Source organism: Triticum urartu, chromosome 6, assembly GCF_003073215.2.
Source record: "Triticum urartu cultivar G1812 chromosome 6, Tu2.1, whole genome shotgun sequence".
Lineage (NCBI taxonomy): Eukaryota > Viridiplantae > Streptophyta > Magnoliopsida > Poales > Poaceae > Triticum > Triticum urartu.
In genome coordinates this window covers 99670646-99742410 of record NC_053027.1, presented here as the reverse complement: position 1 = coordinate 99742410, position 71765 = coordinate 99670646, and the positions used below count along the sequence as shown (strand labels likewise).

The following is a 71765-nucleotide window of genomic DNA, read 5'->3' as shown; positions in this document are numbered from 1 at the left end:
TACCTCTTGAAACGATAAGTGGCGCAGCTCAAGAAAATGTTCTTGAGGTGCCTGCACCGACTAGAGAGGAAGTTAATGATGATGATCATGAAACTTCAGATCAAGTTGCTACTGAACTTCGTAGGTCCATGAGGACACGTTCCGCACCAGAGTGGTACGGCAACCCTGTCTTGGAAATCATGTTGTTAGACAATGGTGAACCTTCGAACAATGAAGAAGCGATGGCGGGCCCGGATTCCGACAAATGGATGGAAGCCATGAAATCCGAGATAGGATCCATGTATGAAAACGAAGTATGGACTTTAACTGACTTGCCCGATGATCGGCGAGCCATAGAAAATAAATGGATCTTTAATAAGAAGATAGACGCGGATGGTAATGTGACCATCTATAAGGCTCGGCTTGTCACTAAGGGTTATCGACAAGTTCAGGGGGTTGACTACGATGAGACTTTTTCACCCGTAGCGAAGCTGAAGTCCATCCGAATCATGTTAGCAATTTGCCGCATTCTATGATTATGAGATATGGCAAATGGACGTCAAAACGGCATTCCTTAATGGTTTCCTTAAGGAAGAATTGTATATGATGCAGCCGGAAGGTTTTGTTGATCCTAAGAATGCTGACAAGGTGTGCAAGCTCCAACGCTCGATTTATGGGTTGGTGCAAGCATCTCGGAGTTGGAACATTCATTTTGATGAGATGATCAAAGCGTTTGGGTTTACGCAGACTTATGGAGAAGCCTGCATTTACAAGAAAGTGAGTGGGAGCTCTATAGCATTTCTCATATTGTATGTGGATGACATACTGTTGATGGGAAATGAAATAGAATTCTTGGAAAGCATAAAGGCCTACTTGAACAAGTGTTTTTCAAAGAAGGATCTTGGAGAAGCTGCTTATATATTAGGCATCAAGATCTATAGAGATAGATCGAGACGCCTCATTGGTCTTTCACAGAGTACGTACCTTGACAAGATATTGAAGAAGTTCAAAATGGACCAGTCAAAGAAGGGGTTCTTGCCTGTATTGCAAGGTACGAGATTGAGCACGGCTCAATGCCCGACCAAGGTAGAATGTAGAGAAAAGATGAGTGTCGTCCCCTATGCCTCGGCCATAGGGTCTATCATGTATGATATGCTGTGTACCAGACCTGATGTAAACCTTGCCGTAAGTTTGGTAGGAAGGTACCAAAGTAATCCCTGCATGGAACACTGGACAGCGGTTAAGAATATCCTGAAGTACCTGAAGAGGACCAAGGATATGTTTCTCGTTTATGGAGGTGATGAAGAGCTCATCATAAAGGGTTACGTCGATGCTAGCTTCGGCACAGATCTGGATGACTCTAAGTCACAAACCGGATACGTGTATATTTTGACTGGTGGGGCAGTAAGCTGGTGCAGTTGCAAGCAAAGCGTTGTCGCGGGATCTACATGTGAAGCGGAGTACATGGCAGCCTCGGAGGCAGCACAAGAGGCAATCTGGGTGAAGGAGTTCATTACCGACCTAGGAGTCATACCCAATGCGTCGGGCCCGATGACTCTCTTCTGTGACAACACTGGAGCTATTGCCCTTGCCAAGGAGCCCAGGTTTCACAAGAAGACCAGGCATATCAAGCGTCGCTTCAACTCCATTCGTGAAAGTGTTCAAAATGGAGACATAGAGATTTGTAAAGTACATACGGACCTGAATGTGGCAGATCCGTTGACTAAACCTCTCCCTAGAGCAAAACATGATCAACACCAGAACTGCATGGGTGTTCGATTCATCACAATGTAACTAGAATATTGACTCTAGTGCAAGTGGGAGACTGTTGGAAATATGCCCTAGAGGCAATAATAAAATGGTTATTATTATATTTCTTTATTCATGATAATTGTCTATTGTTCATGCTATAATTGTGTTATCCGGAAATCGTAATACATGTGTGAATACATAGACCACAACACGTCCCTAGTGAGCCTCTAGTTGACTAGCTCGTTGATCAAAAGATAGTCATAGTTTCCTGACTATGGACATTGGATGTCATTGATAACGGGATCACATCATTAGGACAATGATGTGATGGACAAGACCCAATCCTAAGCATAGCTCAAAGATCGTGTAGTTCGTTTGCTATAGCTTTTCCGAATGTCAAGTATCATTTCCTTAGACCATGAGATTGTGCAACTCCCGGATACCGTAGGAGTGCTTTGGGTGTGCCAAACGTCACAACATAACTGGGTGACTATAAAGGTACACTACAGGTATCTCCGAAAGTGTCTGTTGGGTTGGCACAAATCAAGACTAGGATTTGTCACTCCGTATGACGGAGAGGTATCTCTGGGCCCACTCGGTAATGCATCACCATAATGAGCTCAATGTGACCAAGTGGTTGATCACGGGATCATGCATTACGGTACGAGTAAAGTGACTTGACGGTAACGAGATTGAACGAGGTATTGGGATACCGACGATCGAGTCTCGGGCAAGTAACGTATCGATTGACAAAGGGAATTGTATACGGATTGATTGAATCCTCGACATCGTGGTTCATCCGATGAGATCATCAAGGAGCATGTGGGAGCCAACATGGGTATCCAGATCCTGCTGTTGGTTATTGACCGGAGAGTCGTCTCGGTCATGTCTGCGTGTCTCCCGAACCCGTAGGGTCTACACACTTAAGGTTCGGTGACGCTAGGGTTGTTGAGATATTAGTATATGGTAACCCAAAAGTTGTTCGGAGTCCCGGATGATATCCCGGACGTCACGAGGAGTTCCGGAATGGTCCAGAGGTGAAGATTTATATATAGGAAGTCAAGTTTCGGCCATCGGGAAAGTTTCGGGGGTAATCGGTATTGTACCGGGACCACCGGAAGGGTCCCGGGGGTCCACCGAGTGGGGCCACCTATCCCGGAGGGCCCCATGGGATGAAGTGGGAGGGGAACCAGCATCTAGTGGGCTGGTGCACCCCCCTTGGGCCTCCCCCTGCGCCTAGGGTTGGAAACCCTAGGGGTGGGGGGCGCCCCACTTGGCTTGGGGGGCAAGCCACCCCCTTGGCCGCCGCCCCCCCTTGGAGATTGGATCTCCTAGGGCCAATGCCCCCCCCCTAGGGACCCTATATATAGTGGGGGGAGGGAGGGCAGCCGCACCCAAGCCCCTGGTGCCTCCCTCTCCTTCTCGTGACACTCCTCCCTCTCCCTGAGCTTGGCGAAGCCCTGCCGAGATCACCATTGGTTCCACCACCACGCCGTCGTGCTGCTGGATCTTCATCAACCTCTCCTTCCCCTTGCTGGATCAAGTTGGAGGAGACGTCTTCCCAACCGTACGTGTGTTGAACACGGAGGTGTCGTCCGTTCGGCGCTAGGTCACCGGTGATTTGGATCACGACGAGTACGACTCCATCAACCTCGTTCTCTTGAACGCTTCCGTGCGCGATCTACAAGGGTATGTAGATGCACTCCCCTCTCCCTCGTTGCTAGAAGACTCCATAGATTGATCTTGGTGATGCGTAGAAAATTTTAAAATTCTGCTACATTCCCCAACAGCATATACATTGTCTGTCTTTTTTCTCTTTCTTTCTTTTCATTCTCAAGGCCTTCAAGGGCCAACTTGTGCCTCGCTTGCACACTATAGACGCGCTAACCGCGCTCATTATACCTGGGGGCTTCTTACACAGAAGCTTAGTTATCTATCTGGGCTTCATGCCCCGCACATGTCTTATTCTTCCGCATGTACCTTTTCTTCGCCATTATATGCATCGCTATGACTTAAGTTTTGGCCAAGCTGGGTTGCCTGGCTCTTGTATTTATGCCCTACGTTCCCGTCAATTCGGCTAGGGCATAAGGGGAGCACCTCTGCGATTGTTACTGCCGGGTCAGCCGGATGTGTACCTCAGACTGGGTGAAGCCGAAAGCTAGCGTTCTTAAGGGAATATTCGGTCGGTGAACAAAAGATGATTTTTATTTATTTTCCATATGTGCCCCCAGATGTTTTTGCCTGCGTCTCCTATCGCAGTCCGGACATGCACTTTAGGGCATGCGTACCCAGCGAAAGGAACCCCTAACGGAACTATTCTCCCTGGAAGATGTTTCTTACTACCCATGTAATATAACATAACTAGTTGGGCACTTGTCTGTTCAAGCACTAATGACCCCTACGCCTGGTTTCCACGCATACCCCGGTTCTTATATAACTGAGCGGGTATTCGGACACACTCCGGACTATCGGGTCCCGAGGTTGAAGCGAAAAGGTCCGCCATGACAAATGATTTACAATCCGGCTAGAAGGCATTATACATGTCACTTTAATTACATAGTCATGTAGACTAACTAAATTCCTCTTCTATACCATCCAACAGGCTGTCTAGCCTACAATCCTGTTGGGAATACTTTGCGGCTAATTCTAATTGCCAATACACTAAGCTAACGGGGATCTCTTTCCCATAGGGCCCCATAGGTCCGACCTCGGCCATGTGGTTTGGGTCAGTCTTGGTATACCGCGTCTTCACCATGGCCCAGGCTTCCCTGGAACCTTGACGGCAGGCTGATATCTTCCATAATCGGAAGCGCCGCCGTGCTCCCTTGAGCTTCTCCGCAAGCTCTCCAATGCCTTCTGGCAGGGAGATGGATGGCCACAAGGCCTGGGCAATACCTTGCATCACCTGCTGAACTTGTTCGTGCAGTTGTGAGAGCTCGGATAGAACATCACCCGTAGACCCGGGCACCTCCTCCGCGGGACGACCCATTAGCATACCTGCAGACATAACTCTATTAGCCGGCTTCTCCGCCGCCCCCTTTTTTAAAGGTTCGTTCAAGCACTTACTAAAAATGCCGCGTCAAAGCCGCTTATTCTCCTTCTCGGAGTCCGCAAGCTGGGCCCGTACATCTTTCAGTTCCACGCTCAGCTTGGTATTGGCATCTTAGAGATTGTTTTTCTCCCGCCTGACCTCAGTTAGCACGCGTTCGCTAGCCTTTAGCTGCCGTACGACATGCTGGTCCTCCGGATTCTCTCTGGATTCATCTGCAATACCTATTGTTAGATCTGCAGCCACGTTGTACGCTATATGATACCTATCATTATTTGAAACAAATGTTACCAGCTGGGGACTTTTTGGGTTCCTTCAATGCGGCAACAGCGGCCCGAAGTTGGGTCTTGCATTCCTCTAGCTCCTGTGACAGTCGAGTATTCTTCTCTGTAAGAACTAGGGCTGGGCATTCGGTATAAACCGAAAATTCAGTTTCTACCATTCGGTTTTTTTTGAAAATTCGGTTAGACAAACTAGAAACCGAAAATGCTAGCTGAGATTAGCTAACCGAAAATTCAGTTAACCGAAATTTCGGTGCGGTTTTCGGTTTTATGCCGAATGACCACGCCTCAAGTATCCATGCTCCGATTGCACTAGCTGCACCCTCTTATATAGGCAAAAAATCTGGCTAATCTCCTCAGTTGGGCGAGGTGGGACTAAAGGAGCGAATGGCCTGGTCAACTATCCGCATACTCGTACGCGCATGCACATCGTTCACCAAAAAAAAGCCCACGTGAGCTGGGCCTTATCCTTGTTGGCACTTTGGTCAGGCAGGCCCACTTTATGTGAGATGCACGCACGTCAGGTGGGCGATCGTGGGAGGCTGGTCGTGTGACTCCCGGGAGATGACGCTGCGCGCGTACAATCAGCCACGTCTGTTCGGTTTTTGTTCGGTTAACCGAGATGAAAACCGAACCTACCGAATTCTGTTCGGTTAGTGGACATAAAAACCGAATTTTTCTGTGACAGTAAAAAAACCGAAAATTCGGTTTATTCGGTTTCGGCATCAGTTCGGTTTTCGGTTTGTCGGTTTTTATGCCCACCCCTAGTAAGAACCTACACAATAGATGATCCTTAAATCAGTTCTGCTAACTGTTTCAAGTCTCAGGGGCTACTGATACATATAATCGTCAGATTTGCTTACCCGTACATCCCTTACATATTGGTCTGTGGCTCTGGCTAGACCATTTTGAGCAGCACGGAGGTACGCGTCTCCAGAATTGAAGGCATCAAATGCCTCTGGTGAGAAGCAAGCGTCACGGAGTACGGCCCGACGACGCCTATGATTCATGGTGCTCTCCACTTCTGAATTTGTAGCGGATAGTCTATCCGCATCCTCTGTAGGGGGAGTATCCGGCCTCCGCCCCATGTCGGCTTCCGCCTCTATGTCCGGTCCTGGAGCCCGACTGGTGGAAGCATGATCGGCAGCCTCACCGGACATATTCCGGCGAGCGTTTTCTCTGTTAAAGAAACATGGACGTCATTACATTTTGAGAGAGACGACAACCACAGAGCGGGGTTTTTGTCATACCTCTGCGCCGGCGTCTCCGTCCTGACCGCCTTCCTTTTCGGCCTACCCGGCCTCGGCGCCTCTTGTTGGCGAGTTGCCGCGGGTTCGGCACGGCATCCCGAATGCCTTCCATGTAAAACACCATATGTATATGGTAGGTGAAGTCTCTAAAAGGGGATCCTAGTTTTTGGAGTTGGGATTTTGGTTTTTCTTACGAGCGACGCAGGGAGCAGTCTGGGATAGTCGGCCGTAATGGCCACCATGGCGTCATCACAGCTCAATTGATAGAACTTCCGGTCTATCAGCTCCATGAATATGTCTGGATCTTCTTCGAGTCTGGGACTGAGGGCCCGGTCGGGGTCCTCTGGTTGTGGGGATGGGCTGTTGACCTCCCTTATGCCTTTTCGCAGTTCCTGCCGTAAAATGGCAAGGTGAGTACCTGCAACTAAGAATGCGGGAAGAATGGGAGTAAGGAGATATAACTCACCCAGCTTGGAGGGTTGTACATGGAGAATCCATCCCGTGGTTTGATGCGGATAAACTCCTCTTCCTCTCCCTTGAACAGCTCGGACAGGATTTTTGCTAAAGCAGCAGCGTTGTCCGGACCCTTGCGTCCGCAACGGGTGGCATCATCTTCCCCGTTAAAACACCACAGGGGGTGCCCTCGATATTGAAGTGGCTGCACTCCCCGCATTATGCATATTGACATAACCTCGATTATTGTCAATCCTGATTGAGCTAGCGCTTTAATCCAGTTCATCAGGTAAAGGACTTCTCCGTTGTCTTCCTCCTGGGGGCTCCGTGGGCGCCAGCTTCGGCATTTCTTCAGAGGAGCGTTGTTGAACTCAGGAAGACCCTGCCGAATAGGGTCTGGAAGGGGGACGTCCTCCATATAAAACCACTCCGAAGGCCAGTCCTCGGACGTCTTCTTCGAAGTACCGGACAGGTATCCGGTTTCGGCAATGCACCATATTTCGGCTCCGCCCACTTGATAAAGTGACCCCTCTTGTGTGCGGGGGACAAGGCAAAATAACCTTTTCCACAGCTTGAAATGAGCCTCGCAGCCCAGGAATAACTCGCAGAGGGCAACATAGCCGGCGATGTGTAATATGGAAGCAGGGGTGAAATTATGCAGTTGGAGGCCGTAAAACTCCAGGAGCCCGCGGAGGAACGGATGAATTGGAAATCCGAGTCCCCTTAATAAGTAAGGAACAAGGCATACCCGCTCCCCCGTAGAGGGGCTGGGGAAGCTCTCTGCTTGCTCCCCGCCATTGTAGGTGGCGAGCCCGGCTCGGACGGGAACCATATACGCTCGAGGGAGAAATCCCTTAGTCTACAGTTTGACTAATCGACTATGTGGGACAGAACACCTCTCCCAATCATCGGGCTTAGGGCTACGGGGCGGGAGGAGGAGCTGCGGAGGTCAGCCATGCTGGAGTGGATTTTTCCGAAGCGCGCTCCGACGGATTCTCGCTGGGGGAGGATGATATGGATTGGATCTAAGAATCCCCATCCCTTTAATAGACAATTTATTTATCTGGCTAGGGGGGCGAATGTAAAAACGCCCTGGCTCCTCGTATTCATTCGATGCGTGGAAGATAGCCCTTATTGGGCGCAGAAGCCAAGAGGTCCAACATTTATGGGGCCGGACACTGCTTAACAAACGTTTGGAATTTGGAGAAGAACCCGCCTTGCAATGGCGAAGACAATACTGCGCGTCGGACTCATCGTCATTGAAGCCTGGTTCGGGGGCCACTGAGGGAGTCCTGGATTAGGGGGTATCTGGACAGCCGGATTATATCCTTTGGCCGGACTGTTGGACTATGAAGATACAAGATTGAAGACTTCGTCCCGTGTCCGGATGGGACTCTACTTGGTGTGGAAGGCAAGCTAGGAAATACGGATATGTATATCTCCTCCTTTGTAACCGACCTTGTGTAACCCTAGCCCCCTCCGGTGTCTATATAAACCGGAGGGTTTTAGTCCGTAGGACAACATACAATCATACCATAGGCTAGCTTCTAGGGTTTAGCCTATCTGATCTCGTGGTAGATCAACTCTTGTACTACTCATATTATCAAGAACAATCAAGCAGGATGTAGGGTTTTACCTCCATCAAGAGGGCCCGAACCTGGGTAAAACATCGTGTCCCCTGCCTCCTGTTACCATCCGCCTTAGACGCACAGTTCGGGACCCCCTACCCGAGATCCGCCGGTTTTGACACCGACAGCTCCCAATTCCAGATCGATAATAGAAGCATCGGACCACCGATGTTGGCTTCCTTTGACTCTACAACGTTTGTTGGATTCTTGCCCCTACGGCACGCCTCGTCCAGCTACACACAAACAAGAAATATGCCATTACAAACTAGAGAAAATTTCTACATGGTGAACACAATATTATAAGCAAAACTACTTACCTGACGATACAAATAAGCCAACGCCGCCGTACCCCAATTGAGTCCATGCTCCCACCCAGCAAACAACTTAGGCCACATAAAGGAAGCATTCATGCCAGTGTCATCAGAGAAAAGAGTCCGGCTAACTACATTCCACAAGTATGCCCTGGTATACTGCTGCACTGTTTCATCGTCCGCATTAGCCATGCATTCCCCAAAGTGTTCAGCAATCCAATGATAACTTGCACCGGCGGACTTCCCCTGTACCCCTGGCTCCCTCCCTATGCGTCCAACCATAATCTCACGCCATCCATCATAATCTGTGCTAAAACAAATAGGCTCTCCTTTGATGGGAAGTCCAGTGATCAGAGAAACATCCTGCAAAGTGACAGTCATCTCCCCAGCATAGAAGTGAAAAGTATGTGTCTCAGGGCGCCATCGGTCAACGAGTGCCGTGATCGCACAAGGGTTCATCTTCGGCATCGAACAAGACACGAGTGAGATGAAAGGGAGAAGCTCGGTCTTCCGGATATACTCCGTGTATCGCTCGTCATACTTCATCTTGTCATGAACCGAACCGGACCTCAGGTAAAGCTGATCAAAAACCCTTCCTTCATCTGCCATGAACCGTGCATGATGCAATTGATCATACGATGGATGGATAAGAGAAGCCATCCTGCAAATTACAAATGTATATGGTAAGCCCCGTTCTCATTTACAAATATCTGCACTAGTGCAAAAACATACATACATGTGCAAAATTTCTACACTAATTCTTCTTCCATACACCATATATGTGCATATAATTTTCTACAACATAATACACCATGTATTTGCACTAATCCTTCCATACACCATATATATGTGCATACATATCCTAACCAAATTCATAGCACTTTCATAATAATCCTATATCATACATATCGTAAGCCATACATATCCTAAATCACACTAATCCCTACATTATCACACCAAAAACCACTATTCATTTCAACAAAAGGATGAAGTAGGGTTTCATCCAAAACAATCAAATGGAGAGATTTCAACCAATAGAAAGAGGGGAAAGGGAGGAGAATACCTTGAGGATTCAAAGGGCAACCGGATCCACCGATCTTCGGCTCAGATCCGCAGCTCTTGAGTGGGGATAGGGAGGGGCGATTTGAGGGGCGCCATGGAGTGGGGAAAGAACAGAGAGAGGAGAGAAAGAAAGAACAGAGAGCAGAGGGGCTCGGGCGGCGATGTAGTGAAGGGGTATGGCGCCCCGAGGCGGGGCGTCGTGGTACAACCCACAGCGCCCTGGGCCGAGGCGTCATGGGCCCAAGGCCAAGCCGACGTGGCAGTCAGTGCCGACGCGCACGGCGCCATTGACCAAGGCGTTATGTTATCTAGCATGGCGCCCCGGGTGCGGGCGTCATGCGGTTAGGGCCATTTTATGAAATATTTTCAAAATAAGACCATTTTGTGCTGAACTTTGGCCAAAGGGCCAGTTTTGTGATTTTTCACCGCAGCCTGGGCTGCTGTTTAGGTTGGTTGTAATGGGGGTGTATCATATACTAGTATCATGCATATGATACTAGTGTGATAATATATCCGTAATGCATAGTACTTTCTCCGGTCCTTTTTACTCTGCATATAAGAATTGTATGAAGTCCAACTACTCAAAGTTTGACCATATTTATATGAAAAAATATTAACATCTACCATGCTAAAGTTATACAATATGAAACTTTAAGTCATGATGGGTAAACTGGTATTGATTTCACATTGTGAATGTTGGCATTTTTTCTATAAAGTTGGTCAAACTTTATGAGGCTTTACTTCAGACAAATCTTATATGCGAACTAAAAAGGACCGGAGGGAGTATCATATGTTGGTATCATAGAGGGCTATATTTATTACCATGCATGACACAAAGTAGCACATCATTTAATATGATACGGTATCATGATATGATACTCAATCATCTTTTTCTTCATTTAATTTTATGCCACCTTATCAAAAGTGCTTAGTTGGCATGCATGATACTACCTATGATACTCCCATTACGGGCAGGTTTAGTCCCACCTTGCTACCTGAGTGGTGTTTTGGGTGGTTTATAATGGGAAGCGCTGCCTGACAGGGATGGGAACAGTCTTTTGGACTTTCCACTAGCACACTGCGGTTAAGACTACCCGGTTCGGCGGATCTTATCCTGCGGCCGTGTCACACTTGCTCCTAGCCATGCATGGTGTTAGATCCATAGCATCATCCAAAAATGGCCAAACATTGTCGTCTGTATAGCACTCCTCTGCCAATGGTGCATGTTGTCTGTATGGCACTCCTCTGTTAATGGCGCACACGGCTAAACACCCATGTCGTTGCATCTCAAGTGCCCACGGTCATTCCTGCCATGTTTTTTCACTGCCCACGACTATAAAATCATTGTCGCCGTGTTTCAATACTCCACTTTCCGGTTGCCATACACATCCTGTCCATAACCTTCATTTTTCTCACCGCCACCCACATCCTCCACTTCGCTTCCCGTTGCCATGTTGCTTCCCCTGTGGACGGACTAGGTGCATCTCTCAGGGGAGGAGGAGGAGGAGAAGCGGGTCGTGGACAAGGAGCAAGCAGAGGAGATGTGACACCCCAATTTTTGGCCCTTTTCTTTTCTTTTGGACTGGCTCTGTGGACTTGAAACCTGAGAAGACCATCTCCTTTTCTTCTCCCAACTAGTTTATCACTCTCAAATCTTTCCCAAGACCATATTTTCCATACTAGCCCAACCCTAATCTTTATTTCTTGGAAATATTCATTTTTCTATTAAAGGAATAACCCTATTTGCCCTAGTTTGTGAGGCATCTTATATTTCTGTCTTTCCAAAAATTCCCAATAAATTCTTATAAATACCTTAACTCACCTAGACCTTGCACATGTAAAAATATTCAAACTTACATGTTCATGGTGAGCACACCATCCAATTATTGCTTCTGGTCACATTTTCAGTTTGTGAAGCAATTATATTTTATATTGCTTCACAATTTCTTAATTTTTTTCAAGATCGTGATCCCACTATATGACTTCCATCCACAAAATTTGAGATCAATTCATCTAGCCAATATTTCGCAATAATTCTCTCAAGATTCTGTCTTGAGAGGACCTCTGTGAAGGAACTACCATCTAGGTATTTCCAAAAGCCATGAAATTGTATCAGGGCCTCACTATGCCTAAATCATCATCCTACACCAAATTTCATCTCAACCCAATACTCCATGTGAGTGCAGCTTCAAAACCTAGTTTTTGGCATAGTTTGTGAGTTGTGAAGCAACTACCTCCAAAACTTGTCGTAATTATCTCAAATTTCTCCAGCCCATATTGCTTCCTACCTCATGACTCTGTGACAACCTTTCCAGACCATTCAATTATCCATTTGACCACATCATCTAGTCCAAGTTTCTGACCAGAAACTGTTGATGATGCTACTGATCAACACAAAGCTACTTTGGTCGATACATGACCATAGTGGAGCTCCAGTAGGTAGGGTCTTCATGCCAGACATCTTTTGACAAGCCTACATGCCCTTGGAGTGACATGCACCGCGGTGACCACGCGGTTGGCATACCGTTGGCCGCGCTCTGCACGTCGTTTCCCCTCGGGCTCACTCTCCTCATCCGCCCCCGCGCGTCCCTGGTGCCGACCACCCTTATCCTTCGTCCACCTAGCCCTCTGGACCTTTCTTCCCTCCTACAGCGCACTTGTCAGACCTGAGCCGCCCACGGTCATGGAGGAACAGTGCGGCCCGAGTAGCCGACAACCCTTGTCCTCCCCGCGTCTGCCCTCCTACGCCTCGCCTACGTCGTTGGCATCTCACTAACCTCTCTCACCACCACCCAAGCCCTCCCGTGCGCCCACGCGTACCCAACCTCACCAGAGCTTCGGCAGGATCTCCATGGTGGCTCGCGACCTCAGGCATCTTCCCCTGAATATTTAAGCCCCTCTCGAGCCCGCCTCTCCTCACCAATCATCCTCCCCCTCACTCAATCGACCCCAGAGCCACTCAACCCAGCCAGAGAAGCCCTCCTTCCTCCTCTCCGGCATGAGCTCCACCACTCGGCCTCTGCCATGGCCAGCTTGCTCTGGTGCACATCCGGATGAGCCAAGGATACCCTTGAGCTCCCCTTTCTCTCCCGGTGTCGATGCCGTCCTCCAAGCTCCGAATTCATGCCTGGACGGGTGACTCCGATGACCACCGAGGGCCACCACCGCCTGTAGAAGTGCATGCTCTAGCCAATCCAACCAAAAGACCGATCTAACGGAAGAGACTAGACAATACATTTATATGTCAACACTCCCCCTCACGTGTGGCTCCCTCGGGCCTAAACATGGATCAAAAGTGTGCTGCAATTTCATTGAGCCAACCTAGTTTTTAACTGAAGACCTCTTGGCTCTGATACCATGTACAAGTGCATGTTGTAGCTAATGCAACCAAAAGACCGATTTGATGGAAGAGACTAGGCAATACATTTATACGTCAACATCGTCGAAGAGGACGCGGCCGACGCCGTCCGACCAGCATTCGATGGGCTGCGAGTACGGGCGTGCTCGCCGTCGAGCGCCTGGTCCATCTCCGTCGTCTCACCGCTCGGCCTCCTCGTCGGCGGGCGACCATCGATAAGCCATTGCCTCCCTGCTTCTCTCTCTTCCTCTTATAAACCTGCAGCTCGACCCCACCCGGCAGCCTCTCGCCCGATGCCCGAATCGTTTTCAAGTGAAAACATATTCTGGAAATACGCCACCGTCGTGGCCTCTCCATAGGTTTTCTGGAAATTCAACTTAATTCATTTTAAATCTATTTCGAGTCATATTTTGACCATTATTTTAACTAATAAAATATATGTTGTATGCAACAAATATAATATCCTTGAAAACTACATTCAAATACGAATCCAGCAACATAATTTTTTGTGACATGCCTTGACATTTTTCTAGTCAAATATGTGGTCAACCTTTGACCCAAAATACGACGGAGACTAATAATCCTAGAGGTAGTACTCTGTCCGGCAAAATAAGGAAAGCGCTTGAAATCACCCGATGGATCGCAGCTCTCGTGTCTGCCACCTTCCCTGCACATCACATGCTTCATGGGCCACCACCACTAGTTTTGCAACTAGCCCGTTATTGCAATTTTACCACCGCAATAATTGGTCTGTTGCAGACCCCAGAAGACGAAGGCGAAGCGGTAGCTTCCTCATCCCCGCAACACCGAGCGAGAGATGCGTGTCGCCGGCAACGGCCCACCTCACCGGAGAGGAGGATGGCAGCGAGGTTGCAGCTGGGGTCGAGTACGATGGCCGCCTTTGCCATCCGCTTCCACCACGCACGTCGACTGCACACAATGGGCCCACCGCGCTGGAGAGGAGGCGAGGCGACATGGCGGAGCTGCGGCGGTCGCCGGCGGCGGTGCCATGGAGGGGACGGGCGGCGTCACTACTCCCTCATCACTGTTTGACAGGAGATCACTGCGAATATCCAACAGTGATTTTTTTCTTGCAACATCCTCACTGTTGCTACATTGTTGATGTTGCAAAACTCTCTTACATAACGCCTATGTAAAGATGAAGACAAAAAACTGCAACATTAGCTCTGTTGGAAAAAAAATCTACAACGAGATCTTTGTTGCAAAAAAAAATTTATAACGATACCGCTGTTGCAAAAGTTCTGCAATATGAACTGGGTTGCAATTGCAAACGTTCAAGCCCAACATCATCCATGTTACAAAGTTGGCAGCTAAATTTGACGGTCGTCTTATATAAAATTCAGTGGCTCGCGAGGCGGCAGATCTTTCAAAAGGACCTCCCCAAAATAAAAGGATAAAACAGCTAAATAAATACAGGGGAAAATTGGGGACCAACCCGTAAAATTTCGAAGGATTTCCTTCTCGTGCGTCTATTCTTTTAGAAACCGAATACCAGGCCGCCCCCGACTGCCCGAGGAGGCACGCACCACCTGGAAGCATCTGGAGGCGTGGCACCGCAGCCGCAGAGCAGCCGTCGCCCGCAGTTACCAGGCACCACCCCGCGACGCCGTGCACCTCGCGGCGGCGGAGCACGTACGAGAGCACGCAGTCGATCGGGAGGCGCCGCCGATGGACCCGTCCGACGTCGAGATGGAGCCCGCGGAGCATCCGCTCCAGCCCCAGCCCGAGCAGCCTCCGCCGCCGCCGCAGGCAGCGGCGGCCGGAGATGGGTGGAGCATGCTGTCCCGCGCCCGCGGGCTGCTCCAGGAGGGCCAGCCGTCCCTCGCGCTGCAGGCGGTGAGAACCCTCGCCTCACTCTCTCTGCCCTCACATCCCCTCTTCCGCTCCGCCTCCATTTCCTGCGCTTCGTCGCGTCTCGACCCTCGCCGTGCGTGCCGGAACGGGAAATCCGCGAGGTTCGCACCCGCCATAGGCTGATCACGCGATTAGAACGGACGCGGTGGGTTTTCTCTGGTTTCAGTTTCGCTTTGGATCGTCTTCTCCATGGCGTAATCCGCCTTGGGATTTCGCGCGGAGCGACAAAACAGGGGTTAGGTGTTGTGATTCGCTCTAGGTCCTAGGGTTCTAGGCTTTGAGGTTTAGGGTTTGTTAGGTATGATTCGTGCCAGAAGATGTTTAGGTGTTCGGGTGGTGCCCCCCTAACTGCGCACCTGTTCTTTTCGGCTATATTCCCCCCTTAGGCTAGCAGTGGTTATTCTCATGTTTCCCCTCCTTGAGAGGTAAAAGGGAGGAAGTTTATGAAGTGATGCACACACAGGGAGATGCTTCCACTATGTTGAGTGCTCGTAGGCTCGTACATATCTCACACCTATCAGTATTTCAATTTGCTATTTACTAATGGGTTTCCATTAGCACACTGAGTAAGCTCTAGGGATGGTGTTTACAAACGTATAAGGATTGAGCTTGCAAAGTGGGGAAGTAGCACAGATGCATTGTAGCCTTACAAATCTGTTTTGGTAATCCTTGTCAAGATTTCATTTCCGATTGTAATTGCCATGCCACAATGTAGATTCGAGTGAATTCCTCATCCCACACAGTTACAATAGTTTTTGATTAAAAAATCTTAAAGAGTTTTGAGTTTCCCGCGCAGTCGTGAAGCTAGTTTTACTACTCCCTCTGATCCATATTAATTGTCGCTGATTTAGTACAACAATTACTATGGATCGGAGGGGGTAATTAATTATTTTCGAAGTGTTTGAGTTTGCCACAGTTGTGTAGCTAGATTTAGTAATTTTCTTAGGGTAATTGTTAGACTTGGTTTTAGTTTCATACAGTGTGTTTTTCTGATGATTTGATTGTGCCTGCACAGTCCTGTTTCTGATCTTTCTGTTCCCCCTTAGTTGGTATGCTAGTTCCTTACCTTCTTTTCTTTCATTTTCTGGTAGTAATGGGGAACCCCAAATAATTACCTTCTTCGATTGAGTTGAGAAATGGGGATGTTTAGAGACCTACCATTTAAGTATTTATATAAAGTTTGTTTCTTAACAAGGGTTTTACGAATTCATATTTTCCGAGAATGAACACCAACACTCCACCCAAAGTGAGTGTACAACTTCAGCCAAGCATGCTTGAACTTTTGAACAGGGATTATTTTCCTCATCCTCTAGCCTTTATTAGATGGTTAAGTTTGTATCTGCTAGTTTTGCTGTTGTTTGGGTTGTGTGCTCGGCATAGTTAAAAAAGGCGCGGCTAGGCTCTAGGCGATAGCAAAACGCCTAGTGCATAACCGCGCTTAATCTGCGCATAAGCATGCGCTTTGGTCTGAAAAGCGCAAGGAGGTGGCAAACGCGCAATTAACGCTTAGCGCTTTTTTGAACTATGGTTGCTCGGTCACCTCTCCCCTGCCTGGCCGTTATTTCCGGGCTCAATGTCTTAATGGAAAAACAGTTCAGGTGGGCTAATCGCCCCCCACCCCACCTGACCTTTCAAAAAGAGGTGTGAATCTGCGTTGTTTAAACTATTGAGCTGTCGTGAGGTCACACTGGCAAAGGTGGATTGCAATGCTTAACATATGGAGATGCGCTTTAACCATTTATAGTGAAGCCAAAAAATATGGGTACAAAAGGCACGAATGAGAAGTCAACAAGTTAGGATTTGATACCTTGGTGAAACCGCTCAGTCATTGTGCTAATTTAGTACTGGCCCAACCTTACTAAATACGCTAGTATTCTGTGTAGCATTAGGATGTTCAAGCCATGTTTGCATTGGACATATATGATTTCCTGTCTTATGTGTAGAATAGACCTTTCCTAAGATGATCCAAATGAGGAATGTGCAGTCTTCGTCAGGACTTGAGTGCTGTGAATCCTACACAATGGCGTTTGCAGCAATGCTGCAATACTCACTAGCATTTCCTGTTACTCTTATATGTGACTGGAATTCAACATGTGCAAATTGATTCCGACCACCGATACTCATTGGCATTAACAGCTGCTTTCCTATTGTGTTATTTCTTTCATTCCTTTGTCCGGAGTCTTTCCTTAGTAAAATAAAGTACCAATAGGGACTAGCCCCTCTGGTCTTTTGTTAAGAAATGTTGGCACATACCCAGCGGAGCCAAGGCTCAAACGCGAGCGGTGGGCTAGGTTGCGCAATCGTCTTCACGCCACTAGCTAACTGGTCGATGCCCAGTTCCTATTCCCTAGTCAAACACGATTTGGTTGTAGCAATGGTGGGAAGGAGAAGAAGCAGCCCTGGGGGAGGTAAGAAATAGCAGAAATAGAAAGGGATAAAGACCGGTGAATGAGAAGAAGGGGAAGAAGGCTGTGGGGAGCAGATGTGGAACAGTGGAAGAGGGTTATGCCAGGGGGAAAATGGTGAAATCTATTGCAATTGAGTAGTGGAGGACGGAACTAGTATTGTTTTGTCAAGGATACATGAATGAGTGGTATTTTGGAAAAGGGCAATTTTCTTAGTGGTATAAGATCAATTTTCCCTTAAGTGCGGCACTAATAAGTGAATTTTGATGAGGTTTGCAATCTGCTTCTTAACTTGTATACGTCAATGAAAATAATGTTGTGTGTCTGTTAAAAGAAAAGCTCTGTGGGGGATGCAAATATAGTAAGCTTCCAAATTGGCAACGTTTCTTGGCGGCAATTATTTTTTACTAAAATATTAGGGTCTTTCTAATGTGCGTATGTATATTTTTGGGTTATATTTTGCTGTACGAAGATAAAAACAAAATAAAAATTCAGAAAAGGAAAACTAAGGTTACAACAACAAGCAACTGAGTTAGCGAAAGGCTCAACCCACTGCCAGGGAGCTATATTTCTTTGTCTTAGCTCGATGAAGAAGCCACTGCAATTCCTCTCCGAATTTTTTTCCTGCATCTGTAGAGATGGGCCTGATGCCCTTGAAGATGTTGATCGTTCCTGGTATTCCAGATTTCCCAAGCAACTATACTTGGTTGTGATTATTCTGATGATCCCTTTGCCATAAATTTCACATTTCCTAGTTCTGCCAAGGAACTGAACTCTGGAATATTATGCAGGTACTCTTGGCCATAAGATCTCAAGGTGGTGAACAGGCTCTCATCCAGACTCTGAACCGTGCACGTGACCTCTACAGGCAGAGATCGCAGCCTGCTCCCAACATTGATGAGCTCGCTTCTTTGCTCGCACAGTGTGCTATAGCAGAGGCTCAGTCATCAAACCCTAATCCACTAGCACCTGGTTCTGACCCTGTTACGGCGTTGAACTCTGATGAGGCCTGCATACTTGCTGAGTGTGGAAGGAAGCAGATTATCCTGGACGCCTTCAACGATGGCAGCAGCTTCATTTGCTTGAAATGTGGTGGGCTCTTCAGCACGTCACGCAAAGATGAGCACCTGGCCTACTGGTGCGGGGCGGCATGATCCTGGTGATAAATCCTTGCTACTGTATATGGGTGCTCACCCCAGACGGTGATCATGATGTGCATGATATTTTGTAGAACCTGCTCTCTTTTCCGGGTTACCGCTTCTCTACTGCAGGGATGCCAGAGATACATCTCCTGTTCACCGAAGCAAATACATAGACAACCTAGAGCATTATGAACTGGAATCGACGCTTCATTGTGCCTTGCTGTGTTATTATGGCACCTTTTTGCTGGTGGTATGGTAAATCCTGATATGATCCTCTGTTATTTGCTCGAGGTTGTCGAAATCCTCATAGTCTGGTGAGGAAAATCTTCCGTCCATCATTAGACGGCGTATACTCTATGGAAAGTTAGTTAACTGATGTTCTGTCCCTTTTAATTATGATCTGCTGATTCGGACACCGGGAGTTGGTATCCATGGGCAGATCTATAAGAAGATGGAACTCTGTTGTCACTACCTGCTACATTACTTTTCAGTATTGTTTCACTTTCTTTTTACCCAATGCATGTGCCTGCTAGATTATTGCTAGCAGTAAACATATACAAGTTCTTCGTTTGAAATTTTGAATGAGCTCCGGTTACCACGAAACAGTCTAGGTCTTGAACATGTCGGTGCGTGTTTCATGCCAGTGCTTTTGCCGAGGCTTCACTCGAAGGCAACGGAGGGAATAGACCGACAGCCACCTCCCATCTACAAACGTTAGTTCCTGCATGCCACATCTGTGAGACTGTGAGTCGCTTGAATCCCAAGTGGCCAGTCTCCTTTTGCGTCACCCTTGTCAAAGGAGGTTCAGCCTTGTTCAACAATTTTCTCACCAAATATGATAGTTGTATCTGCAACCTTCTTTCGTTTGATATCTGAGTCTGATGGCCAGAAAGCTGCCCGTCTTCAATCAAAGTACCAAAATCTGGATCCATCTCCTGTATCTGTTCAGGTAATTACTGATGATCCTCTGTCATCGGGTTAATGGCACATTGCCGTGATGTGTTCCATATACCACACGGAAAAAAGAAGAAACATAAGGTGACATTGCCCAAGAAATTTGGTAGCCTGCCCGGGGTTGATCGCAGCTCAATCTGCGTTCCACGCTGAAAGTTTTGGATGGTGGGGATATGAGTGTTCATATTCTGAAGGAGAAAGTTCCAGCGTCCAAATCAAAGGAGTGCCCATCCAAACCTACCGGAATTTGAGCCACTCCGAAGCAAACCTGCAGCGAAGTGAATTTTCACCTAGATTGCATTCTCGCCAAACATGCCAACTACTGATCAAACGCTTATTCATTTATTTCCCAAAAGAAATAAACTTCGTCTTATTCTACTTTGCTTGATTAATTAAGCTTAGCTTGGCTTGTCTGCCATCACATCCAAACCTGCATTCCCCGGCCAACAACTCTCACGCTCTGAAAGGCTGAGATGTCATTCTGGTACGGTGAGCCATTCTCTCCATCCCCGTCCCTTCTTGTATTAACACCATTGCTCTTCACCCGGAGCGCAAGATCACACGCATAAATGGTGTGAGAAACACAGGGGCACAAGAACTCGAGCACCAGCCACTCCAGCTGCCTGCTCTGCTCATTGGTTTGGTTGGTTACGCGGGCCGGGTAGGGAGAGATGAAGGCGATGTCCGGGACGAAGCTGCTCCTCGTCCGCCAGCCGTCGAGCAAGTACGGGAACGGGGCGGCGTCGCCGGCGACGGCCGCGTCCATCTCCTGGCGCCGCTTCTGGCTCGTCGCGTTCCTCGCGCTCTTCACCTGCGCGTCCCTGCTCACGGTCTTCTCCACGGCGCGCGCGCCGTCCGGGGCGGCGTCGCCGCGGGTCACGTTCGCGGCCGGCGCCGGCGCGGGCAGCGCCGTCGGCGGCGCCTCGGCGGGCGGAGGGGCGCTGCCGGCGTACGTGTTCGACGCGCTGGTGCGGTACGCGGCGGCGGCAGGGGCGAACTCGACGGTGAGCATGCCGGAGGAGGACGTGCGCGCGATCGCGTCGGTGCTGCGGCGGCGCGCGCCCTGCAACCTGCTGGTGTTCGGCCTCGGCGCGGAGACGCCGCTGTGGCGCGTGCTGAACCACGGCGGGCGGACGGTGTTCCTGGACGAGAACCCCTTCTACGTGGCCCACATGGAGGGCGCCCACGGCGGGCTGGAGGCGTACGACGTCGCCTACGCCACCGCCGTGCGCGAGCTCCCGGACCTCCTCGACGCCGCGCGCGCGTCCCGCCGCGCCGATTGCCGCCCCGTCCAGAACCTGCTCTTCTCCGACTGCCGCCTCGCCATCGGCGACCTGCCCAACCAGCTCTACGACGTCGCCTGGGACGTCATCCTCGTCGACGGGCCGCACGGGTACGCCGAGGGCTCGCCGGGGAGGATGGCGGCCATCTTCTCGGCGGCGGTGATGGCGCGGACCAAGGGGACGGTCACGGACGTGCTGGTGCACGACTACGAGCGGGAGGTGGAGAGCCTGTGCGCGCGGGAGTTCCTCTGCGACGAGAACCGCGTGGAGGGGACCGGCACGCCGTCGCTCGGCCACTACGTCGTGCGCGGCGGCGCCGCCGCCAACCGGGAGGCCTTCTGCGGGGCGCCACCGACCGCGAAGAAGGCGAACTAGTCGGTCAGGGAAACGGCTTTCCAGTTTGGTTCCTTGTACTTCGATCAGATGGGTTGGTCTATTGTGTGCGCTTTGGCATTTTGATGCACCGTTGTAAATGTGGCGTGGTCTCGATCAGACAAAATGACACTTGTGAACAACTGAACAAGTAATTTTTAAGAGGGTTTCCGGCATCATTTTTTTTGTTGCATGGTAATACATGTCTCATTTATATTGAAAGGATCAAACTACAAGTCGTGTATATACCGAACTAGCGAGATTGGAAAGAAAAAAAGAGCAAAACGCTAGTTTTGCATCAAGAAATACTGATCAAGAAGTAAAATTACAAACAAGACCAAAGAATCCTCTGTCACGAGCAAGTTTAGAATGGCATATTTAGCGCTCACGCACTTCTTTTTTCAAGAGCATATCAAGAACGTGCCATATTCTTATATAGAAGGCATAAATATGTTACAAGAAACACTCACATAACTTGGTGCTACCGAGCTCTCAAGCCACGGGCGCATAGCCAAAGAGAAAGACTCGTTGTGTTATAATTAATACTACTATTTTTATGTCTTTGAGTTGATCGTTACAATGTGTGTTCTTTTTATCCTAAACACGTAATGTGTATAGCTCAAGAGAATGGAGTACCACGTGTGGGCATCATGTGTGTTCGATGTCCATCAAACACCAGCAATTATCTAGGAATGTTATCAAGCATACGTTGCACATATGCGCGTAGGCTATGTGAAATTGACTCATGAAGCATCAAGCATGTCATCCCCGAGTTCTCCTGTGATCTTGCATTGCAAATGCATGAACGTCATGTGATAATCTAGTAGATCTCTATTGAACAAGTCACTCCTTGTTCACAATCGAAGCTTCGAAAATTTGAATGAGAATACTTAATGGAATGCTGAATTAAGGGGAGAAAGTACATCTGGCCAAAAGATAGGATTATACTCCTTTTATCTTGTTCGAGTATTTCCAAAGTTTCTCCACACATGTTTTAACGAGGCTATCTACAAAACATGCATAGTACAAATACATTTTCTCCCTTCTTAAACTAAACCCACCAGGGTTTGGTAGACTCCAACTCCAACACGCCCTGCAATTCTACATCTTGCGTCTCCTATCTACTTTTTGCTCCTACTTTTTTGCCTGCATTCCATGATGATCTCAACACATACATCCATCTTCAGATGTCTCCATGCACTCGCCTTTTTGTGCTTACAGGTACATAAAAGCAACTTCGCATTGCAATTGAACTACCGAATTACCATGAAATCCCACTTCCATTCAGCGCTGGAATGAAAATCATCATAAGGGTAAAAAACACGGTCCATGTGCCTCGAACCCCAAAGGTGCCGAGCATATTTGATGTCCAGCAGATTCGCAACATCAAAGTCAATTATACCCGAGGTAGCATCAAGGGGACTGCGGAAATTGTATGCTCCAAAAGATGGGTGGATAAGCCTTTGATGAAGACTCTCACAAAGATCGCAGTGACCTGATAAAAGTATAAACATGTCCAATCTGAGACTAGCATCATGACATAAAAAGTGTTTCAGATAATCAGTATGCATAACTGCATGGAGTACTGATAAACATGATATATTACACACAAACAGTTAGCAAACTTAGGGCACGTGCATTAACTAGCTCCTTAATTCTGTAGCATTTCACCGGGTTCAAGGGCGAGGGGTAAGGGCAGGAAGGTGATGGTGGGGTTTAAATGGTTGTAAAATATACCCAATTTGATTACTACCTCTCTCTCAGTTTACAGGGCGTGCGCGCGTACCCCTAGGTCGTCAATTTGACCAACCTAATACATGTCATATATTACAAAAAAATATACCAATATAAACTTCAAGATGTTCTATTTTTAAACAATATAATTTTTTGTTATATAGTTTATATTAGGGTAATAAAATTGACAACCTAGATATACGCGTAGGACTTATAAACTGAAACGGAGGTAGTATATCGAAAGCATGTAAAGCCCTGACTAGCAGCTAAAAAGAAAAATGAAATCATTGTCTTGTCAAGGAATAGCCCTTTATTAGGCCAAACAGACTCTTAACTTAAATAGCCACATGACACATGTGGTAAGCAATCCAAACAATTTTTTAAAAAAGGACACTAACTTAAATATGTGTTTGTGCTATTATCAAGAATAGATCCAAACTTAAATATCATCATCGAAAAGCACGAATGAGTTACGTTGTAGCATCGTTCGACTGATCCTCACACACTCCTGAGATGATTAAATATAGTAGTGGTATTATTCGTTCTCTACCAAAGAGAGCTAAGATTTTGCTCACTAACATAAGTACGGAGGGAGTAGGTACTCTGATTATGAGAGTATACTGCTTACCGCTTAGAGAGACGGAGTCTTGGACAGGGCAGCAAAGCACGACCCCCATTTTTCTTGCATATTCCGCAAAGAAGAGTTGTATGGCCGCCGGATTATCTCTTGCAGAGGCCATGAAGTTGATATGTTGGTAACCATGGCTGTCAACACTGGCGTCACAAACAACATGGAGCTGTAGCTCTGGCCCCTTGGGAGGAAGAAATTTGCAGTACATAGCAATGACGACTTGACGATTAGCACCAATGGCCAGGAAATAAAATAGGCGTATGAAGATGTGATTATTGTTGGATAAAGGGACTGACCCCAATGGTGCGGCTCCAGTGCTGAATCGCCATGTTAGCCAGCTTCCGTCTCCATCGTTGCCCGGCTCTGATGTACTCCTCCCTCTCCGCCGGGAACTGGGGCTCTGGCACCAGGCAAGAGTCGAGCGGAGGAGCTGAGGGTCGAACGAGTAGGACGGCCAGCCGCTCGACATCCTCGGCGGAAAGATGGGCGCTGCTGCCACCGGCGAGCAGCTCTGTGACGGCGGGGCTTGTGGCAACCCCCGACTGCGCGAATGCGGCGAAGGCCTCGCAGTTGGGGTGCTTCGCGGCAGCAGCGGCAGCGTAGTAGTAGTCATAGTTCCGATCGGCATCGTGGACCACGCGATTGAGGCCGTGGAAGGATCTGTGCTTGATGTCATCGATGTCGACGACATCGACAACGGTGTCGGCGGCGGCGAAGCGGGCTGGGGGGGAGGCGGCGTAGAGCCAAACCGTGTTGACGATGACGTTGGAGGCGCCGTCGGGGAGGGGCCCGAAGCAGTGGCCGCCGGCTAGGAGCGCGGGCAGGAGGGACGGCACCGTCGGCACGCCGTGGGGGCCGTTGAAAGGGAGCCGCGAGGGCGCGCAGGTAGGCGTCGTGGATGGAGTCCCTCAGAGCGGTCTTCCTCACCCACTCCGCGTGGGGGACGACGCTGGCGCCACCGCGGCTGTGGCCCGGGAGGTGTCGGAAGAAGAACTGCGCCGTCTTCGGGAGCGCCAGCGGCGGGGGCTTGGAGAAGGACGTCGCCGAGGTGGCCTTCGCTGCCCTCGCCTCCATTGGGTTTGGCCTCTTCCGCGGGCGATCTCGGCGACGGGGGAACATGTTCGTGGCAGAAATCACATATTTGACCTCAGGTCCAAATTAAATCACAAACTGACTTCGTTCCGAAAAAATTCCACTCTGTTGACTCTTTTGTGTGGCGCCCGACAGCTAGGCACCACACACTACTATGCAGCGCCTCTCTATTGGACGTCGCACCTCGTGCCAGCGTGGCAGCCCTGGTTCAGTTGCGGCCCCACAGACAGCATTGCAGCGCCTCAGACTTAGGCGCCACACTTGTAATGTGCAGCGCCTAGCTCTTGGGCGCTTAAACTCCTCTGTTTCCTTTCTTTTCCTCCGTAAATTTGTTGCCATTTTAGAGATTTGTCCAAGATTTGATGGAACCCTTGATTTGCTTGATTTAGGATGTGTAGTCATAGTGGTAGTACCGTAGTGTTGTTGCTTAGTTCATAATATATAGTTCTTGTTAGTGAAACCCTAGATTGTTTATATATATATATATATATATATATATGAGATGACTATTTATATAGATAACAATGAGATGTTGAGTTTTGTAGAGATATATGATCTGTTTTTTAGATATATATTAGATGTTGATTTTATTTGAAATATTAGATGTTGAGTTTATTTGAACACATATGACATATTCATTGTGTGAGAAGGAGATGTTGAGATTTTGTAATTGAACACATATGAGATGTTTAGATGTATACCGATATTTGAGATGAAGATGAACTCATATATGTTTATTGTTTGAACTTTGTAAGGATGGTTTGGCTTCTCGACGATGTCTACGACACGAAACACCGGGCCTACATGATGCGCGAGAAGGAGATGGTAATAACGAGTAATCTAAATATTTTGCCTTAAGTTGAAATTTACATGCCCTAAGATTTGTCATTACTTGTTTTTTGCAGAAGCTTGAACCTTTGAAGATTCGGTATCACGGGGTCTCTCGTCCTGCCATGCCTTACGATGAGAGGTACACACCGTACATCAAGCAGGCAGGACTACTCCTGTGGATTCAGTTGGTCAGCCGGTCCACGCCGAATCTGAACGCTCCACTGGTGTCCGCTCTTGCTGATCGGTGGAGGTCGGAGACGCATAGTTTCCATCTTCGGACTGGGGAGATGACCGTGACGCTCGAGGATGTCTCGTTGATCACCGGTCTTGCTATCGACGGGATGTCTCTCTGTATGAGCACCGATTCTGATGGGTGGCGCGAGCAGATGATTGCTCTTATCGGTATGGCTCCTACCGAGGCTGAGGCTGATGTAGAGGAGGGAGAAGAGAAGAAGAAGAAGGAAAGGAAAGCATCCGGAGCTGCTTTCACGTGGATTCAAACTCACTTTGCGACGTGCCCTCCGGATGCCACTGATGACGTGATCCAGACACATGCTCGTGTCTACATGTGGTATGTTGTGTCGAGGACTTTGTTTCCTGACTCCACTGGCAAGAACGCTCCATGGATGTGGCTGAAGGCGTTGACCGTCTTCGATAGCAAATGGAGCTGGGGTTCAGCTACTCTTGCCTACTTGTACCGATAGGTAGTTGGTCTGTTTTGTGATCAACTCATTTCTTCATTAGCAATGCAAGCTTGCTGTCAAGTTAACATTGTTTTTCTTTCATATGCAGCTGGACGATGCGTGTTGCAGGATCACAGATAGTGCAGGCATTGGTGGTAATATGCTTCTACTTTCTGTATGGAGCTGGGAGCGTCTGCCTGTTGGACGCCCGAAGAGCGTCAGGTTTAATCCTTGGTATGAAGATGAAGATGACGAATTACGGCGCCCCACTTGGGCTTACAAGTGGGATGTGGTTTCTGAGATGACAAACGATGTCAATCTCATGTACCAGAAGTACGTTGCCGAGTTGGACACGATTACGCCTGAGCAGGTAATGAGGTCATTACTTCAGTCATTTCTCATGTTTGCCTAAAAAAATTCACCAATTTTGCATTGTTGCCCTATTTCATAGGTGGAATGGCAGCCATATGGCGCCGATGACAGACTTGGGTACACCCCGGAGTTTACCATCAACCCGATGTGCTTGCGGGATAGGGATCTCTGGCGTATGCGGTGCCCACTGATATGCAACTGGGTTGTTGAGTTTCATTTGCCACATCGCGTGTCTCGTCAGTTTGGTCTGTTCCAGCCTCACCCGCTGGAATGGGTGGATACGGACAAAGCACTTCATAGGTAAGACAACATGAACCGTATTGACTAAGCATCGTCACTCCTTGATTTTGCTAATGTTTGGTTTTGTACCATGCAGGTTGGACAGGAGAAGGCAGCGGAAGATAAAGGACTGGGACAAGCATCATGCTTCGTATGTTACCCGCTTCCAGCTTTGTGTGGAGGAAGCTCGTAGCAGTGCACGCGCCAAGCTTCGTGAGCATAGTCCACTTGCTTTTGATAACTACATACGATGGCTTCTTGAAAATACTCGAGTTGAGATATGCCCGCCGGCATATAATGAGGATATTCTTGAAGAACCCGTAAACTTTGAGGATCTATCAAAGGGGAAGTACAACAGAGATGTCAGGGTAGGGCACGGAGTCCCTGCTGTGCCGGTGATTAACTATGTGGTAAAGTGTTTCTTCTTTACTTTCCCGTTGGCCGTATTACACATGTTTGAATGGCTAACGTGTTCATTCTTTCTCATCCGCAACGCACTGAGATCAAGAAAGCAGCTGATGAGAGCCAGTCTATTCTGGAGGAAACACCGGTTGGAAAAGGCAATGATGATGGTCCACTACGAGCATTCCTCAAGGTACAAATCGCATTCACTATGAGAGGTAGTCTATGTTGCGGAGTTTCATATCTTCCACACTTGTTCATGTTACAGCGTCAGGCCAGGAAGTTAAGGCGGTTATCGAATCTTCTCGGTTGCCGTGATCCCGAAATTGATGAACCATCTGCCTCTAGGTCTGGTACACCATCAGACCCCTCATCTCACCATCAGAGGGACGATGTGAGTTCCTCATATGCTTATCAGGATGATGAGGGTGCGGCCACCCAAGAGGTATGAATAATCCTTTAGATGTGATTCTCACTTGATTACGACGTCGGTCTTCACCATATTGTTTGATTGTGTGATAGGGCGATGAGCTTGATGATGACATGACTTTGGCGGACGCTCAACTTCGGTCCCCATATGTGTTCAAGCCTAGGCAGCCCAGACGCTGGTACACGCCCAACGACTTTGACAACAGAGGCAACCCAAAGGTGGTCGTAGGGACCTCGCGGATGGCTAGCTTGGATCATGAGGCGGAGGCGGAGGCGGAGGAGGAAGTGCAGGAAGAGGAGGCTCGTCCATCCAGGAAGAAGAAGATTGCCTGCAGGCGTGGCACCAGGAACATGTGCGGAAGGCATTAGTGTTTGTTACTATGGAAGTGCTCTCTTGTAGCCGTTTCGTTAGGTTGATGAACTTGTTGGGTTATGTTATATGTTGGTGAACTCTTACTATTGTGGTATTTGTGTTGTCCTAAAAGATGTGATGTTCAAATTATTAGTTGTCTTTGTTCAGTATTTGTCCTAAATGATGTTGTCTTTGTTCAGTTGAATTGTTCAGTATTTGTATTTGCCAAAATGGAATCTGTTTCTGCAGTTTGGCAGTTAACAGCACTGCAGCGCCTGACAGTCAGGCGCTGCACTGTACTATGCAGCGCCCAAAGCCTAGGCGCTGCACCTCACAGTGCAGCGCCCGTCCCATAGGCGCTGCTTAACTGGCCATGGCTGCCCATAGGGCCACAGAAGGCTTTGAGCACTAACAATCCACGAAAATTACCAAGTTATAGTGCAGCGCCTTTGTTCTGGGCATTGCACGGTTGTTTACTGCAAAAACAGAGTTGACAGCACATTCATTTCACCAGAACATCATAATACTTACAATGACTGCATCATCACAACAATTTGAACAAACAAAAATTTTATGCCGACGAGTTCATAACTTAAGACAATTCGAACTACGACATGGTTCACGACACATTCATTACAAATGATAAATGGTAGCTTGCCCTAGAAAATAGTTCACCAACATCTTACATGCCCTCACAAGTTCACGACGAGTGCACCGAACCGAAGTCCCTACTGAGTAGAGCGAGGCCATTTCCCCTTCTTGTCACGGGCCGAGTCCTCCTCTTGCGCCTCGCGAGCCTTTGCAAGCTTTCTTGCCCTCTCCTCCTCACGAGCAAGTTTCGCTTGGCGTGCCCTCTCCTCGTCTCGTTTCTTCCGCTCCATCCTCTCCTTCTGACGACGCTCTTCCTCCAAGCCTCTTCGAAACGATTCTTCGAACCGCCGTTGCCGCCTAAGACAATCTTGGTATTGGTCCTTTTTGACATCTTCTGGCACTTCAAGATCTATCCACGTGAAGTACTTGCATAGAGGAGGCGGTGACTGCATACAAAATTTTTGTTAGTGTTGACACACATTTGATAGTAACATTTTACTTCTTGAGCTTACCGGTGGTTGGTCATAGGCGTTAGTTGGAAGTGCACGATCATAAGCATAGTTCGGGCATACAAAATATCTCCGCCCTTCCGTCCATGATTTATTTCGGTCGGTGGATACCTTCACCTTGCAAACATCTCCACACCAACATGGCGGGATGTTGGCATCTTTCTCCTTCACCTTGTCCAAAGATGCGTCCTCCCACTTGTTCGGCATGTCTTCTTGGTTAGCACACGGTGGCCTCGTCATGAAACCGGATGAAGCCATGCCTACAAAACCGATAATTCTTGGTCAACCCTAACCCCCACTTAACAATAACCCTAACCATAGCATAACCCTAGCATAACCCTAACACCAACATCACACACACATACCCCTAACCCTAGCATACCATGAAAGCCTAACCAACCCAAATTAGCAAAGAAACTTAACATCATTCAACAAATATTTGCAAATCCAAGCCAAAACTAGGGTTTCCCCAAAGTAGCAAGATTTGAGCAAATGTGACAATTCCTATGGATGAAAACAAGGGGAACGGAGGAGATTACCTTAAGGGAGGGTTTGGCTTCGAAATCCACGGTCAAATACTCCGGATCTGAGGAGGATTTGAGAAGGGGAGAGAGGAGGGCAGAGGGGAGGCACTGAGCTTCGGGTTTGTGTGGGGGTGGGGGTGTGTGGGGTGGGGATGGGTGGGAGGGGGTGAGTGCAGCAAATAGATGTCCAGCCGTGCAACGCCTAAGGGAGAGGCGCCACACACCATAGTGCAGCGCCTACTCTTTAGGCGCTGCACTTCTGGACATCCCAGTCCAGAGAGCAACAGAAGCTTCCAGTATGTTTTCTACCCAAAAAAATGCTAAGTGAGTGTGCAACGCCCAAGGGATAGGCGCTGCACTGTAATGTGCAGCGCCTCGGCCTTAGGCGCTGCACTATCTGCTGTTTTCATATACAAAGTGATTTTTATGTTTTGTGATTCACATAGATGGCACATAATCATATCCAAATCACATGTAGTAGTCCAAATCACATACTCATACACACATAGCAATAGAGTTGTCCAATCAGATAGTCATACACAAACATTTAGCCAAAAAGACATAGTCATTTACGTCTCATATCACATAGTAGCACACATTTTGGTTCATAGAAAAGGTCATGGTCCTTGTCCCTTCTTCTTCCTCTATTCTTCTTCTTCTTCTTCTTCTCCCTCCTCCGACCACCAAGGGAGCTCACCTTTCGCCTCCATGTCCTCCACCCCCTTCATTGTTTCCATACCTATGAAAATGTCAATATAATAGTTAGTCACACAATGCAAAATGACAACACAAGCATTGAGCCAAAAGAACAAGATCATAGTAAGTCACATACGGCAATGGTCCATTGAGCCAAGTGAACATTCCTCCACCACGGCCGCCGCCAAGGCCAAGATCACCACCACTGCCTCTACCACCACCACGGCCTAGACCACCACCACGGCCTCTACCGCCACCATGGCCTAGACCACCACCACGGCCTTTGCCACCACCACGGCCAAGACCAGCACCACGACCTAGGCCTTCACCATGGTCAAGACCATCACCACGGCCTCTACCACCACCACCACGGCCTAGACCATCACCACGGCCTAGGCCTTCACCACGGCCAAGACCATCCCCACGGCCTAGGCCATCACCACGGCCTCTACCACCACCACGGCCTCTACCACCACCATGACCTCTTTGTTGCCTAGTGCCTCGTTGGCTTGTTTGACTTGGTTGGCTACTCCTTGGTTGACTTGGTTGGCTATCATTTGCTTGGCTTGTGCTTGCATCATTTTTCTTTGATCTTTTTCTTGATTTGGGACAAGTTCTTGTGTTGTGTCCCCCATGACTGCAGTCCCCACAACGGGATTGCTCACAAGGCTCTTGGAATTGGCCGGTGCCGTATTCTCCACCGCCACCACGGCCCCATCCGTCCATGTCACCTCTAAGACGCTTTGTCTTACGTCTTCCCCGTCTAACGACCTTCAATTCCGGGTCCAGCCATAGTTGAACTCCATGATACTCCGGCCATTGTGATTGGTCCAAGTATGGCTGAAACCGGGAGCCCATGTATTCTTTACCGTCATGATTGAGAACTCGGACTCCCTCACGTTAAGAGGGTGATTGACGTCCACATTCCTAACACGGGCTGCATTTAACAAGTGCGAGCATGGGAGATGAAGCAACGATGGCCTCATGTGAAGGAAATATGCCCTAGAGGCAATAATAAAGTTATTATTTATTTCCTTATTTCATGATAAATGTTTATTATTCATGCTAGAATTGTATTAACCGGAAACATAATACATGTGTGAATACATAGACAAACAGAGTGTCACTAGTATGCCTCTACTTGACTAGCTCGTTAATCAAAGATGGTTATGTTTCCTAACCATAGACAAAGAGTTGTTATTTGATTAACGAGGTCACATCATTAGTTGAATGATCTGATTGACATGACCCATTCCATTAGCTTAGCACCCGATCGTTTAGTATGTTGCTATTGCTTTCTTCATGACTTATACATGTTCCTATGACTATGAGATTATGCAACTCCCGTTTGCCGGAGGAACACTTTGGGTGCTACCAAACGTCACAACGTAACTGGGTGATTATAAAGGAGCATTACAGGTGTCTCCAAAGGTAGATGTTGGGTTGGCGTATTCCGAGATTAGGATTTGTCACTCCGATTGTCGGAGAGGTATCTCTGGGCCCTCTCGGTAATACACATCACATAAGCCTTGCAAGCATTACAACTAATATGTTAGTTGTGAGATGATGTATTACGGAACGAGTAAAGAGACTTGCCGGTAACGAGATTGAACTAAGGTATTGGATACCGACGATCGAATCTCGGGCAAGTAACATACCGATGACAAAGGGAACAACGTATGTTGTTATGCGGTCTGACCGATAAAGATCTTCGTAGAATATGTGGGAGCCAATATGGGCATCCAGGTCCCGCTATTGGTTATTGACCGGAGACATGTCTCGGTCATGTCTACATTGTTCTCGAACCCGTAGGGTCCGCACGCTTAAGGTTACGATGACCTTGCAAGCATTACAACTAAGATGTTAGTTGTGAGATGATGTATTACGGAACGAGTAAAGAGACTTGCCGGTAACGAGATTGAACTAGGTATTGGATACCGACGATCGAATCTCGGGCAAGTAACATACCGATGACAAAGGGAACAACGTATGTTGTTATGCGGTCTGACCGATAAAGATCTTCGTAGAATATGTAGGAGCCAATATGGGCATCCAGGTTCCGCTATTGGTTATTGACCGGAGACGTGTCTCGGTCATGTCTACATTGTTCTCGAACCCGTAGGGTCCGCACGCTTAAGGTTACGATGACAGTTATATTATGAGTTTATACATTTTGATGTACCGAAGGTTGTTCGGAGTCCCGGATGTGATCATGGACATGACGAGGAGTCTCGAAATGGTCGAGACGTAAAGATTGATATATTGGGAGCCTATGTTTGGACATCGGAAGTGTTCCGGGTGAAATCAGAATTTTACCGGATTACCGGGAGGTTACCGGAACCCCCCGGGAGCCATATGGGCCTTCATGGGCCTTAGTGGAAAGGAGAAAGGGACAGCCCAAGGTGGCTGCGCACCTTCCCCTTCCCCTAGTCCTAATAGGACTAGGAGAAGGTGGTCGGCCCCCCTCTCTCTCTTTCCCCCTTTGTGAATCCTAATTGGAATAGGATTGGGGGGGAGTCCTACTCCCGGAAGGAGTAGGACTCCTCCTGCGCCCTCCTCCCTGGCCGGCGCCCCCCTCCCCCTTGGCTCCTTTATATACTGAGGCAGAGGCACCCCAGAAACACACAAGTTGATCCACGTGATCTATTCCTTAGCCGTGTGCGGTGCCCCCTGCCACCATATTCCTCGATAATACTGTAGCGGAGTTTAGGCGAAGCCCTGCTGCTGTAGTACATCAAGATCGTCACCACGCCGTCGTGCTGACGGAACTCTTCCCCGACACTTTGCTGGATCGGAGTCCGGGGATCGTCATCGAGCTGAACGTGTGCTCGAACTCGGAGGTGCCGTAGTTTCGGTGCTTGATCGGTCGGATCGGGAAGACGTACGACTACTTCCTCTACGTTGTGTGATCGCTTCCGCAGTCGGTCTACGTGGGTACGTAGACAACACTCTCCCCTCCCGTTGCTGTGCATCACCATGATCTTGCGTGTGCGTAGGAAATTTTTGAAATTACTACGAAACCCAACAGTGGCATCCGAGCCTAGGTTTTATGTGTTGATGTTATATGCACGAGTAGAACACAAGTGAGTTGTGGGCGATATAAGTCATACTGCCTACCAGCATGTCATACTTTGGTTCGGCGGTATTGTTGGATGAAGCGGCCCGGACCGACATTACGCGTACGCTTACGCGAGACCGGTTTCCCCGACGTGCTTTGCACATAGGTGACTTGCGGGTGACTGTTTCTCCAACTTTAGTTGAACCGAGTGTGGCTACGCCCGGTCCTTGCGAAGGTTAAAACGGAGTCAAATTGACAAACTATCGTTGTGGTTTTGATGCGTAGGTGAGATTGGTTCTTGCTTAAGCCCGTAGCAGCCACGTAAAACTTGCAACAACAAAGTAGAGGACGTCTAACTTGTTTTTGCAGGGCATGTTGTGATGTGATATGGTCAAGACGTGATGAGATATAAGTTGTTGTATGAGATGATCATGTTTTGTTGAAGTTATCAGCAACTGGAAAAATCCTTATGGTTGTCTCTCTATTGCATGAGATGCAAGCATCCAATAATTGCTTTACTTTATCGCTATGCGATAGCAATAGTTGCAAGAGCAATAGTTGGCGAGACGACCATGTGACGACATATTGATATAGATCAAGATGATGGAGATCATGGTGTCATGCCGGTGACGATGGAAATCATGATGATGCTTTGGAGATGGAGATCAAAGGCACAAGATGATGATGGCCATATCATGTCACATATTTTGATTGCATGTGATGTTTATCTTTTATACATCTTATTTTGCTTAGTTTGACGGTAGCATTTTAAGATGATCTCTCACTAATTATCAAGAAGTGTTCTCCCTGAGTATGCACCGTTGCCAAAGTTCGTCGTGCCCAGACACCACGTGATGATCGGGTGTGATAATCTCTACGTCCATCTACAACGGGTGCAAGCCAGTTTTGCACACGCGGAATACTCAGGTTAAACTTGATGAGCCTAGCATATGCAGATATGGCCTCGGAACACGGAGACCGAAAGGTCGAGCGTGAATCATATAGTAGATATGATCAACATAACAATGTTCACCATTGAAAACTACTCCATCTCACGTGATGATCGGTCATGGTTTAGTTGATTTGGATCACGTAATCACTTAGAGGATTAGAGGGATGTCTATCTAAGTGGGAGTTCTTAAGTAATATGATTAAATTGAACTTAAATTTATCATGAACTTAGTCCTGGTAGTATTTTGCAAATTATGTTGTAGATCAATAGCTTGCTTTGTTGCTTTCATATGTTTATTTTGATATGTTCCTAGAGAAAAATTGTGTTGAAAGATGTTAGTAGCAATGATGCGGATTGGATCCGTGATCTGAGGTTTATCCTCATTGCTGCACAGAAGAATTATGTCCTTGATGCACCGCTAGGTGACAGACCTATTGCAGGAGCAGATGCAGACGTTATGAATGTTTGGCTGGCTCAATATGATGACTACTTGATAGTTTAGTGCACCATGCTTAATGGCTTAGAATCGGGACTTCAAAGACGTTTTGAACGTCATGGACCATATGAGATGTTCCAGGAGTTGAAGTTAATATTTCAAGCAAATACCCGAGTTGAGAGATATGAAGTCTCCAACAAGTTCTATAGCTAAAAGATGGAGGAGAATCATTCAACTAGTGAGCATGTGCTCAGATTGTCTGGGTACTACAATCGCTTGAATCAAGTGGGAGTTAATCTTCCAGATAAGATAGTGATTGACAGAATTCTCTAATCACCATCACCAAGTTAGTAGAACTTCGTGATGAACTATAATATGCAAGGGATAACGGAAACAACTCCCAAGCTCTTCGTGATGATGAAATCAACGAAGGTAGAAATCAAGAAAAACATCAAGTGTTGATGGTTGACAAGACCACTAGTTTCAAGAAAAGGGCAAAGGGAAGAAGGGGAACTTCAAGAAGAACGGCAAGCAAGTTGCTGCTCAAGTGAAGAAGCCCAAGTCTGGTCCTAAGCCTGAGACTAAGTGCTTCTACTGCAAAGGGACTGGTCACTGGAAGCGGAACTGCCCCAAGTATTTGGTGGATAATAAGGATGGCAAAGTGAACCTAAGTATATTTGATATACATGTTATTAATGTGTACTTTACTAGTGTTTATAGCAACCCCTCAGTATTTGATACTAGTTCAGTTGCTAAGAGTAGTAACTCGAAATAGGAGTTGCAGAATGAACAGAGACTAGTTAAGGGTGAAGTGACGATGTGTGTTGGAAGTGGTTCCAAGATTGATATGATCATCATCGCACACTTCCCTATACTTTCGGGATTAGTGTTGAACCTAAATAAGTGTTATTTGGTGTTTGCGTTGAGCATGAATATGATTTGATCATGTTTATTGTAATACGGTTATTCATTTAAGTAAAAGAATAAATTGTTGTTCTGTTTACATGAATAAAACCTTATATGGTAACACACCCAATGAAAATAGTTCATTGGATCTCGATCGTAGTGATACACATAATGATAATATTGAAACCAAAAGATGCAAAGTTAATAATGATAGTGCAACTTATTTGTGGCACTGCCGTTTAGGTCATATTGGTGTAAAGCGCATGAAGAAACTCCATGCTGAAATCACTTGATGCTTGCGAACCATGCCTCATGGGCAAGATGACTAAGACTCCGTTCTCCGGAGCGAGCAACTGACTTATTGGAAATAATACATACTGATGTATGCGGTCCGATGAATGTTAAGGCTCACGGCAAGTATCGTTATTTTCTGAACTTCACAGATGATTTGAGCAGATATGGGTATATCTACTTGATGAAACATAAGTCTGAAACATTTGAAAAGTTCAAAGAATTTCAGAGTGAAGTGGAAAATCATCGTGACAAGAAAAATAAAGTTTCTACGATCTGATCATGGAGACAAATATTTGAGTTACGAGTTTGGTCTTCAATTAGAACAATGTGGAATAGTTTCACAAACTCATGCCACCTGGAACACCACAGCATAATGGTGTGTCCGAATGTCATAACCATACTTTATTAGATATGGTGCAATCTATGATGTCTCTTACCGATCTACCACTATCGTTTTGGGGTCATGCATTAGAGACAGCTGCATTCACGTTAAAAAGGGCACCATCTAAATCCATTGAGACGACACCATGTGAACTATGGTTTGGCATGAAACCTAAGCTGTCGTTTCTTAAAGTTTGGGGTTGCGATGCTTATATGAAAAAGTTTCATCCTGATAAGCTCAAACTCAAATCGGAGAAGTGCGTATTCATAGGATATCCAAAGGAAACTATTGGATACACCTTCTATCACAGATCCGAAGGCAAGACTTTTGTTGCTAAATTCGGAAACTTTCTGGAGAAGGAGTTTCTCTCGAAAGAAGTGAGTGGGAGGAAAGTAGAACTTGACGAGGTAACTGTACCTGCTCCCTTACTGGAAAGTAGTACATCACAAGAAACTGTTTCAGTGACACCTACACCAGTTAGTGAGGAAGCTAATGATAATGATCATGAAACTTCAGATCAAGATACTACTGAACCTCGTAGATCAACCAGAGTAAGATCCGCACCAGAGTGGTACGGTAATCCTGTTCTGGAAGTCATGCTACTAGATCATGATGAACCTACGAACTATGAAGAAGCGATGGTGAGCCCAGATTCCGCAAAGTGGCTTGAAGCCATGAAATCTGAGATGGGATCCATGTATGAGAACAAAGTATGGACTTTGGTTGACTTGCCCGATGATCGGCAAGCAATTGAGAATAAATGGATCTTCAAGAGGAAGATGGACGCTGATAGTAGTGTTACTATCTACAAAGCTAGAATTGTCGCAAAAGGTTTTCGACAAGTTCAAGGTGTTGACTACGATGAGAGTTTCTCACTCGTATCTATGCTTAAGTCTGTCCGAATCATGTTAGCAATTGCCGCGTTTTATGAAATCTGGCAAATGGATAAACAAAACTACATTCCTTAATGGATTTACTAAAGAAGAGTTGTATATGATGCAACCAGAAGGTTTTGTCAATCCGAAAGGTGCTAACAAAATGTGCAAACTCCAGCAATCCATCTATGGACTGGTGCAAGCATCTCGGAGTTGGAATATACGCTTTGATGAGTTGATCAAAGCATATAGTTTTATACAGACTTGCGGTGAAGCCTGTATTTATGAGAAAGTGAGTGGGAGCACTACAGCATTTCTGATAAGTATATGTGAATGACATATTGTTGATCGGAAATAATGTAGAATTATTCTGTAAAGCATAAAAGGAGTGTTTGAAAGGAGTTTTTCAAAGAAAGACTTCGGTGAAGCTGCTTACATATTGAGCTTCAAGATCTATAGAGATAGATCAAGACGCTTGATAAGTTTTTTCAATGAGTACATACCTTGACAAGATTTTGAAGTAGTTCAAAATGGAACAGTCAAAGAAAGAGTTCTTGCCTGTGTTACAAGGTGTGAACTTGAGTAAGACTCAAAGCCCGACCATGATAGAAAATAGAAAGAGAATGAAAGTCATTCCCTATGCCTCAGTCAGAGGTTCTATAAAGTATGCCATGCTGTATACCAGATCTATTGTATGCCCTACCACTGAGTTTGGCAAGGGAGTACAATAGTGATCTAGGAGTAGATCACTGGACAGCGGTCAAAATTGTCCTTAGTGGAATAAGGATATGTTTCTCGATTATGGAAGTGAAAAAAAAAGGTTCATCGTAAAGGGTTACGCCGATGCAAGTTTGACACTAATCTAGATGACTCTAAGTCTCGGTCTAGATACATATTGAAAGTGGGAGCAATTAGCTAGAGTAGCTCCATGCAGAGCATTGTTGACATAAAAATTTGCAAAATACATGCGGATCTGAATGTGGCAGACCCGTTGACTAAGATTCTCTCACAAGCAAAACATGATCACACCTTAGTACTCCTTGGGTGTTAATCACATAGCGATGTGAACTAGATTACTGAATCTAGTAAACCCTTTGGGTGTTGGTCACATAGAGATGTGAACTATGGGTGTTAATCACATGATGATGTGAACTATCGATGTTAATCACATGGTGATGTGATCTAGATTATTGACTCTAGTGCAAGTGGGAGACTGAAGGAAATATGCCCTAGAGGCAATAATAAAGTTATTATTTATTTCCTTATTTCATGATAAATGTTTATTATTCATGCTAGAATTGTATTAACCGGAAACATAATACATGTGTGAATACATAGACAAACAGAGTGTCACTAGTATGCCTCTACTTGACTAGCTCGTTAATCAAAGATGGTTATGTTTCCTAACCATAGACAAAGAGTTGTTATTTGATTAACGAGGTCACATCATTAGTTGAATGATCTGATTGACATGACCCATTCCATTAGCTTAGCACCCGATCGTTTAGTATGTTGCTATTGCTTTCTTCATGACTTATACATGTTCCTATGACTATGAGATTATGCAACTCCCGTTTGCCGGAGGAACACTTTGGGTGCTACCAAACGTCACAACGTAAATGGGTGATTATAAAGGAGCATTACAGGTGTCTCCAAAGGTAGATGTTGGGTTGGCGTATTTCGAGATTAGGATTTGTCACTTCGATTGTCGGAGAGGTATCTTTGGGCCCTCTCGGTAATGCACATCACATAAGCCTTGCAAGCATTACAACTAATATGGTAGTTGTGAGATGATGTATTACGGGAACGAGTAAAGAGACTTGCCGGTAACGAGATTGAACTAAGGTATTGGATACCGACGATCGAATCTCGGGCAAGTAACATACCGATGACAAAGGGAACAACGTATGTTGTTATGCGGTCTGACCGATAAAGATCTTCGTAGAATATGTGGGAGCCAATATGGGCATCCAGGTCCCGCTATTGGTTATTGACCGGAGACATGTCTCGGTCATGTCTACATTGTTCTCGAACCCGTAGGGTCCGCACGCTTAGGTTACGATGACAAGTATATTATGAGTTTATGCATTTTGATGTACCGAAGGTTGTTCGGAGTCCCGGATGTGATCACGGACATGACGAGGAGTCTCGAAATGCCCGATACGTAAAGATTGATATATTGGAAGCCTATGTTTGGACATCGGAAGTGTTGCGGGTGAAATCAGGGATTTTACCGGGTTACCGAGAGGTTACCGGAACCCCCCGGGAGCATATGGGCCTTCATGGGCCTTAGTGGAAAGGAGAAAGGGGCAGCCCAAGGTGGCTGCGCACCTTCCCCCCTCCCCTAGTCCTATTAGGACTAGGAGAAGGTGGCCGGCCCCCCTCTCTCTCTTTTCCCCCTCCGGAATCCTATTGGAATAGGATTGGGGGGGAAGTCCTACTCCCGGAAGGGAGTAGGACTCCTCCTGCGCCCTCGATAATGATATAGCCGAGCAGGTTAGGATTTACGTGATCGAGTTCAAATTCGTAAGTAATGAAGGTTACCAAGATTTGTTTAATCGCGGTGTGAACTCGATTCAGTTATCGATGTCTTTGAGTGTTTATTAACTCAGAGCCCGTGAAAGAAAAAAAAATTCGGAATCAGTGAGAATGTAATACTTGATGAAGAACGCATAAGAAGTTATGCAGTTCCGTGATAATCTCGAGATACCAGAGGGGGTAATACTCGACGAAAGATCAAAGTAAAGGTTAGAATGGTGTATCGATCCACAGAAGACAAGTGCTTAAACTTGCCCGACAAATGGGATCTAAGAAGAACATATGGTCGGAACCACGCTTGCAAAGGATCAATTCACCAATACCAAAGGATATTATATTAAGGAAATAATTATTATTACAAGAAGCTTCCATGATAGGATCTACATCGTGTCCATGGGCATGAACACAAAGGTCCAAGGTCGACTCCCACTTCTTCAATGCATAACCTTTCATTCACAGCTCTAATAAAACGATTTCAGTTTGAAAACCTACCAGGTGAATTACTAGAGGAGTAAGACCGCTGAAAAGTTTTCGGGTTCACACAGATTAAGGAAGGCATAATGTTCAACCCATCGGGATATCTTAGAAATATATTCCACAAGTTTCATGAGTAAATATTACCAGCTCGAAAGCAGAGCATGGTTGGCAAAAGGAGAGGATACAAATTACCAAAGGCATTATGTATCGGAGAAAGAACTCACAAGGTGATTAATTATGAAGGACATTGTCGGATAATAATCCAACAGTGGATATGGTGATCCACAATGGAGCTGATGTGAGTATCGATACCCAATCAGAGGAAGAAAGAATGCAAATGCATCGTTTTACAGAACATCTGAATAATTCAACGTTTAAATAACAAAGGAATTATGATTTTCAAATCAAGGGATCAGGAGCAAATGCTCTGATCAAGGACGGACAAGTTGAATAGACTTAGGGGTACAATCGATGGCAATTTGATTGGTCGAGAACCAGCCCATGTTTAAAATGACATCTGAGATGGAAGGATGAATTCTACGATCTGAGTGAGGATTGCGAGAATTCGCAACATATTGAGTCAATGGACTCAAAATGATATTGACAAAGGTAGTCAATAAGATTACTATACTTATGGGATTAACCATAATGCAAGCAAGCAAGAATTTCAGGAGCAATAGGTTGCTCAGGATTTTCGGAAGATCGAATGGTATTTCGAAGAATTTTGTGAACTGCATGAATATCTGGGGATGAGCGGATACTCGATAAATGCGAGTAATTATCCGTAGTGGTATGCATGTGGCAAGGAACTGCAAGGCAGTAGGCACAAAGTATCCTCGGGGTATCTTATAATAACAAGATCGACTGGGAATAAAAGTAAGCACGTCAGGTCTAAATACTTATCCATAGGGATATTCCGGTGGTAGGGACTTGCAAAAGCAACGGCATAAGGTTTCGACAGAATATCGGAGAGTATCTTCGAAATCTTCTGGTGCAGCCGGCGATCACCTGGACTGAAGCGGCTCTCCGGGAGAAAGTATTTACGAGAACCTAAGTTAGATTTTTAGTAAACTCATTTAACCCGAATAGAAGAGAGATCAGAGTCCCAGAGTATAGGTCGAGGAATAAAAGATCCTAATACCACCCAAATGGCTACATGGGCCCGTAAGCCACACAACCATGTTAGTAAACAGTTTTCACTGACTAGACTCGACTTCGGCCAAGGAGTTTGGAAGGGGGATTCCTACAGGCAGTTGGCTCTGATACCAACTTGTGACGCCCCCGATTTAATCGTACACTAATCATACACGCAAACGTGTACGATCAAGATCAGGGACTCACGGAAAGATATCACAACACAACTCTACAAATAAAATAAGTCATACAAGCATCATATTACAAGCCAGGGGCCTCGAGGGCTCGAATACAAGAGCTCGATCATAGACGAGTCAGCGAAAGCAACAATATCTGAGTACAGACATAAGTTAAACAAGGTTGCCTTAAGAAGGCTAGCACAAACTGGGATACGGATCGAAAGAGGCGCAGGCCTCCTGCCTGGGATCCTCCTAACTACTCCTGGTCGTCGTCAGCGGGCATCACGTAGTAGTAGGCACCTCCGGTGTAGGGGTCGTCGTCGACGGTGGCGTCTGGCTCCTGGGCTCCAACATCTGGTTGCGACAACCAGGTAGAAGGGATAGAGGGAAAAGAAGGAGAAAGCAACCGTGAGTACTCATCCAAAGTACTCGCAAGCAAGAAGCTACACTACATATGCATGGGTATCAAACGGAGTAAGGGTATCATATGTGGACTGGACTGCAGAATGCTGGAATAAGAGGGGGATAGCTAGTCCTATCGAAGACTACGCTTCTGGCAGCCTCCGTCTTGCAGCATGTAGAAGAGAGTAGACTGAAGTCCTCCAAGTAGCATCGCATAGCATAATCCTAACCGATGATCCTCCCCTCGTCGCCCTGTGAGAGAGCGACCACCGGTTGTATCTGGCACTTGGAAGGGTGTGTTTTATTAAGTATCCGGTTCTAGTTGTCATAAGGTCAAGGTACAACTCCAAATCGTCCTGTTACCGAAGATCACGGCTATTCGAATAGATTAACTTCCCTGCAGGGGTGCACCACATACCCCAACACGCTCGATCCCATTTGGCCGGACACACTTTCCTGGGTCATGCCCGGCCTCGGAAGATCAACACGTCGCAGCCCCACCTAGACCAACAGAGAGGTCAGCACGCCGGTCTAAACCTAAGCGCCCAGGGGTCTGGGCCCATCGCCCTTAGCACACCTGCACGTTGCGTGGGCGGCCGGAAGCAGACCTAGCCTAGTGGCGTTCCAGTCCAATCCAGCGCGCGCCGCTCCGTCGCTGACGTCAAGAAGGCTTCGGCTGATACCACGACGCCGGGATACCCATAACTACTCCCACGTAGATGGTTAGTGCGTATAGACCAAATGGCCAGACTCAGATCAAATACCCAGATCTCGTTAAGCGTGTTAAGTAACCGCGAACGCCGACCAGGGCCAGGCCCACCTCTCTCCTAGGTGGTCGGAACCTGCCCTGCCGCTCCGCCTCAAAACTCCACTCGCGGGTGCTCCTCAAGCCCACCCGTCTTTAGTCACCACATGTATCATGTATAAAGTATATAGTATATACCCGTGATCAACTCCCGAGTGATCACGGCCCGATAGTATAGCATGGCAGACGGACAAGGATGTAGGGCCACTGATGAAAAACTAGCATCCTATACTAAGTATTAGGATTGCAGGTAAGGTAACAACAGTAGTAGCAAGGACAGGCTATGCATCAGTATAGGATTAACGGGAAGCAGTAACATGCTACACTACTCTAATGCAAGCAGTATAGAGAAGAGTAGGCAATATCTGGTGATCAAATGGGGGGCTTGCCTGGTTGCTCTGGCAAGAGAGAGGGATCGTCAACTCCGTAGTCGTACTGGGTAGCAGAGGCGTCGGTCTCGGTGTCTAGCGAGAGAAGAGGGGGAAGAAACAATAAATATTTAAGCAAACAGATGCATAGCGATGCATGACATGACAAGTAGCGGTGTTAGGGGTGCCCTATCGCGGTATGAGGTGATACCGGTGAAGGGGGGAAACATCCGGGAAAGTATCCCCGGTGTTTCGCGTTTTCGCACAGATGAAACAGAGGTGGAAAGTTGCGTGTTCGCTATGCTAGGGATGCGTAGCGGATAAACGGGCTGCGTATTCAAATTCGTCTCGTCGTTCTGAGCAACTTTCATGTACAAAGTTTTTCCATCCGAGCTACGGTTTATTTTATATTAATTTTAAAAGATTTAAATCATTTTTAGGATTTATTTATTTAATTTAATCAACATTATCCAGAATAGTGTCTACTGACGTCATCATGACGTCAGCAAGACGTCAGCAGTTGACCAGGTCAACCTGACAGGTGGGTCCCGTTCGTCATACTCTGTTTTAATTAACTAACAGTTAATTAGGTTAATTAGTGATTAGGTTAATCTAATTATAATTAATTAACTTAATTAATTCCTTAATTAATTAATTAATTAATTATTTTTATTATTATTATACTTTATATTATTTTTTAAAAAAAATTCCCTTTTTTTTAATTAAAACGTTCTGGTCGTGGGGCCCCATTGTCATAGGGCCACTGGGGTCTATGCGGGCGTGCGGGTTACGGGCTTCACCCAAACGGGCGATGGCCCGAGTGGGGGGGGGGGGCGAGCCCGACAGGGGAAAAACGGGGCGAGGCCACCGGGTGCCACCGGCGGACGACCGCGGCGCGGCAGCCATTAAGGGGGCCCCGGCGGAGGCGGCCAGCATGGCAGTGGCAGGCACGGCAGCTTGGGGCGGGGCCGGCAATGGTAGGGATGCGGAGGGAGCCGGGTCACGGCCACGGCGGGCGCAGAGGGGAAGGGGGCCGCGGCCAGCGTCAGGAGGCCGGGGCACGGGCGCCGGTGCGCGGCCAAGGCGCGGCGCGGCAGCGGTGAGCGCGGGGCCGGAGCGCGCGCGGGGTGGAAGCCGCGGCCAAGGGCATGGCCGTGTGGCAGCGGGCGCGGGCGGCGGGGCTGCATCGCCGGTGAGGCGAGGCCGCGCACGCGCGGGCGAAGTGGTAGCCGGGCGCGTGCAAAGGGGGCGGAGGCCGAGCGGGACGGACCCGAGCCATGACCAGCGAGGGGGGGGGGCGCGGCCGCGGCGAGGTGCGGTGACCAGGGGGGTCGGGCGTGGCGGACACGGGACGGAGGGATGGTGCGCTCGGCACAGGAGCTCACCGCGGGATGGTGGGGTCTAGGCAACTGGGCTTGGGGAGGAGGACGGAGACGACGGTTCGACGGGGAGGCAGGCCGGCGAAGGAGGTCCGTCGAGGAGGAGGGCGGCGAGGCGGCGTTCCGGCCGACGGGATCCGGGGCGACGGGGTCGGGCCCCTCCCCGATCCAGATCCAGCCGAGCGCGGGGGGCGCTGGGAAGGAGGGTTGAGGAGGTGGGAGCTGGGCGGCGGTGGCGATGGTGAACGGCGGCGGGGCGACGGGGATCGACGGCGGCGTCAGGCCGATGGGATCGGGGGGTTCGCCCCGATCCAGATCGGGGGAGGGAGCGAGGGGGGGCGAGCGGGGTGGGGCGAGTGGGGGGGAGTGGGGATCGGGTGGGTTAGGGTTTGCCTGGGGGTGGGGGGATAAGGCAGGGGCGGGGTGGGCTGGCCTGGCGGCCCGTCGGCTTCCTGGGCCGAGGCCCAGATGGCCAGGGGGTTCTCTCCCTCTCTTTTATTTTTTTGTTTTACCTTTTGTCTTTTCTTTTTATTTATTCTTTTCTGTTCTAGTTTAGTCATACTTTATTTTAGTTTTTTTATAAAACATGACCATAGCTCCTAAAATAAGGTTTCAGAACATCCCTCTACCATAAAAAGTTTGGTGGTCAATTAAACTAGTTTAACATTTGTTTATTATTTAAAATCATTTGAATAATTGTTTTGCTATGGTTTTATTCACTTTAGAGTATTTAATCATTTCATAAAAGTGTGGTTCCTCCACCATAATTGATTATGATTTAGTTGCAACAATTTGAACATTTTTGATTTGACTATTGGAAACTTTTAATGTTTGACTTCAATTGAAATTTGAATTTGGCTCGGATCTGAACTAACACGAGATTATCAATAGTAATCGTGGTGACATGGCATCATTACCAGAGGGTTACTGTAGCTTGATTAACCGGGCGTCACACCACCGGGGTCAAGTTTCTTGTGTCTGAGCAATGCATTGAACAATGTGGCAAACCGCTTGTTGGTGAAAGCGAGACAACAATCTTGAAGATCATCGGCCAACTCCTTGATACCACATGCCCTATAGAAGTTTGCACAAAAGTGCCTCATGCACCATCGATGGTGCAACTTTCTATGTCCAGGAATGTCAACCACCACCGCATTGAGAATTCCTGGATGGCGATCCGATATGACACAAATTTCCCTTTCAGCCGGTAATACCCTTGTTCTCAATTGACGCAAGAACCACTCCCAGTTATCATTGTTCTCCACCTCAACCAAAGCGAAAGCCAAAGGCAACACCCGGTTATTGGCATCACTTGCTACTGCAACCAATAAAGTGCCCTTGTATTGTCCGGTCAAGAACGTGCCATCAATGGCGATGACGGGCCGACAATGCTCAAAAGCCCTCATGCATTGCTCAAAGGCCCAAAATGCACGGCCAAATACTCGGACGGTCCTCCCGTTGTGAATCAATGTTTGGTGCCCATGAGGCTCAACCACGTGAACCATGCCTGGGTTTGTAGTGGCCATAGCTAACAACAACCTAGGGAGTCGGTTGTATGCTTCCTTCCAATTGCCATACAACATCTTGAATGCGGATTGCTTTGCCTTTCATGCCTTGCCGTACTTCACCTTGTAATGAAAGATGGCTTTCACAAGGTCAATGACACTCTTGATGCTCATTGTTGGAAGTGTGGATATTTGGTTGGAAAGCCTATAAGCGATGAACTCGGACGTGAGTTGTCTGTGTTGTTGGTACACAAGCTTGCCATCCGCATTCTTGTGCCGGCACATGTGATTTGGTAGACAACTTACTTTGCGCCAAGTGGGACCTCCTTTCCATGGCCTTGCACGCACAATCCATGGACAACTTGGCACTTCACATTTGACCGTGTAACGCACATTGACGTCCGAGTTGGCTACTTTATGTGGACGATAATGCGTAACCGAGTAGTTGTCGAGCCACATCTTCAATTCCAAGAAGGATTGAAACTCACAACCGGGATATATCCCGTTCTTGCCGTCTTCCAAATCACGGTGAGAACTTGGCCTAGCTCCAAGAGATATGCATTTGCCACCATCCACAACGGCTTCATCCGCGAGACTAAGATCATTGAACAATGGTGTCTTGTGATCCCGCCCAAATACCTTCTTGAATGCTTGGGCCTCCTTCGGTGTGAACCCCTCCTCATCAACTTCTTCATCGGGACCATCGTCATCCGAGTCCGATGCATATGCACGGGAAAAAGGGATGGATTGGTCCATTGTCTCTTGCACATGATATTGGTCGAGATCACCCACATTGTTGTCATGGATATCAACTTCGTTGTCATCCTCCTCGTACTCATCATTCTCCTCTTCAAAACCTTCATTTTGGTTGTTTGGAGTCGGGCTCAATGTTGGCCAATCTTGTTGCGTGAAATGAGGTTCACTCATTTGATCTTGGTTCATGGGTGGTGGAGTGCTAGCAACCAACGGGGAGGGGTTCCGGTTCAAGTCCAAATTCAAAGTAGACTCAACCTTCTTGGAGGCAAATAACTCAAGAGCCTTGTCTAGAGATTCGGCAACCGTCTCCTTGTATGCAACCCAACGTTGCTCGGAGTTCACACGCATTGTCTTCCAACGGATGTGCATTCCAAAACCAACATTATGCCTTCCCACGAACTCAACAACGTCACTTGGGTCCATCCAATTCAAATCCTTCCTCACTTGGTCCAAGAGCTCCGCATAGCTTGGACTACTCTCAAACACCATGTCAAGCTCATCCGGGTCTGGCTCAACATTGCCTTTTAAAAAGGCCTCTTTATCCACATGATGAACATAAACACATGTTCTCCCCATCCCTACAATAATAAAAAACACACATATATCAAGTAAGTACTTAACAAAAAATATTTGCACAAAATACATATGCCATAACATATATATGAATTAATAACCCTAACCCCCACTTAACAATAACCACAACCCTAACCATAGCATAACCCTAACACCAACATGAAACACACATAACTCTAACCCTAGCATATTATGAAAGCCTAACCAACACAAATTAGCAAAGAAACATAACATGATTCAATACAAATTTGCAAATCCAAGCCAAAACTAGGGTTTCCCCAAAGTAGCAATATTTGAGCAAATGTGACAATTCATAAGGATGAAAACGAGGGGATCGAAGGAGATTACCTTAAGGGAGGGGTTGGCTTCGAAATCCACGGTCAAATACTTCGGATTTGCAAGATTTGAGAAGGATTTGAGAGGGGTGAGGGGAAGAGAGGAGGGGCGCAAGGCTAAGGGTTTGTGTAGGGTGGGGTGTGTGGGTGGGGGTGGGATGGGAGAGAGGGTGGGGCCAGCCTAAGTGGAACACAGACTGTGCAGCGCCCAAGAGCAAGGCGCTGCACATTACAAGTGTGGCGCCTAAGTCTGAGGCGCTGCAGTGCTGTCTGTGGGGCCGCAACTGGACCAGGGCTGCCACGCTGGCACGAGGTGCGACGCCCAAGAGAGAGGCGCTGCATAGTAGTGTGTGGCGCCCAGCTATCGGGCGCCACACAAAAGGGTTAGCAGAGTGAAATTTTTTCGGAACGAGGTCAGTTTGTGATTTGATTTGGACCTCAGGTCAAATATGTGATTTCTGCCTATGTTCGTCGCCGCTTCGCGCTCTCCTCTCCGATTGCGGGGGCGTCGGTCCGCTCGCCTCACGCGATTTTGCGGGCGACGGAGGTACTAACTTTTTCTTTCTTCTTGGAAATTGTAACAAGGAGATTGGAATTCGAAGTCGAATCAGATGAAATCAGTACTCCTCCATTCCACAACAATATAGTGCGCCCGCGCTTCTCAAGATCTAACTTTGACCGTAAATTTAATCAACGAGACCGATTGCAGCGGGAGCAAGAGCTATACCACTGAATACATGATCGGTCTTGTTGGTTAAATTTACAGTCAAATTTAGATCTCAAGATGCGTGGACACACTACATTGTGGAACGGAAGGAGTAGTTCGGTCCTAGCCATGATAAGAAATTCAAAATCACAAGGGGTAAAGCTCCTCCTGGCATGTTTGCGCTTGGGTTTTTTTTTTGGAAACTCGCCATCTTTATTCATTCAAGGCAATCGACATAGGTACAAGGTTTGGGTTACAAGAATTCTCAACCAAACATGTCTATCTAGGGCTAGATTACAAGCAAATTTGACGAGATTGTGAGCCTCAAAATTAAAATTTCTACGTTCATGGATAAAAGAGCAAGAAATAAAACTATTACAATAATTTGATATTTTGCCCTCGGAGTTGGTGCAGGTGGAAGTGGGGGACTAAATAGCCCATCTCACTTAAATTGACTTAGTGGGCTCCCATCGGATAGAAAAATAATAATCAGGCAATCCCACTAATTCCATTTGGAGCCCACCTCGCCCTATTAACACAACTCCCATAGACTTAGGGGCTGTTTGGTTCGCTGCACTGCATGTGGCTCGCATCTATCATGCAAAAAATGTTTGTTTGGTACACTGCATGGGCTTTTGAGCCTGGCCCGGTGGATGCAAAATTAGGCCTCTCAGCCTTCCAGGCTGAGGGGAACGTAAGTTTCGAGCGTAGCTCGCCTGCAGGCTCGTTGCCTCGCTCGTTCCCTTCTTTTTCCATCTTCTATCCAGCGCCACCATCATCCTCGTCAAGCACCGCCGCCGTCGTTCGTCCTCCACCAAGCTCCGTCGCCATCCTCGTTCGTCCTCGACTAAGCTCAGCCGCCTCCATCCTCGACCAAGCGCCGCTGCCGCCCTCGACAAGCCGTCGTAGGCCGGATCCTGATGCCTCGCACCACCGCAGGCCGATCTTGCCATCTGGAGCCGCCGCCGCAGGCCGGATCTCGCCATCTGGAGCCGCCACCGCGCCCTCTCCAAGCTCCAGCGCCGGCCAGGTCAAAGTGCTGCAGTCCTTGGCCGTCATCATCAATCGCCGGTGCCGCCCTTGCCCAAGCTCTCCCGCCAGCCTCTTTAAGGGTAGCAGTTCTTGGCTGCCCTCGTCAAGCGCCGCGGCGGCCTTGGTCAACAGCCTCGTCAAGTGCCATCTGCGCCATCTTGAGTTCACCTTGTACATCCATATCATGCAAAGTTCACCAAACACCATCTCGCCTCATTCTTGCATCAGTCCAACCAGGCCACACTCACCCAGCATCATCCATGCGATGCAGCCTAAAACTACCCAGGGAACCAAACACGCCCTTAACGTGCGTAAAAGAGGGCGGCGCCGCAGCGTGCTCACCATCCACCCTCACCTCACTGGTTGTGCCCAGCAGCGGGCGCTCATGTGTGCGCGGCGCGCGTGCGGCCTCCACCTCCGCCCCGCTGGCATGCGTCCAGTAGCGGCCATCCCCTCCTCCTGGTGTCATGCTCCCGCGGCGGATCCTCCTTGCCCCAGCCGTCTTCGGCCGGATCTACGTCGTGTTCGTCCTTCTGTTGGCCGAAGCAGGCGTGCAAGGTGCCCCTACTGCCCCGTGTGCGCACTCCACCCCGTCACACTGGCCCATGCGTAGCGAGGGGCTCTCTGCCCACTTGGTGTCCAGATCCAACGATGGCACATTGAAATTCTTTGCAAGCTTAATTGAGTAACTAAGCTCACCGTGGATTATGTGGGATCCCACATGTGCCCACATAATTTGTGTATGTTCTAATGGGATGTCCGGTTATTCCCACTAAACCTACTGGGACTAAGCGGGCTAAAGGTGGGATGACCATATATAGTCCCACCTGCAGCCTTAGCTCGAGGGCTCCCAGTTTTGGAGATACATCCAACGGATTAAGGAGGATATTTGGTTAGGGATCTTCTTCACTGTTGGAAATGGGGGAAGGGAGCCAATTCTAGTTGGATCCTTGGCTAGGTGGTGAGTCACTTAACACTTAGAGTGAACTTCCCTAGTCTATATGCTATCTGCACCGACCGATGATCCTGATTTCCATAGCTTCCCAATATGGGCAATGGAACATCTTGTTCCGTCACATATTTGGGCAGGAGGAAACTGAGGAGTGGGCTAGATTGCGGGCAGCCTCCCGCCAGTGTTGCCGGATTATACAAACACCGTCTCTTGGATCATCACACCTTCGGATGAGTTCTCGATGAGCTCGGCATACCAGGCACTATCTCGGCCGTCCACTATTCCCTAGTTGTCTCCTCTATGGAAGGCACCATTGCTTTTGAAGATTAAGATTTTTGTATGACAACTATTACGGGACCGCATCCCCTTGGGGACAGAGGTGCTTAAGTGGCACAGCCCGGGTGATGGCATTTGTCCCTCTGTGCAGTATTGGAAACCAAGACCCACATCATATTCTTGTGCACGACAGCATGGGTCCTCTAGACTTTCGTCCGCGAGGCACTAGGGTCCGACTGGGAGGCCCTGCGAAGTCCCTTCAAACTAGAGCTACCCAGTCCGGGAGGCATCGCCGCTTATTCTGGCTAATCTTTGCAGCGATGTCATGGATGTTATGGACGACACGTAATAAAATGGTGATTGAGTGGGTCTTTCGCGACAGGTCTCTGACTCCTTCAAATTCCTTGCTTTTCTGTAGCACTGGCACCCGCTCTTTAGGCAGCGCGACCGCAACCGGCTCGGACTCATGCTAGATGCGCTTCTGCCTACCACGCGTCGCTTATCTTCATCATAGGGCCGCATGGCGGTCGCCACTTGGTGGTTTTTTTCTTATTTATCTTTATGTTTTCTTTGGGTGTGTTTGTGTTGTTCCTCAGCCGTCATACTAGCTATGCCATTTGTATGTTGGTTGTATGGATGGTTGCTTTATTTATAAAGTAGGGTGAAAGCCTATTTCGAGATCAACTCTATGAGTTTCAGTCCCCTAGTGAAAACCTAGGTTTTTTGGTCCTCTGGTGGTGCTCACTCCGCCGTCGTGGGTATCCTTGTCCTGACTCTCCTACAACACGTTCTCCTTGTACATAACCGACTGGATGTATCTCTAGAACCCTAGATACCTATATAAACTGAGGGATAGGGCTCGTAGACGACACACAACGATCTCGAGGTAGATCATCTATACTCTGTACTCCACCCAAAAGCAATAAAACACAAACATGGCGTAGGGTTTTTATCTCTAAGGAGAGCCCGTGCCTGGGTAAAAACGCATGCCCCTATTACCATCGTGTCAAGACCCTTAGTTCGGGACCTTCTACCCGAGATCTACCGAATTTAGTTCCGTCAAGATCTATCTGGGGGGATTTTTTTGCTAAAAAAGACTCAGGTCATTATAAAAGTTCACGAGAAGTGCAAACCACCCAAAACGTAATAAAAATTACATCAAGGCCACTAGACCACCGAACGATTACTACCACCGCCAGGATGAGCCACTCACGCGTTAGTGCTTCCTTACCGGAGTTGGATTTGAAGGAAATATGCCCTAGAGGCAATAATAAAGTTATTATTTATTTCCTTATATCATGATAAATGTTTATTATTCATGCTAGAATTGTATTAACCAGAAACATAATACATGTGTGAATACATAGACAAACATAGTGTCACTAGTATGCCTCTACTTGACTAGCTCGTTGATCGAAGATGGTTAAGTTCCCTAACCATAGACATGAGTTGTCATTTGATTAACGGCATCACATCATTAGGAGAATGATGTGATTGACTTGACCCATTTCGTTAGCTTAGCACTTGATCATTTAGTTTGTTGCTATTGCTTTCTTCATGACTTATACATGTTCCTATGACTATGAGATTATGCAACTCCTGTTTACCGGAAGAACACTTTGTGTGCTACCAAACGTCACAACGTAACTGGGTGATTATAAAGGTGCTCTACAGGTGTCTCCGAAGGTACTTTTTGGGTTGGCGTATTTCGAGATTAGGATTTGTCACTCCGATTGTCGGAGAGGTATCTCTGGGCCCTCTTGGTAATGCACATCACATAAGCCTTGCAAGCATTGCAACTAATAAGTTAGCTGCGGGATGATGGATTACGGAACGAGTAAAGAGACTTACCGGTAACGAGATTGAACTAGGTATTGAGATACCGATGATCAAATCTCGGGCAAGTAACATACCGATGACAAAGGGAACAACGTATGTTGTTATGCGGTCTGACCGATAAAAGATCTTCGTAGAATATGTAGGAGCCAATATGAGCATCTAGGTTCCGCTATTGGTTATTGACCGGAGACGTGTCTCGGTCATGTCTACATTGTTCTCGAACCTGTAGGGTCCGCACGCTTAACGTTACGATGACAGTTTCATTATGAGTTTATATATTTTGATGTACCGAAGGTTGTTCGGAGTCCCGGATATGATCACGGACATGATGAGGAGTCTCGAAATGGTCGAGACATAAAGATCGATATATTGGACGGCTATATTCGGACACCGGAAGTGTTTCGGGTGATTTCGGAGAAAACCGGAGTGCCGGAAGGGTTACCGGAACCCCCCGGGGAAGTATTGGGCCTTAGTGGGCCTGAGGGGAGAGAGAGGGCAGCAGCCCAGGAGGTGGCGCCCCCCCTCCCATGGGGATTCCGAATTGGACTAGGGGAGGGGGGCGCGGCCCCTCTTTCCCTCTCTCTCTCTCCCTCTCTTTCCTTTCCCCTTCTCTCTTCCTAGTTGGACTAGGAAAGGGGAGTCCTACTCCTACTAGGAGGAGGACTCCCCCCTCCTTGGCGCGCCCCAAGGGCCGGCCGGCCTCTCCCCCTTGCTCCTTTATATACAGGGGCAGGGGGCACCTCTAGACACACAAGTTGATCTTTGTGATCGTTCTCTTCGCCGTGTGCGGTGCCCCCCGCCACCATAATTCTCGATAATATTGTAGCGGTGCTTAGGCGAAGCCCTGTGATGGTAGAACATCAAGATCGTCACCACGCCGTCGTGCTGACGGAACTCTTCCCCGACACTTTGCTGGATCGGAGTCCGGGGATCGTCATCGAGCTGAACGTGTGCTAGAACTCGGAGGTGTCGTAGTTTCGGTGCTTGATCGGTCGGGCCGTGAAGACGTACGACTACATCAACCGCGTTGTGCTAACGCTTCCGCTTCCGGTCTACGAGGGTACGTAGACAACACTCTCCCCTCTTGTTGCTAGGCATCACCATGATTTTGCGTGTGCGTAGGAAATTTTTTGAAATTACTACGTTCCCTAACAGTGGCATCCGAGCCTAGGTTTTATGCGTTGATGTTGTGCACGAGTAGAACACAAGTGAGTTGTGGGCGATATAAGTCATACTTCTTACCATCATGTCATACTTTGGTTCGGCGGTATTGTTGGATGAAGCGGCTCGGGCCGACATTACGCGTACGCTTACGCGAGACTGGTTCTACCGACGTGCTTTGCACACAGGTGGCTGGCGGGTGTCAGTTTCTCCAACTTTAGTTGAACCAAGTGTGGCTACGCCCGGTCCTTGCGAAGGTTAAAACAGCACCAACTTGACAAACTATCGTTGTGGTTTTGATGCGTAGGTAAGAACGGTTCTTGCTAAGCCCGTAGCAGCCACATAAAACTTGCAACAACAAAGTAGAGGACGTCTAACTTGTTTTTGCAGGGCATGTTGTGATGTGATATGGTCAATACATGATACTAAATTTTATTGTATGAGATGATCATGTTTTGTAACCGAGTTATCGGCAACTGGCAGGAGCCATATGGTTGTCGCTTTATTGTATGCAATGCAATTGCGCTGTAATGCTTTACTTTATCACTAAGCGGTAGCGATAGTCGTGGAAGCATAAGATTGGCGAGACGACAACAATGCTACGATGGTGATCAAGGTGTTGCACCGGTGACGATGGTGATCATGACGGTGCTTCGAAGATGGAGATCACAAGCATACGATGATGATGGCCATATCATATCACTTATATTGATTGCATGTGATGTTTATCTTTTATGCATCTTATCTTGCTTTGATTGACGGTAGCATTATAAGATGATCCCTCACTAAATTATCAAAGTATAAGTGTTCTCCCTGAGTATGCACCGTTGCGAAAGTTCTTCGTGCTGAGACACCACGTGATGATCAGGTGTGATAGGCTCTACGTTCAAATACAATGGATGCAAAACAGTTGCACACGCGGAATACTCAGGTTTAACTTGACGAGCCTAGCATATAACAGATATGGCCTCGGAACACGGAGACCGAAAGGTCGAGCGTGAATCATATAGTAGATATGATCAACATATTGATGTTCACCATTGATACTACTCCATCTCACGTGATGATCGGACATGGTTTAGTTGATTTGGATCACGTGATCACTTAGAGGATTAGAGGGATATCTTTCTAAGTGGGAGTACTTAAGTAATATGATTAATTAAACTTAAATTTATCATGAACTTAGTACCTGATAGTATCTTGCTTGTCTATGTTTGATTGTAGATAGATGGCTCGTGCTGTTGTTCCATTGAATTTTAATGCGTTCCTTGAGAAAGCAAAGTTGAAAGATGATGGTAGCAATTACACGGACTGGGTCTGTAACTTGAGGATTATCCTCATTGCTGCACAGAAGAATTACGTCCTGGAAGCACCGCTAAGTGCCAAGCCTGCTGCAGGAGCAACACCAGATGTTATGAACGTCTGGCAGAGCAAAGCTGATGACTACTTGATAGTTCAGTGTGCCATGCTTTACGGCTTAGAACCGGGTCTTCAACGATGTTTTGAACGTCATGGAGCATATGAGATGTTCCAGGAGTTGAAGTTAATATTTCAAGCAAATGCCCGGATTGAGAGATATGAAGTCTCCAATAAGTTCTATAGCTGCAAGATGGAGGAGAATAGTTTTGTCAGTGAACACATACTCAAAATGTCTGGGTATCATAATCACTTGACTCAACTGGGGGTTAATCTTCCTGTTGATAGTGTCATTGACAGAGTTCTTCAATCACTGCCACCAAGCTACAAAAGCTTCATGATGAACTATAATATGCAAGGGATGAATAAGACTATTCCTGAGCTCTTCGCAATGCTAAAAGCCGCGGAGGTAGAAATCAAGAAGGAGCATCAAGTGTTGATGGTCAATAAGACCACCAGTTTCAAGAAAAAGGGCAAAGGGAAGAAGAAAGGGAACTTCAAGAAGAACAGCAAATAAGTTGCTGCTCAGGAGAAGAAACCCAAGTCTGGACCTAAGCCTGAGACTGAGTGCTTCTACTGCAAGCAGACTGGTCACTGGAAGCGGAACTGCCCCAAGTATTTGACGGATAAGAAGGATGGCAAAGTGAACAAAGGTATATGTGATATACATGTTATTGATATGTACCTTACTAATGCTCGCAGTAGCACCTGGGTATTTGATACTGATTCTGTTGCTAACATTTGCAACTCGAAACAGGGGCTACGGATCAAGCGAAGATTGGCTAAGGACGAGGTGACGATGCGCGTGGGAAATGGTTCCAAAGTCGATGTGATCGCGGTCGGCATGCTACCTCTACATCTACCTTCGGGATTAGTATTAGACCTAAATAATTGTTATTTGGTGCCAGCGTTGAGCATGAACATTATATCTGGATCTTGTTTGATGCGAGACGGTTATTCATTTAAATCAGAGAATAATGGTTGTTCTATTTATATGAGTAATATCTTTTATGGTCATGCACCCTTGAAGAGTGGTCTATTTTTTATGAATCTCGATAGTAGTGATACACATATTCATAATGTTGAAATCAAAAGATGCAGAGTTGATAATGATAGTGCAACTTATTTGTGGCACTGCCGTTTAGGTCATATCGGTGTAAAGCGGCATGAAGAAACTCCATACTGATGGGCTTTTGGAACCACTTGATTATGAATCACTTGGTACTTGCGAACCGTGCCTCATGGGTAAGATGACTAAAACGCCGTTCTCCGGTACTATGAGAGAGCAACGGATTTGTTGGAAATCATACATACAGATGTATGTGGTCCAATGAATGTTGAGGCTCGTGGCGGATATCGTTATTTTCTCACCTTCACAGATGATTTAAGCAGATATGGGTATATCTACTTAATGAAACATAAGTCTGAAACATTTGAAAAGTTTAAAGAATTTCAGAGTGAAGTTGAAAATCATCGTAACAAGAAAATAAAGTTTCTACGATCTGATCGTGGAGGAGAATATTTGAGTTACGAGTTTGGTCTACATTTGAAACAATGCGGAATAGTTTCGCAACTCACGCCACCCGGAACACCACAGCGTAATGGTGTGTCCGAACGTCGTAATCGTACTTTATTAGATATGGTGCGATCTATGATGTCTCTTACTGATTTACCGTTATCGTTTGGGGGTTATGCTTTAGAGACGGCTGCATTCGCGTTAAATAGGACACCATCGAAATCCGTTGAGACGACGCCTTATGAACTGTGGTTTGGCAAGAAACCAAAGTTTTCATTTCTGAAAGTTTGGGGTTGCGATGCTTATGTGAAAAAGCTTCAACCTGATAAGCTCGAACCCAAATCGAAGAAATGTGTCTTCATAGGATACCCAAAGCAGACTGTTGGGTACACCTTCTATCACATATCCGAAGGCAAGACTTTTGTTGCTAAATTCGGAGTTTTTCTAGAGAAGGAGTTTCTCTCGAAAGAAGTGAGTGGGATAAAAGTAGAACTTGATGAGGTAACTATACCTGCTCCCTTATTGGAAAGTAGTACATCACAGAAACCGGTTTCTGTGACACCTACACCAATTAGTGAGGAAGCTAATGATAATGATCATGAAACTTCAGATCAAGTTACTACCGAACCTCGTAGATCAACCAGAGTAAGATCCGCACCAGAGTGGTACGGTAATCCTGTTCTGGAAGTCATGCTACTAGATCATGATGAACCTACGAACTATGAAGAAGCGATGGTGAGCCCAGATTCCGCAAAATGGCTAGAAGCCATGAAATCTGAGATGGGATCCATGTATGAGAACAAAGTATGGACTTTGGTTGACTTGCCCGTTGATCGGCAAGAAATTGAGAATAAATGGATCTCCAAGAAGAAGACTGACAATGACGGTAATGTTACTGTCTATAAAGCTCGACTTGTTGCAAAAGGTTTTCGACAAGTTCAAGGGATTGACTACGATGAGACCTTCTCACTCGTAGCGATGCTTAAGTCTGTCCGAATCATGTTAGCAATTACCGCATTTTATGATTATGAAATTTGGCAAATGGATGTCAAAACTGCATTCCTGAATGGATTTCTGGAAGAAGAGTTGTATATGATGCAACCAGAAGGTTTTGTCGATCCAAAGGGAGCTAACAAAGTGTGCAAGCTCCAGCGATCCATTTATGGACTGGTGCAAGCCTCTCGGAGTTGGAATAAACGCTTTGATAGTGTGATCAAAGCATTTGGTTTTGTACAGACTTTTGGAGAAGCCTGTATTTACAAGAAAGTGAGTGGGAGCTCTGGAGCATTTCTGATATTATATGTGGATGACATATTATTGATTGGAGATAATATAGAAATCCTGGATAGCATAAAGGGATACTTGAATAAGAGTTTTTCAATGAAAGACCTCGGTGAAGCTGCTTACATATTGGGCATTAAGATCTATAGAGATAGATCAAGACGCTTAATTGGACTTTCACAAAGCACATACCTTGACAAGGTTTTGAAGAAGTTCAAAATGGATCAAGCAAAGAAAGGGTTCTTGCCTGTGTTACAAGGTGTGAAGTTGAGTAAGACTCAATGTCCGACCACCACAGAAGATAGAGAGAAAATGAAAGATGTTCCCTATGCTTCAGCCATAGGCTCTATCATGTATGCAATGCTGTGTACCAGACCTGATGTGTGCCTTGCTATAAGTCTAGCAGGGAGGTACCAAAGTAATCCAGGAGTGGATCACTGGACAGCGGTCAAGAACATCCTGAAATACCTGAAAAGGACTAAGGATATGTTTCTCGTATATGGAGGTGACAAAGAGCTCATCGTAAATGGTTACGTTGATGCAAGCTTTGACACTGATCCGGACGATTCTAAATCGCAAACCGGGTACGTATTTTTACTAAACGGAGGAGCTGTCAGTTGGTGCAGTTCAAAACAAAGCGTCGTGGCGGGATCTACATGTGAAGCAGAGTACATAGCTGCTTCGGAAGCAGCAAATGAAGGAGTCTGGATGAAGGAGTTCATATCCAATCTAGGTGTCATACCTAGTGCATCGGGTCCAATGAAAATCTTTTGTGACAATACTGGTGCAATTGCCTTGGCAAAGGAATCCAGATTTCACAAGAGAACTAAGCACATCAAGAGACGCTTCAATTCCATTCGGGATTTAGTCCAAGTGGGAGACATAGAAATTTGCAAGATACATACGGATCTGAATGTTGCAGACCCGCTGACTAAGCCTCTTCCACGAGCAAAACATGATCAGCACCAAGGCTCCATGGGTGTTAGAATCATTACTATGTAATCTAGATTGTTGACTCTAGTGCAAGTGGGGGACTGAAGGAAATATGCCCCAGAGGCAATAATAAAGTTATTATTTATTTCCTTACATCATGATAAATGTTTATTATTCATTCTAGAATTGTATTAACCGGAAACATAATGCATGTGTGAATACATAGACAAACATAGTGTCACTAGTATGCCTCTACTTGACTAGCTCGTTGATCGAAGATGGTTAAGTTTCCTAACCATAGACATGAGTTGTCATTTGATTAACGGGATCACATCATTAGGAGAATGATGTGATTGACTTGACCCATTTCGTTAGCTTAGCACTTGATCGTTTAGTTTGTTGCTATTGCTTTCTTCATGACTTATACATGTTCCTATGACTATGAGATTATGCAACTCCCGTTTATCGGAGGAACACTTTGTGTGCTACCAAACGTCACAACATAACTGGGTGATTATAAAGGTGCTCTACAGGTGTCTCCGAAGGTACTTGTTGGGTTAGCGTATTTCGAGATTAGGATTTGTCACTCTGATTGTTGAGAGGTATCTCTGGGCCCTCTCGGTAATGCACATCACATAAGGCTTGCAAGCATTGCAACTAATAAGTTAGCTGCGGGATGATGGATTACGAACGAGTAAAGAGACTTGCCGGTAATGAGATTGAACTAGGTATTGAGATACCGACGATCAAATCTTGGGCAAGTAACATACCGATGACAAAGGGAACAACATATGTTGTTATGCGGTCTGACCGATAAAAGATCTTCGTAGAATATGTAGGAGCCAATATGAGCATCCAGGTTCCGCTATTGGTTATTGACCGAAGATGTGTCTCGGTCATGTCTACATTGTTCTCGAACCCGTAGGGTCCGCACGCTTAACGTTATGATGACAGTTTCATTATGAGTTTATATATTTTGATGTACCGAAGGTTGTTCGGAGTCCCGGATATGATCACGGACATGACGAGGAGACTCGAAATGGTCGAAACATAAAGATCGATATATTGGACGGCTATATTCGGACACCGGAAGTGTTTCGGGTGATTTCGGAGAAAATCGGAGTGCCGAAAGGGTTACCGGAACCCCCCGGGGAAGTATTGGGCCTTAGTGGGCCTGAGGGGAGAGAGAGAGCAGCAGCCCAGGAGGTGGCGCGCCCCCTCCCATGGGGAGTCCGAATTGGACTAGGGGAGGGGGCGCGGTGTTGGGGATCGTAGCAGAAATTTAAAATTTTCTACGCATCACCAAGATCAATCTATGGAGTAATCTAGCAACGAGGGGAAGGAGAGTGCATCTACATACCCTTGTAGATTGCTAAGCGGAAGCGTTCAAGTGAACGGGGTTGATGGAGTCGTACTCGTCGTGATCCAAATCACCGACGATCCTAGCGCCGAACGGACGGCACCTCCGTGTTCAACACACGTACGGAACGGAGATGTCTCCCACGCCTTGATCCAGCAAGGAGGAGGGAGAGGTTGAGGAAGAGAGTCCAACAGCAGCACGACGGCGTGGTGGTGATGGAGCTCGTGATTCTCCAGCAAGGCTTCGCCAAGCACTATGGAGGAGGAGGTGTAGGAGAAGGGAGGACTGCGCCAGGTTCAAGGGTGTGGCCGCCCTCCCACCCCTCCACTATTTATAGGTGGGGAGAGAGGGGGCCGACCCCCTTAGATCCCATCTAGGGTTGGGGGCGACGGCCAAGGGGGGGAGGAGTGCCTCCCAAGTCAAGTGGAGGCCCTCCCCCTTAGGGTTTCCCCTCTCCCATGCGCATGGGCCTTGGGGGGCTGGTGCCCTTGGCCCATTAAGGTTAGGGCGCCCCCCTACAACCCATGATGCTGTATTGGACATGGTGGAACATTTTCCGGACCTCCGGACCCCTCCGGAATCCTCCGGAACCTTCCGGAAGCTTCCCGGTACAATACCGAAAAAAACCAAACTTTTCCCGGAACCCGAACAACAACTTTCCATATATAAATCTTTACCTCCGGACCATTCCGGAACTCCTTGTGACATCCGGGATCTCATCCGGGACTCTGAACAACATTCGGTAATCACATACAAGTCTTCCTAATAACCCTAGCGTCATCGAACCTTAAGTGTGTAGACCCTATGGGTTCGGGAACCATGCAGACATGACCGAGACAACTCTCCGGCCAATAACCAACAGCGGGATCTGGATACCCATGTTGGCTCCCACATGTTCCACGATGATCTCATCGGATGAACCACGATGTCGAGGATTCAATCAATCCCATATTCAATTCCCTTTGTCCAGCGGTATTGTACTTGCCCGAGATTCGATCATCGGTATCCCGATACCTTGTTCAATCTCGTTACCGACAAGTCTCTTTACTCGTTCCGTAACACATCATCTCGTGATCAACTCCTTAGTCACATTGTGCACATTATGATGATGTCCTACCGAGTGGGCCCAGAGATACCTCTCCGTTACACGGAGTGACAAATCCCAGTCTCGATTCGTGCCAACCCAACAGACACTTTCGGAGATACCTGTAGTGAACCTTTATAGCCACCCAGTTACGTTCTGACGTTTGGCACACCCAAAGCACTCCTACGGTATCCGGGAGTTGCACAATCTCATGGTCTAAGGAAATGATACTTGGCATTAGAAAAGCTTTAGCATACGAACTACACGATCTTTGTGCTAGGCTTAGGATTGGGTCTTGTCCATCACATCATTCTCCTAATGATGTGATCCCGTTATCAATGACATCCAATGTCCATGGTCAGGAAACCGTAACCATCTTATTGATCAACGAGCTAGTCAACTAGAGGCTTACTAGGGACATGGTGTTGTCTATGTATCCACACATGTATCTGAGTTTCCTATCAATACAATTCTAGCATGGATAACAAACGGTTATCATGAACAATGAAATATAATAATAACCAATTTATTATTGCCTCTAGGGCATATTTCCAACAGTCTCCCACTTGCACTAGAGTCAATAATCTAGTTCACATCGCCATGTGATTAACACTCACAGGTCACATCACCATGTGACCAACATCCAAGAGTCTACTAGACTCAATGATCTAGTTCACATCACTATGTGATAAAAACTCAAAGAGTTCTGGGTTTGATCATGTTATTCTTGTGAGAGAGGTTGTAGTCAACGGTTCTTGCCATATTCAGATCCCTATGTATTTCGCAAAACTTTATATCGTAGATGCTGCTACCACGTTCCACTTGGAGCTATTCCAAATTAGGGCTCCATTATACATATCCGGTATCTCTACTCAGAGCTATCCGGATAGGTGTTAAGCTTGCATCGACGTAACTCTTTATGTCGAACTCTTTATCACCTCCATAACCGAGAAACATTTCCTTATTTCTCTAAGGATAATTTTGACTGCTATCTGGTGATCCACTCCTAGATCACCTTTGTACCCTCTTGCCAGACATGTGGCAAGGCACACATTAGGTGCGGTGCTTCAGCATGGCATACCGTATAGAGCCTATGAAAAAAGCATAGGGGACGACCTTCGTCCTTCCTCTTTCTTCTGCCGTGGTCAATCTTCGAGTCTTACTCAACTTCACACCTTACAACTCAGGTAAGAACCCCTTCTTTGACTGATCTATTTTGAACTCCTTCAAAAACATGTCAAGATGTGCATTCTTTGAAAGTATCATCAGGCGTTTTGATCTATCTCTATAGGTCTTGATGCCCAATATGTAAGCAGCTTTATCCAGGTCTTCCTTTGAAAAACACTCTTCAAACAACCGTTTATGCTTTCCAGAAATTCTACATCATTTTGAATCAACAATATGTCATCCACATATACTTATCAGAAATGTTGTAGTGCTCCCACTCACTTTCTTGTAAATACAAGTTTCTAACAAACATTGTATAAACCTAAAAGCTTTGATCACTCCATCAAAACATATATTCTGATTCCGAGATGCGCGCTCTAGTCCATAGAAGGATTGCTGGAGCCAGCATACCTTTTAGCATCCTTAGGATCGACAAAACCTTTTATTGTATCACATACAACTTTTCTTACGAAAACTGGTAAGAAAACTTGTTTTGACATCCATCTGTAAGATTTCATAATCGAAAAATACAGCTAATGCTAACATGATTCCAATGGACTTAAGCATCGCTACGGGTGAGAAATTCATCGTAGTCAACTCCTTGAACTTGTGAAAAGATTCTTTCCCATAAGTCGAGCTTCATAGACGGTAACATTACCGCCCACGTCCGTCTTCTTCTTAAAGATCCATTTATCTCAATAGCTTGCCGATCATCGGGCAAGTCCACCAAAGTCCATACTTTGTTCTGATATATGGATCCTATCTCGGATTTCATGGCTTCTAACCATTTGTCGGAATACGGGCCCACCATCACTTCTCCATAGCTCGTAGGTTCATTGTTGTCTAACAACATGATATCTAAGATAGGATTACCGTACCACTTAGGAGTAGTACATATCCTTGTCAACCTACGAGGTTCGATAGCAACTTGATCCGAAGCTTCATGATCACTATCATTAACTTCCTATTCAACAGATGTAGGTGCCACAGAAAACATCTTTCTATGTTGCATCACTCTCTGGTTGAAGTAAAGGTTCGACAACCTCATCAAGTTCTATCTTCCTCCCACTCAATTCTTTCGAGAGAAACTCCTTCTCGAGAAAGGACCCGTTCTTAGCGACAAACAATTTGCCCTCGGATCTGAGATAGAAGGTGTACCCAACTGTCACCTTTGGGTATCCTATGAAGATGTGTTTGTCCGCTTTGGGTTCGAGCTTCTCCGGCTGAAGCCCTAAGCATCGCATCCCCAAACATTAAGAAACGACAACTTTGGTTTCTTGCCAAACCAATGTTCATATGACGTCGTCTCAACGGACTTAGATGGTGTCCTATCTAAAGTGAATGCAACTGTCTTTAACGCATAACCTCAAAATGAAAACGGTAGATTGGTAAGAGACATCATAGATCGCACCATATCTCATAGGGTTCGATTACGACGTTCGGACACACCATAACCCAGTGGTGTTCTAGGTGGCTTCAACTGTGAAACAATTCCACAATGTCTTAAGTGATTGCCAAACTCATAACTCAGAAAATCCCCTTTTGATCAGATCGTAGGAACATGATCTTATTGTTATGATGATTCTTAACTTCACTCTGAAATCGCTTGAACTTTTCAAACGTTTTCAGACTTGTGCTTCATTAAGTAAATATACCTATATCTACTCAAATCGTCAGTGAAGATGAGAAAATAGCGATATCCACCACACGCTTCAATTCTCATTGGATCACACGCATCAGCATGTATGATTTCCAGCAAGTCACTTGCCCGTTTCATTGTACCTGAAAACGGGGTCTTAGTCATCCTGCCCATGAGGCATGGCTTGCATGTGTCAAGCGATTCAAAATCAAGTGACTCCAAACATCCATCGACATGGAGTTTCTTCATGTATCTTACGCCAATATGACCTAAGAGGCAGTGCCACAAGAAAGTGGTACTATCTACATCTTTTGGCGTGAACATGTGTATTACTACGACCGAGATTCAATGAACCATTCACATAGGGTGCATGACCATGAAAGGTATCATTCATGTAAACAGAATAACCATTATTCTCTAACTTAAATGAATGACCGTATTGCAATGAACATGATCTAATCATATTCATGCTCAACGTAGACACCTGATAACATTTATCTAGGTTCAATACTAATCCCGAAGGCAGATGGAGCGTGCGATGGTGATCTCAACAACTTTGGAAACACTTCCAACACACATCGTCACCTCACCCTTAGCCAGTCTCCGTTTAGTATGTAGATTTTGCTTCAAGTCACCAATAATAGCAACTGAACCGGTATCCAATACCCCGGTGCTACCAGGAGTACTAGTGAGGTACACATTAATAACACATATATACTTTGTTGAAGTTGCCAGCCTTCTTATCTACCATGCATTTGGGGTAATTCCGCTACCAGTGACCGTTCCCCTTATAATAGAAGCACTTAGTCTCGGGTTTGGGTTCAACCTTGGGATCCTTCACTGGAGCAGCAACTGTTTTGCCATCCATGAAGTTTCCCTTCTAGCCCTTGCCCTTCCTGAAACCAGTGGTCTTGTTAAACCGTCAACACTTGATGCTCCTTCTTGATTTCTACCTTTTGCGGTCTTAAGCACCACGAACAGCTCCGGGATCAACTCCATCCCTTGCATGTCATAGTTCATCACGAAGATCTAGTAGCTTAGTGATAGTGGCTAGAGAACTCTATCAATCACTATCTTATCTGGAAGTTTAACTCCCACTTGATTTAAGTGATTGTAGCACCCAGACATTCTGAGCACATGCTCACTAACTGAGCTGTTCTCCTCCATCTTGTTGGCAAAAGAACTTGTCAGAGGTCTCACACCTCTCAACACAGGCATGAGCCTGAAATCCCAATTTCAGCTCTTGGAACATCTCATATGTTCTATGGCGTTCAAAACGTCATTGGAATCCCGATTCTAAGCCGTAAAGTATGGTGCACTAAACTATCAGGTAGTCATCAGAATGTGTCTGTCAGGTGTTCACAACATCCATAGACGCGTTGTAGGGGTTTGCACATCGAGTGGTGCATCAAAGACGTAAGCCTTCTGTGTAGCAGTGAGGACACTCCTCGGACTACGGACCTAGTCCGCATCATTGCTTACAATATCTTTCAACCTAATCTTTCTCTAGGAATGTATTAAAACAGGGAGCTACAACGTGAGCTATTTATCTACAACATATTTGCGAAGACAATTTAGACTATGTTCATGATAATTGAGTTCATCTAATCAAATTAATTTAATGAACTCCCACTTAGATAGACATCCCTCTAGTCATCTAAGTGAAACATGATCTGAATCGACTAGGCCGTGTCCGATCATCACCTGAGACAGACTAGTCATCAACGGTGAACATCTCATGTTGATCGTATCTTCTATACAACTCATGTTCGACCTTTCGGTCTTCCGTGTTCCGAGGCCATGTCTATACATGCTAGGCTCGTCAAGTCAACCTAAGTGTTTCGCATGTGTCCCGAGGACATGTCTGTACATGCTAGGCTCGTCAACACCCATTGTATTCGAACGTTAGAATCTATCACACCCGATCATCACGTGGTGCTTCGAAACAACGAACCTTCGCAACGGTGCACAGTTAGGGGGAACACTTTTCTTGAAATTTTAGAGAGGGATCATCTTATTTAAGCTACCGTCATTCTAAGCAAATAAGATGTAAAACATGATAAACATCACATGCAATCAAATAGTGACATGATATGGCCAATATCATTTTGCTCCTTTTGATCTCCATCTTCGGGGCTCCATGATCATCATTGTCACCGGCATGACACCATGATCTCCATCATCATGATCTCCATCATCGTGTCTTCTTGAAGTTGTCTCGTCATCTATTACTTCTACTACTATGGCTAACGCTTTAGCAATAAAGTAAAGTAATTACATGACGTTTATGTTGACACGCAGGTCATAAATAAATTAAGACAACTCCTATGGCTCCTGACGGTTGTCATACTCATCGACATGCAAGTCGTGATTCCTATTACAAGAACATGATCAATCTCATTCATCACATATATCATTCATCACATCCTTTTGGCCATATCACATCACAAGGCATATGCTGCAAAAACAAGTTAGACGTCCTCTAATTATTGTTGCAAGTTTTTACGTGGCTGCTATAGGTTCTAGCAAGAACGTTTCTTACCTACGCGAAAACCACAACGTGATATGCCAATTTCTATTTACCCTTCATAAGGACTCTTTTCATTGAATCCGGTCTGACTAAAGTGGGAAAGACAGACACCCGCTAGCCACCTTATGCAACTAGTGCATGTCAGTCGGTGGAACCAGTCTCACATAAGCGTACGTGTAAGGTCGGTCCAGGCCGCTTCATCCCACGATGCCGCTGAATCAAGATAAGACTAGTAACGGCAAGTAAATTGACAATATCGACACCAACAACTGCTTTGTGTTCTACTCGTGCATAGAAACTACACATAGACCTAGCTCATGATGCCACTGTTGGGGATCGTAGCAGAAATTTAAAATTTTCTACGCATCACCAAGATCAATCTATGGAGTAATCTAGAAACGAGGGGAAGGAGAGTGCATCTACATACCCTTGTAGATCGCTAAGCGGAAGCGTTCAAGTGAACGGGGTTGATGGAGTCGTACTCGTCGTGATCCAAATCACCGATGATCCTAGCGCCGAACGGACGGCACCTCCGCGTTCAACACACGTATGGAACGGAGACGTCTCCCACGCCTTGATCCAGCAAGGAGGAGGGAGAGGTTGAGGAAGAGAGTCCAACAGCAGCATGACGGCGTGGTGGTGATGGAGCTCGTGGTTCTCCAGCAGGGCTTCGCCAAGCACTATGGAGGAGGAGGTGTAGGAGGAGGGAGGGCTGCGCCAGGTTCAAGGGTGTGGCCGCCCTCCCACCCCTCCACTATTTATAGGTGGGGAGAGAGGGGGCCAGCCCCCTTAGATCCCATCTAGGGTTGGGGGCGGCGGCCAAGGGGGGGGGAGGAATGCCTCCCAAGTCAAGTGGAGGCCATCCCCCTTAGGGTTTCCCCTCTCCCATGCGCATGGGCCTTGGGGGGGGGCTGGTGCCCTTGGCCCATTAAGGTTAGGGCGCCCCCTACAGCCCATGCTGCTGTATTGGACGTGGTGGAACATTTTCCAGACCTCCGGACCCCTCCGGAATCCTCCGGAACCTTCCGGAAGCTTCCCGGTACAATACCGGAAAAAACCGAACTTTTCCTGGAACCCGAACAACAACTTTCCATATATAAATCTTTACCTCCGGACCATTCCGGAACTCCTCGTGACGTCCGGGATCTCATCCGGGACTCCGAACAACATTCGATAATCACATACAAGTCTTCCTAATAACCCTAGCGTCATCGAACCTTAAGTGTGTAGACCCTACGGGTTCGGGAACCATGCAGACATGACCGAGACAACTCTCCGGCCAATAACCAACAGCTGGATCTGGATACCCATGTTGGCTCCCACATGTTCCACGATGATCTCATCGGATGAACCACGATGTCGAGGATTCAATCAATCTCGTATTCAATTCCCCTTGTCCAGCGGTATTGTACTTGCCCGAGATTCGATCGTCGGTATCCCGATACCTTGTTCAATCTCGTTACCGGCAAGTCTCTTTACTCGTTCCGTAACACATCATCCCGTGATCAACTCCTTGGTCACATTATGCACATTATGATGATGTCCTACCGAGTGGGCCCAGAGATACCTCTCCGTTACACGGAGTGACAAATCCCAGTCTCGATTCGTGCCAGCCCAACAGACACTTTCGGAGATACCTGTAGTGAACCTTTATAGCCACCCAGTTACGTTGTGACGTTTGGCACACCCAAAGCACTCCTACGGTATCCGGGAGTTGCACAATCTCATGGTCTAAGGAAATGATACTTGACATTAGAAAAGCTTTAGCATACGAACTACACGATCTTTGTGCTAGGCATAGGATTGGGTCTTGTCCATCACATCATTCTTCTAATGATGTGATCCCGTTATCAACGACATCCAATGTCCATGGTCAGGAAACCGTAACCATCTTATTGATCAACGAGCTAGTCAGCTAGAGGCTTACTAGGGACATGGTGTTGTCTATGTATCCACACATGTATCTGAGTTTTCTATCAATACAATTCTAGCATGGATAACAAACGGTTATCATGAACAATGAAATATAATAATAACCAATTTATTATTGCCTCTAGGGCATATTTCCAACACGCGGCCCCTCTTTCCCTCTCTCTCTCTCCCTCTCTTTCCTTTCCCCTTCTCTCTTCCTAGTTGGACTAGGAAAGGGGAGTCCTACTCCTACTAGGAGGAGGACTCCCCCCTCCTTGGCGCGCCCCAAGGGCCGGTCGGCCTCTTCCCCTTGCTCCTTTATATACAGGGGTAGGGGGGCACCTCTAGACACACAAGTTGATCTTCGTGATCGTTCTCTTAGCCGTGTGCGGTGCCCCCCTCCACCATAATCCTCGATAATATTGTAGCGGTGCTTAGGCGAAGCCCTGCGACGGTAGAACATCAAGATCGTCACCACGCCGTCGTGCTGACGGAACTCTTCCCCGACACTTTGCTGGATCGAAGTCCGGGGATTGTCATCGAGCTGAATGTGTGCTAGAACTCGGAGGTGTCGTAGTTTCGGTGCTTGATCGGTCGAGCCATGAAGACGTATGACTACATCAACCGCGTTGTGCTAACGCTTCCGCTTCCGGTCTACGAGGGTACGTAGACAACACTCTCCCCTCTTGTTGCTATGCATCACTATGATCTTGCGTGTGCGTAGGATTTTTTTTGAAATTACTATGTTCCCTAACAGGATTGACCTTGTCAATGAAAATTGGGAGGTCTTTCTGCATGTGCCCCTAAGGACCAGCTCAGTTGTTGTTGTTGAACCCTTGAATCGATTCAAAGGGCTTGACACCAAATATTGTTGTCGTTGTGCATGACAAGAAACTCTAACCTCGTCACCTAAGGAGACGACATAAATCTACACCAGAGGTCTGTCGACTCCATCCTAACGAACAAACTTGAGATGGATCAAAGGCAGGAAACCATCTCGAAGATGAAGCACTGCCCCAGTGAGGACTGAAAAACCCTAACCTGAATTAATAGCCGAAGTCGCACTGGGATTCACTTCCCTGCCACCGACTGCCGGAGTGGCATCTAGAGGGGATGTGAATCCACAGGCTAGTCGGAGAAGCCTGGAAGGAACGAGATCTTCACCCTAGCCGCCGACCGCCGTTGAGAGGAAGAAAGATGACATCGATTTCACAAGAATTTATGTATAATTAATCTTTGTAAGGTTGTTTTATAAGGGTTGACCAACTTTGATACATGGTCTTTTTTTTCTTTCTAAATATATATATGTTTGCTGCATCATGATTTAACGGAAACACCCCACACATGTTTTTTAGAATGTAGTACTCCCTTCGTTTGGAATTACTTGTCGCAGAAATGGATGTATCTAGACGTATTTTATTTCTAGATACATTCATATCCGAGACAAGTAATTCCAAATGGAGGGAGTATATGTCACACACATGTTGAGAGAAATGTATATCCGCGATATTAATATGTTCCCCTTGTCGGAAAAATGTTTGAGAGAAATGATTACAATCTGAATACATCTATCCGCAAAAAAGAAAAAGAAAAACAACTGAATATCGTCGCGGGTTCTGGGCATTGGCGCTGGGCCACAGCCCATTTTCTCGGGTTACTCCTATAAACGCCGTCGGCTCGTCCCGAGACGAACGGCGCCTGCTTTCCATTCCACCTGGGGCTCGGGCGCGACCAACGACGGACGAGCAGCAACAATGCTCCGCCTCTCCCGCTTCCTCCCCTCCACCTCCAGGTCAGCTGCCGCGAAACCCTAAACCTCCCCTCCCCCTCCCCCTCCCCGTCTCCGCTCGGCGCGACCCCGCCTCGGGCGCGCGCCAAATGGGAGACCCTAGCCGCCGCCGCCGCCGCCGCCGTACCATTTCCCTGTCCCCGTGTCCCGATTTCGAGGGTTGGTGTGCTTGCTGAAGCGAATCAGCCCCTCGACCGAGTCCGTGAGCGCGCGTGCTCGGTCGATTCGGGGGATTTCGTTCGGGATTTTATTTTGCATAAATTTGGCTGGGGGGTTTTCTTAGGGTTTAAGAGTTGACTTGTGGTAAGAGCGCGGAGTTGGTTACCTGTCGATTTCTCCGCCCTTTAAATTTCTGCAGAATATGGCCATGTTGTTTCTAGGCGTAGATTTTGATGCTATTTGCGCTCTGACTGTTTCATTTGCTGGAGAACACAATCATCCTAGTCATACTGTTAGGATCAAATTTGGTCATCATAGTAGCTATATGTTCATATGTTAATCAGTGCTCGAAGTGCATAAATGTGTATGGATACAATGACCAACTAAGACAGTAAATTGTTAGTGCCAATTTTAATAGTTTGATGTGCCCTAGTTATTGCACATCTAAGTGACCCAATCAAACACAAAAAGGAAAATAAAAATAATAAAGAGAAACAGTTTTGCTAAAGCACATCTAGATGTGCCATAAGTATTGCACATCTAAGTCCCATATCATATCATTGATCTTACGTTGAGATTCATGTGGATATTTTCTTTTTCTTTTTTTCTTTTCCTCTTTGTGCTTGATTCACTCACTTAGATGTGCAATAACTAGAGCACATCTAGATGTGCCCTAGACACACCCAGAAAGAAAATACCCACACGAATCTCCGTGCAATATCAGTGATATAGGACTTAGATGTGCAATACTTAGGGCACATCTAGATGTGCTTTAGCAAAACATAATTTGATACTACCAGGATCTCATTGTTGTTTCAACTTGATGCTGCTTGCCACGCCCTTGTAAAAATGATGACACCACTGAAATTAGCAATTTGTTGTCACCTGATCAATTTTAATCTTGTTCAGTTTTTCCTTCTGTTTGACATGCTTTGTGATTTCTCTTGTATTTATGTACAGACACAGAGGGTCTCATCTTAAATATTATGTTTTCTGTTTGTATGCCCTATGTGATTTCTCTTGTATTTATGTGATTTATCTTGTATTTATGGTCTGTTGGTTTGTATAATGTGCGCTTTGACTTAATTTGGCCCTCCACATGTAAGGTTTGATGTACGTTCCTTGTACAACATATTGTTCATAACTACAAAATCATGATTGTAGCAAAAATACTTCCAGATATTATCACATAACCTATCTATAGCTGTACTGATTATTGGTAAAAAATATTGTGAAGTTTGAATATTGAAAAGCATGTCTGACTTATAGAATTAAACAGATGGATCATTACCCAACCTTTAAATTAGAGACTCAAGTAGTTCTTTGTTGTAATATCGTTCTGCAGTTTTTCGACCAGTTGCAATGGGTGTACAATAAGTTT

The 71765-nt window shown here is 46.8% G+C and overlaps 6 protein-coding genes and 1 pseudogene across 6 annotated transcripts in view; 5 read left to right on the top strand and 2 right to left on the bottom strand.

Moving 5' to 3' along the window:
* The first annotated feature begins 14627 nt into the window (after nt 1–14627).
* Nucleotides 14628–19035, top strand: LOC125515866. The gene is made up of 2 exons (XM_048681358.1): nt 14628–14980; nt 18195–19035. The coding sequence occupies exons 1-2, from the start codon at nt 14813–14815 to the stop codon at nt 18555–18557; spliced, it is 531 nt and encodes a 176-aa protein (XP_048537315.1). The 5' UTR covers nt 14628–14812; the 3' UTR covers nt 18558–19035.
* Nucleotides 19036–19901: 866 nt separating this feature from the next.
* LOC125515864 (protein IRX15-LIKE-like) lies at nt 19902–21347 on the top strand. Its single transcript, XM_048681357.1, has one exon. The coding sequence runs from the start codon at nt 20171–20173 to the stop codon at nt 21155–21157; it is 987 nt and encodes a 328-aa protein (XP_048537314.1). The 5' UTR covers nt 19902–20170; the 3' UTR covers nt 21158–21347.
* Nucleotides 21348–22197: 850 nt separating this feature from the next.
* LOC125517438 lies at nt 22198–24638 on the bottom strand (annotated as a pseudogene).
* Nucleotides 24639–25334: 696 nt separating this feature from the next.
* LOC125516625 (protein MAIN-LIKE 2-like) lies at nt 25335–26430 on the top strand. The gene is made up of 3 exons (XM_048681996.1): nt 25335–25436; nt 25517–26136; nt 26235–26430. The coding sequence occupies exons 1-3, from the start codon at nt 25368–25370 to the stop codon at nt 26428–26430; spliced, it is 885 nt and encodes a 294-aa protein (XP_048537953.1). The 5' UTR covers nt 25335–25367.
* Nucleotides 26427–27174, top strand: LOC125516624 (serine/threonine-protein phosphatase 7 long form homolog; the record flags this gene model as incomplete). Its single annotated transcript, XM_048681995.1, has 3 exons — nt 26427–26495; nt 26577–26797; nt 26874–27174. Coding segments are annotated over exons 1-3 (591 nt in total), but the record flags the coding sequence as incomplete, so codon positions are not given.
* Nucleotides 27175–28629: 1455 nt separating this feature from the next.
* Nucleotides 28630–29291, bottom strand: LOC125512169 (ensconsin-like). The gene is made up of 2 exons (XM_048677252.1): nt 29063–29291; nt 28630–28996 (listed from the first exon to the last, which is right to left on the bottom strand). The coding sequence occupies exons 1-2, from the start codon at nt 29264–29266 to the stop codon at nt 28688–28690; spliced, it is 513 nt and encodes a 170-aa protein (XP_048533209.1). The 5' UTR covers nt 29267–29291; the 3' UTR covers nt 28630–28687.
* Nucleotides 29292–70066: 40775 nt separating this feature from the next.
* The window catches only part of LOC125515859 (single-stranded DNA-binding protein WHY2, mitochondrial), a 4661-nt gene continuing 2962 nt past the window's right edge, over nt 70067–71765 (top strand). The window contains exon 1 of the mRNA XM_048681353.1: nt 70067–70228. Within this exon, the coding sequence (XP_048537310.1) occupies nt 70191–70228 (38 nt within the window). The 5' untranslated portion in view covers nt 70067–70190. The remainder of the gene's footprint in view (nt 70229–71765) is intronic.

Excerpts from the sequence above, each read along its gene's own strand:
- LOC125512169 (XM_048677252.1), bottom strand. The coding sequence starts at position 29,266 with ATGCCGAACAAGTGGGAGGACGCATCTTTGGACAAGGTGAAGGAGAAA. Across the intron at positions 28,997-29,062 it reads ACGCCTATGACCAACCACCG|TCACCGCCTCCTCTATGCAA; the intron begins GTAAGCTCAAGA and ends TTTTGTATGCAG.
- LOC125515866 (XM_048681358.1), top strand. The coding sequence starts at position 14,813 with ATGGACCCGTCCGACGTCGAGATGGAGCCCGCGGAGCATCCGCTCCAG. Across the intron at positions 14,981-18,194 it reads CGTCCCTCGCGCTGCAGGCG|GTACTCTTGGCCATAAGATC; the intron begins GTGAGAACCCTC and ends AATATTATGCAG.
- LOC125516625 (XM_048681996.1), top strand. The coding sequence starts at position 25,368 with ATGGTTTGGCTTCTCGACGATGTCTACGACACGAAACACCGGGCCTAC. Across the intron at positions 25,437-25,516 it reads TGATGCGCGAGAAGGAGATG|AAGCTTGAACCTTTGAAGAT; the intron begins GTAATAACGAGT and ends TGTTTTTTGCAG. Across the intron at positions 26,137-26,234 it reads TCAGCTACTCTTGCCTACTT|CTGGACGATGCGTGTTGCAG; the intron begins GTACCGATAGGT and ends TTTCATATGCAG.
- LOC125515864 (XM_048681357.1), top strand. The coding sequence starts at position 20,171 with ATGAAGGCGATGTCCGGGACGAAGCTGCTCCTCGTCCGCCAGCCGTCG.